Raw genomic sequence first — 62116 nt, 5'->3', positions numbered from 1 at the left:
TCTATATGAACCATCACATAAAATAGTTATGGGCTAACAGGTATCGATTATTGCCATTTGTTAAATTCTGTTTTAGCCTGACAGAGCGGCACATTTGATTTCTGTATGTATAACCATACGCCGCTACGTTGGCCATAACTTAAAATCGGGTTACTGTTTCGCGATCGTCCATTAAGGAATGATTTGTTTGGACTTGATAATATCCCATATGAATGCGATGAATTACTCAAACACCGTTAACGCAGTATCTGTTGGTTTGCATTCCACATTTGCGCGCATTCCGACGCGTTCGTTTTCAGCCACCTTGCAGCTGCTATGTTATTATCGTTGACATTACTAATGTTCCGCCCGCGATACGGGCACTTCCCGAACTCTTCGTAATTAATGTTCTGTGCCATTACAGTTTATCCACTAATGCGTTTTGCCGATGTGCATTTTACGGATAATTTACACAATTATAGTCATTTTGCTCTTTTCGTTGTCGGTACTTTGACAGCATAATATACATGAGTCTGAGTACCGTATGTAGCGCAGTATAAATAAAAGTTAGCAATATTTTCGGGTGGTTTTCTTTAGCATTGTTTTGCTACGATGAATGGAAGTAGGTGAACCCTTCCACCATGATGTTGTTGTGCCTGTGAATGGACCGATCCTTTCCGGTTGAACGATCAAATTGTGGGACCTAATTAACGCCCGCGTGGGATCGCCTGAATTCTGCAGTGTCCGGTGAAGGTTTGAGGATAATCATTCAATAGCCTGAAGCCGACCCTACTGTGCATTATAAATCAAAGTGCGTACACCGTTACATTCACTACCCTACTTGTAGTTGATTATTTTGTCTTGTGATAATATATCAGTGCCGACAGCTCAACAAGGATTTATTGGTATTTATCATCAACAAAGAACCACAATAAATCAGTGCAGTATCTGTTAAACTACCATCAGTGCTTATCTGTGCGCCATCCGCCGTCCAAAAGCGTAATTATACTGTCAAACAAAAAGCATTTGCCCTTTAAGGGAGAACGAATATTAGCAAGCTGTAGTTGCACCGGAAACCTACAAGCACAATTGGGAACAAAATAGGAGAAGGCTTTCCTATAGGCTATAAACTTGTACACACATACTCCCGTAAAGCCGGTTTATACCGTGCATGACGATGCGCTCAATAGATTCGATCACGCAAGGCCCAACTCTTCATCGGCTGACAGTTGAGAGACGCATCCTTGTAAATGTCTTGCCCGGTTTACGGCAACAAAATGCCCGTGTAATCTTTTATCCTTATGGCATGTACGGTCATTTCCTCCTTACGTGCAGCAGCTGTAACTAGTCGGTGTGCTGTGTTTATCCACATTATAATGAAGGCTGCATTCCCAATCAGTTGTACTATATGGTAACCGAGTGGACGCGGACGCGCCGTCAACCGTTTCCAGAATACTAATGCTACGGGAATCGGCATACAATTGTAAGCTGTTTCGATGTGGTTGTGTGACCGCTTTATGACATGGCGGGCTTTGTGCCCCATGGATGAACTTGGATCCCTTTGGATCAGTTTATTTTGCCTGGTTGGTGTTAATATCGTCCAGCGTCTGCTACAACTGGTACACCGTACCATTACGGATGGCGTTCGAACAAGTCCAGCACGGATTGTGGATTCCGGATTTTATCTGTGATATTTTCTACATAATGGATATCGGCGTGCATTTTCTAATGAGTAAGACGTAATAGCTGTATGGTAATTGGGTTCCGAAAGAAGCCATACGCACTCGGCGTATTGTGTATGTGGTATGTGCGGTGCACTAGAGGTCCTGTTATGGACAGGAAAATGTGTCGACTCGATTGTGGTCTGACACTAGCACAGCTTGAGTAGTTCAAGTGCCGTCTGATTTGCCGACGTTGGCATTTATTGTTTTCTATATACTTGTGGACTCTTCAGAATAGTTCTTTGTTAATCAATAGGAAGGACAGGCTACTTAGATTTAATCCATGGTACAGTTATCAGAAAGCGTTAATTCGATTCTGGAAGCCAATTTCCCAAAGTGTATATGTTGACCTATATTGCTAATGAGTCTTACTTAAGTCGCGGATCCATTTTTTGTTTACTAGAATCGGTTGGACTGAATTCGCTATGGTATTACACAAACACAAACTCACAATAGTAAACAAAATAAGTACTTATACGAATTTTCTAATGCTGTATTGCACGAGTCAGAATAAAAGTTTAAGATGTCGACGATTCTGTTTGGAGTTGCAAAGCGTATGACACATCAAAAGTATACGATGCATAACTGCATTTTCTCCTTCGTGAAGTATTTCTTTTTTTATTTGATCATAATTTAAGTTAACAACGAGGTTGATTAATTTGAATTTGAAACAGAAGATTCATTGCTGTACGTTCTACGTTAACTTCCAATCAGCTGACAGCACATGGAATGGTCGGCAACTAGGCGCTATGATTAAATGAAAACAGCCAACATTCTGACACGTAAAACCAGCAGTGAAACTAAAGTACCAGGCTTTTAATCCGGGAAGCGTACTTCAACCTTACCAACGTAGCCATTATCCAGTATAGATTTTATTCAGTTCTCTTTTGAAAAAATTAATATAATAAGCCAATCAGATTTATATCCATTTTCGATTTTAGGTTTTCTACACAAATGACAGTAAGTAAAATTATTATCCTGCGTGAGACATGATCGTAATGCAGAATAATTAATACATTTAACGTCAGTTCATAGACATTTTATTGCTTTTTGTTGAGTCTTCAAATCACCAAATTGGTGTCTCGTTATTTTATTATAAGGTTGCCATTCGGAAAAAGTGACTATTGTTTTTACCTGTAGCCTTCAGGTCAATATTCAATGGCGGAACTATTTCATAGATATTTCGCGTATGATTTTTACAGTTGATTACCGATATTGTTGCATTTTCATATGTTAATGTATTGTGCTTCTTCTGCCGTGCGATTATGTTTGTCGTTTTACTCAATTTCGGTTGTTTTGCAGTTACCCCATATTCTGGGATCATTGAACAAGACCTCCACCGCTCCCGACAGTTGTATATGAAATCTGTGGTGTTTGTATTGGATGTCGTCAGTATCGTGCCAACTGACTTTGCTTATTTTTCCACACTCGTCAAGGAGGAAATTGGGCATGGCGGCTCAATCGTTGCCTTAAAGTTCACCGCGTCTTTGAATGTATCGAACGTATGACCAGTCATTCTTCCTTTCCCATGGCCTTCCGACTGGGTCGGATTCTTTTCTACCTTTTGGTTCTAATTCATTTAACCGGCTGTGCGTATTACTCCTTAATGTGTACATTGGATTTGGGTATGACGGATGGACGATCGAAAATTACGGTAATTCCAGCGAAGGACAATTTGTTAATTTGTACGTGCGTTGTTTGCACTGGGCTACTGTGATTCTGGCTGACGAAGGGATAATTCTAAAGCCTCACTTGTCATCGAATTGTTGTTCCGCTGCTACTTCACTCTCAAAGGTCATATACTGGTTGGTACCATTATCGCTATCGTGGCCTCCATATTCGGAAACAATCGGCGCAAACTAACGCGTTTTCGTCAGCAACTGGATGGAATTAAGACATACATGGCATTCCGACATGTTGATGAAGAGATGCAGGACCGCGTGTTAAAATGGGCCACCTTCATGTGGGAAGAGAAAATTTCAGAACAGCGAAAATGATCTGGAGATCTTACCGGTGCCGCTGCGGAGGAGCATTGCCAAAGCGGCACAAATGGACACGTTTCAGGTAACAAGTTATATGCACTGGATCAGTTATTTCTTTTTTGACGGTTCTGTAAATTGTGCTGGTTTTCTTGAATTTGGTACGATAGCTCTCTGTATATTGGCGATCGATACTTCAATTCAGGCATCAATTCTCTTCGGCATAGAAAAACGGTAAAAACGCGCGCACCTCTGAGACATTCGATTTCTACGTTGTCTTAAAGGCATCGATCGCTGAATAACCTTTGCTGCTTGGCACCATAAAAAATCGATTGATTAGCTGACTGCGTCAAGACCTTCAGCACACTCTTTAAATATGGATAACGATACTTAATGCAGGTTAGATTGTGTGTTTTCCATATTTAATTCAGACGATATAATTTGCATGATTATCTGTCAGAAATGAGGATAGTGCTGCATCCGCTCTATTACGATGGCTTCGACATTTCTCGTGCAGCACGTAATGTTGACTTTTGATGCCATCACAATTTTTTGACAATTTTGAATTATTATAGGCAGCGAATTTGCAGACGAAATAAGAAAGAAAACGCACCCATACTTGCATACATGCAGACGCATTATATATAGGCAGTTCGTTTGCAGCGCCGTGATTAGATATCCATCGAAAATTATATACAATCGCCATGCTTTGAAGGACATCAATAACTTCAGCATCACTCGTAACAAATCAATTGTCTGGACTATAAAATCAAAATGTATGGCTCACTGCTTTTAATATGGCGCACGTAGTCCTGTACACTTTCATATTATCCGAATTAAGTCTAGAGCGGAAATTGAATGTCAACTTTGTGAAATTTTCGTCCAATGGAATTGTCATTTGCGTAAGAGTTTATCATGAGCGTATTATTGAAATCTGATTGGGAAGGATAGCTGTCTTGTCATTTACAATTTTTCCCACTGGGATAATAAAGCGCTTGGGATAGTTGCACATCGATCGCTCTTCAGCATTTGCATGGCATCCCGGAAACATTAAGAACAACGTTCAGATAATTGGTTTTCACTGCTGGTTGTAGTAGGTCTGTAAACCATCAGAATGTTTTACCATGGCATACTGTTCAGAACGTGCTTTTTTTTAAATCGAGTTTTAAAACATTACCAATATGAAGTTCTACAGATATACCTTTTGATTATTTTAAAAATTCAATCGATTGTAATGCAGCTGCTTTGAATTGCTTAGCGCTGTTGTCTGTCACAGAAGATGTAATCGTAAATGTCGGCACTGTTACTGTACCAAGTTGCAATGTGAATGCTTATTTTATAGAAATCAGGAATATTTCAGTTCTTTTTGGAAAGCGCATTAATACCTGTACCTACACGAGCGTGATCCCGATCTTTGAATATGTCCACTTTGTATGTACAGTATACATACTTGTACTTACTGGCTAGTGCAAACGTCGGTATTATTAATTAAGCGGTAGAGTGTACTGAGTACACTGAATGTACAGCAAATCAATACATCGAAGATGCCGAAACAAATTACCGTGGGTGGAACATTACCTTAATCAGTGTCAAAGCTTTCAGATCTAGAGAGTGACCTTTGAAAAATCCTTTCTAAAGTATGTTCAAAGAAGCTTAGGGCTAATTAAGCTGCGTCAACGTGTAACCTTCAAAAAAACCTTTACATAACAATTGTTGTGGGTTCAAAACTTGCACATGCATGCGCTCAGGCTAAATTTTGCATATTTTGCATGCTGCTGATACGGTAAATCACGTACGTATCTGTAAAGCACATGTAAAACGATTAAAGGATTAATTATTGAGTTTGCTAACACAAGACTGGCCTACGATCGCACCAGCAGTTATTTTCATATATCCATGTCCTGTATTGCAGAGAGTGCAGTTGTTTGTCGACTGTGAGCCTCAGTTTTTGGAAGAACTGATTATGCGCTTGGAGCTACAAGTGTTTTCTCCTGGTGATCTTATCTGCCGGAAAGGAGACGTTGGGAAAGAAATGTACATCGTGCGCAGTGGGACGTTACAGGTGGTATCGGAGCAGGGCGAAGTCTTCGCTAATCTGGCCCAGGGCAGCGTTTTCGGAGAGATTAGCTTATTAAGTATTTTCACCAAACACGAGAATCGTCGAACTGCCAACGTCCAAAGTTTTTCTTACTCCGAACTCTTCAGTTTATCCAGTGGAGACTTTAAGGAGGTTCTGGAGAGTTTCCTGTAGCCCGGGAAAAGATGATCGCCAAAAGCAGAGAGCTACTGAAAGATCGCACGCTGTCGGAGTGGTACATACAAATGCCGATGAAGACACGGATTTGAGCTATAAAATCGAAAGACTGCAGAATCTATCCCAAGAGACGGTCCTTTGATTGAATCGTTTACCAAGACAATTATAACCGATACGGTCAAACTCAAAAAACGCCTGGCTGCTCTGGAGGCGCTGGCATCCAACCGGGAGCGACCACATCCGACAAGGACAAAAGCCAAATTAGCCTTTGCTCAAACTCCTGTTTAGCCCTTTTGCACTGACTTATAAGCTACCACAATGTCTTTGTATATCTTCCTTGCCGGTGGCGCCTTTTCTCCATGTTGATACATCAATAGACATGCCTGATCAATAGCCTTTTGGGAATTTTGTTGTTGCTTTGATTTGCGTAGCGTTTGTTAAACTTGATGAAAAATATGGTGTAATAAATATTAAATATCACATGAAAAGATATTGATGCACTGGTGTTCGTAACACCTTTATCTTAAATGTAAGTAAATAACTCTCTGTATTTGTATATTGTGTATTGTCACAAAAATGATTTATTTCTTACTTATAATATATAGATTTTGACTCGAGCATACGAGTGTACTTCTTGCCTATTAGGTAGTAGATTGTACCCAGAGCAAAGTACAATAACTAAAGAAAAGGAATGCAACGGAACAGTTTTTTTGTAATAATTTCATTTCAATACAAAACAACACGGTTTCGGATGCTGTCTTTCACATTCTGATTTATAATAATACATAACAAATATTAATAATATAATTAACACAAAATATTTAACCGGTAACAAACAAACAAAAATCCAAATATCTACCGCTATCCATAAAAAAACGAAATATTCCAAAAGGCAGTTGAAACACGTAATACTTTGGCCACGAGTACGCAAAAGCGCGACCATAATTAGAAATGCACACTTGAAAATGCACACTTTGTAAAATGCAACACAAATAGTGACTTGTCTTTGTCGCATGCCATTCGGATAGTCTCCAGTTCCATGAATTGGCAGTTATCCGATCCTGTCACGTGTCCATTCAGATAAATGCAAGGCTACCTCCACGCAGTTTCGCTTATGAAAAAAAAGATGTGGACAACCCAAAACACCACACACGCGCATTATCCATCAACAACGTTAATTAAGTGAAAACAAAACAGGTAAACTGGAAAAAGCAAAAGAGAGACCGGAAAGAACCAGGAAAAAAACAAAAGCCTTTCCATCAACTTTAACCTCATGAGCAATTTGGCGGTCCTGTTTGGTGTGTGTGTGATGCACAAGTGAGTACTTGCTGGGGCTGGAGTTGCTCAGCGAGAGGAAAAGAGGAAGAACTTAGAGATTACTTAAGAGCTTTCTCTGAGGAGATAACAAACGTCAGATCGCAGAATTGGCCCGTCTGGATGAGAACAGTGCGGCCACGCCAACGCTGTATGCGCGGCTTAGTTTCGATTTAGTACTTCATTCAGCCGGCTGCATGGCTCAGGATTGCAGGATTTCGTAGTTTCGGTCTCAGACTAGCTTTGCAGAAGGAATGCCGTAAAAGTTGCTGAGATTTTTGGTGCAGGCAAAAGATATTACGTTTGGAAATGCCATTTCCACAAGTCTTTGAGCACTATCAAGCAAATACAACAATGACGCTGAAGAATGAGATTTTATTTTAGTTTAAAGAGCATAAAATTACAAATCACAATACGATTATTGTAAATATATTTAATATTAATTTCATATTATTTTCGGATTTAAAGTAAAATACATAACATTATTAGTAAGCAAATAATTATCTGAAAATTGTTAAGAATTTCGAAGCAAATTATTATGAGTCTGATAAAGTAGAAGCATTTACCTCAGTCCAGTTATCGGCTTGCCATATAAAATGATCGGAACATTCTCCGAACGAACATATCTGCCTCTCCTTTGGTCTGTGTAAAATAGCAAAGCATCAGTATAATATGATCAGTCGGAAATACGTGTATCACCGAGAGCGAACGCCTGATTGTCTAAAGTAGCTTGAAAAGGATCAAACTCACGTTACCTGTTTCTGGTATCGCATCTATAGGGACTCTCTGTGGGCCACCATATAGTCGCACCGGTTAATTCGTCCACTTTGTGACATGTGACGCGGCGCCACCGCACACCGGAACCACAAGTTCGAGAACACTGGAAACAATGACACGTGGGAGACTGACAAAAATTATTTTGTTAAGTTAATCTAAGTAAAATTACTTGGAGTCATTTATGAACCTACGTGCAATCCGTTACTGCAGCGGCTCATTGGCAAAAGAAATTTTATTGGTACGTCGCTACCCGTTAGAAGTTTTATACTAGTACAGCAAAAAAAATTTACAGCTGATGATAAGCACAACGTACTTTTGACCAATCGCCAGCCATCCAGCGGAAAGCACAGGCTTTGGTGGTTTTACACACCCTGACGGATGGCGGAGATTTCAGTCGACTGCCTCGTAGTCGGCAGTAGGAAGAGTCAACAATTGTGTTGTTGACAGAGTATACACACTGGACCTGGCGGAATTGTTTTCCGCTATCACAACTAGCCGAACACTGGAAATGAAACCATTATGACCAATGATATGGTAAATAGTAAAAAAACTCAGAATGTTTACTCTTTTTTTTATAGAAAAGGTTCGTTGTCAGGTATAATAAATAGAAGCACAAAGTGAAATTCCCGAGTTTGAGCGAACTTCGCACCGGTTTTGGACTTACCGCTGACCACCGAGAGACAGTCCAGCGATACAGATTCCCACACTGGTATTCTTCACACACCCGTTTTCCTTTTGGCTTTAATTGACCTTTACATAAGGCATCGTCCACTTTTACCATGGTAGATTGGAAATGCTGACTGAGACCACCACGAGCGCACATAACGTCCCTGGTGCGATAACCTTTACCACAATCCGTGGAGCACTGCAAGAAAAACGCATGTGGGCATAGTACAAAGTATTTTGAGAGACGGTGTGATCCTAAACGAGGTATAAAGTAACTTTCGGAGAACGGTAAGGCGTTCTATACTATTTTAATAGTAACTGCGCTCACCTCCGACCATTTCGAAACTCGCCATTTGGGGCAAACTTCCAGTCTGCATTCATCGGTCGACGGAGGTTTTTCGCTCGCACTGCAGACTGCTTCATCTACCTGAATATCCGTCCTGCGAGGATCAACACAGTTGACCTTTCGTTTCCTGATTCCTTTTCCGCAAGTCACACTACACTGTAATTCAAACCGAAACAAAAACAATATTCAAAGCGCTGAAAAGTAGAAAGCATTTAGTATTAGAATAATTACATCAAAATATATATGTATAAGCAGGTGCAGTATACGAACGGATACTAAGTGGATACATTATCTGCAGCATATCGTGGTGTACCGTGTACCTACTATTAATTCTATAGTCTGTCTACTAGTAGATACAGATACTAGATGGCAAGTAAAAGCGTTGATGTAAAATGAGCATTCACAGTACCGCAATTAATTCTGACTATTAAAACTATAGGACTAGGGCATAAGTTTAAGCTTAAGAAGACGCGTATGTTGCCTTTTAACGATGTACCTAGAACCCACTGCCTAAAAATATACAGCCCAAGAGCCAAAAAATCAACATCTGGAAGCGGCGTTACACCAGAAGGAATGGTCAATAAAACACATATGTTGGGCGCCATCGTCTCGGACAGAAGTGACATTTTGCATACGAGCAATTTCGAAGCATTGTGGGTAAGAAAATTAATGCGGCTCTGCCATGCATACCCTGCGGCAATGTCAATTAGACAACAAAACCAGTTCATACGCCAGCTGCTTAATAGTTATACTAGCTGAACTTGACAATGTGCCTGGTTTTTAAAGAGAACTTATGTTTATTTTTATACATCCGATTTTAGAACCTTTGGAACAGCGACAGTCTAATGCACTACATACTGCATGGAATTAAGTACACTGAACTACACAAATCGCCGACAAACTGGGGTTTCTATTTTCCAACAGATTTCTAACAACTACAACATATTCACAAACGATGTATAACGGTGGACTGTCAAAATATTCTTCAACAAAAATAATAGAAAAACCACAATGGCAGTGCAAATTTGAATACAAAGTAAAAGGTCATGGAAGAGGCAGTGATCAGTCGCATCAACGCGGAAAATTTTAATAATCATAGTCGATATCATCATCTACAAACGATGACATCCCGGTTATTTTCTTAAGCCGAGCACTTCTGTACCGATAACGTTGCAAGTATTTTTTCTGTTTAGCTTTTGCCAGGCCGCTTCCAGATGGATGTACCCTACGTGTAGTTCTACGTGTCTGTACCGGTGACCAGGCGTCGGCCTGCCAGATTCCCTGCACCGAGGTGGTGGTCGGCTGCACTTGATCCGGTTGCAGCACTGGACCCACTTCGTGCACGGCCTGGATCTGGGATGCGGCCGCAACGGTGTTCCAGTAATCCACCGGTGTACTGCTGCAGGGGGTCTTGTGGCAGCGCTGGACACTGACCGGGCGCTGTGAGCGGCTACAATGGTAGCTGGCCATGGTGGATCCGCGGGAGTCTATACACTGTACCATACGCCGCTGGTATCCCCCACCGCAGGATTTGTTACACTAAAAATAACACCGTCATTAGAATGGCTGCCAGATAACTCTTGACTGACAGCAGCTGGACTTCGTAGTAACAAATTGTGATGGCTGTCAGCTGGCGTAAATGATCACTGATCGTCACTTTCTGTAATGAATATTGCTCAGTTCTCATTACTTATAACAAGTTAGCAAAGGTCCTCCTCGTGTTTTTCCGTTCCGATTTTATGTGCATCTTCATTTAAAAAAATGAATATTTAGACGGGATTGGTGCTGCTATGACATTTTACTCAAGGAAGCAAGCATCGTTAGCAACTTGGCATTATCTATATTGTAGTTACACTTAAAAGTTAACCTTTTGAAGAAGTGTGTTGCCGTGTTGCCAACTGCCTGACAAGATTCAGCAGATGCATGGTTTAACGGTACTTACTGGTCCCCACTGGCCGTATTTCCACTCTGGACAGGGTTGCTCGTTGCAGCGGGACGTATTTGTCGGCCTATTGCTCTCGTCACACAGGGGACCATCGGATGTCGATCTATAATTATTGTCGGGCATTTGGCAGGCTACCAGACGTAGCCGCATTCCGCCACCGCAGGGTTTCGAGCACTGCAGACACATAATAAAACGTACTGACATACAAATGTGGAATGTAAAATAAATAGAGCAAAACAATTCTAGGCAAAAAACAAATTTCTACACTTTGAACTTTGAAGCGCCATTAAAGTACTATCGTTGACCATTGTATTTTCCACTCCGGATTTTCAACTCTGTAGCCCCTTATTCTCTTACCTTTCCCCAGCCACCTGTAATCCAGATGCCTTTTCGTGCTGCAGTTGTCGAGATATTAGAAGGTCGCCTGGTAATGGTGGTTCTTTGTGTAGTCGTCGTCGTTGTTGCTGTCGTTGTCTCCGGCGTGGATTGATAATATTGCTCATATCTGACCTGGACTAACGGGTCATCCGCGTTCCGGTCTCCGCTGTCTTTCATTCGGATCAGAGTGCGGACTTCGCACATGGCCAGATCCGGACACAACTGCGTGCTGGGTGGACGGCTGTTTTTGTCACACTCATCCTCATCCTTGACCGGCCGGTGGTTAACAACGCATGCCACATATCGTCGCTGCATGGCTCCCCCGAGACCATCGTTACAACTAGCGGTGCACTGCACAAACCACAGAGCATGTTATTCAATTTTAATTTTTGCTTTTAAAATGTTTACCAATAAAAAATACATTATCAAGTAGCTATTGGCAGCAATTTTCACAGGCTCTTCAATATAATTCTCTAATTTCATTAGCTGTAATTATGATTTTGTGACCGCGATTTTGATAATTAACCGAAATGTCATGTAATATTATGTCACCCAAACACGGTGCTGAGTTGTTTATCAAACATTTCCCCGGCGATCGTGTTTCTTACCTGACCCCATTCGCCATACTGCCACGAACCACATTCGGAAACCAGACACTGCTCTTTTCATGGGGTTTAGGCAGGGTCGCCAGGCGATGTGGGTCAAATATTTTCCGTCGCGACTTCGGCACCCAACTGAACGATACCTTTCCCCATGCCCACAACTTTTCGAACACTGGATAATCAGAGCAGCGTAAATTAGCATCTAACTATCAATCTCAAGACTAAAATTACTATTTTAATTATTTTTACGGCTTACTGGTGTCCACGATCCAGTCACCCATTCCACGTTACCACTGTAACTGGGCGTGGTGGCGTAACTACAACCGGCCGCCGGGGTACAGGAGGCGGACCGGAAATAGGTGGTGGCGGACAGGGTACATCCGGGCAACGAATCGCCGGCGCGGGTTTCTTCACCGGATCGCACAGTGCATCTTCCGCTTCCGTGCCTTCCATACGCAACAAACACTTAACGGCGCGTCGCATTATTCCCGGTCCACACGTTGTCGAACAAACACTCCACGGTCCAACTGTCCAGTCGGCCGCACGGTTGGGGATTACATGCTTTTGGTTGGGCTCAGGCGCTTGGTGGAACGAGCAGTTGTACGGCGGAACACTATGCCCGGTGCTTAAATCCACGCAGACCGACGAGCGACTCTGTACGCCGCCGCCGCACGGCCGACTGCATTCCGACCAGGCGGTGTACTTCCAGGCCACCAGCCGGCAGCTGCCGGTACACGCGATCTCTTCCGCTGGCTTGGGTTCCGCTAGTTCGTTGCACTTTTCGACATCTACTTCCTGGATACGCGGCGCCTGATTGCGCTGATCGGCCGAGGAGAGGTTGTCCTGATACCACAAGTGCGCTTCGCCGTGGCGCTGATTGTCGTCGAACATTTCCCGCAAGCAGCGCACTTGCCGACGGATTCGGCCGGGCTCATTACAGGGCATTGCACTGTGCATCCGGATCCTGGACAACGTCCCAGCGCAGTGCGCAGTGATCGTTGCAGGAGCGCGAATACTCCGACGAGGGTGGCTGGCCGACGCAGTTGCCTTTCGTAACTGGATGCCGGTCGTTCTTCCTTACGCAGAGTAAGTTACGAAACTGCAAGCCTAAACAGAAATTTCTAAATTATTTATGAAGTGTTATCACCCGCACTCGTAGTAACTGTCGAATTGTGCACTGCATTACATGCGTAACAGTGTGAACGGCACATCCATCACATTTATTGTTTTAGCATTTTTATGTTTGTTTGTTTATGTCTGTGAATTATTCTTGTTTATATTGGTTATTAACTTATTATACAATGTGTTTGTGCTTACCTTTGCATTCTTTGCTGCATGAATTCCATGGTCCTTCTGGATCCCACCTGTATTCATCTCCAACCGACAGCATATACGCGTAGTAAACATCCGGAGGGCGCAATTCCCCAACTGTCAAAACCTAGACCATATATCACACCCGATTGAATGAGGCAAGTGGAAATTTAGAGAAAATGTGTCAATATTTCATGTCCAAGTTATGCGGTAACATGGGGGCAGATAAAACCAGCAGTCACTAATCAAAAAGTCCGCGGCAGTCAAACAAGTTCGTAATGAGCGCCCGCTTTGTCCGTTTGACCGACTGATGCGGCATATCAAGCGGGTTATTTAGGGCCATTAAATTCTAACTGTCACTTCATCTTCCTAACAAAATCATCTGAATTCTCGGGAAATTCTCTACTGCGGAAGGCCTTCTGCACCATTTGCACTCAAATTAAATGTATAATAAATTATCATGCTTTTAGCGCTGGCGTCTGACCTAAAAATGGTGTAAGATTTAAGCGGATTAAAATCCACTCAAAACTTCATCGGCCAGTCGCATCGCTAATAAAATTAAGAAATGGCACGTGTTTTTGTGCGTGTTGTATTTTAAGAGCAGCATGCATTCATGTATTTTTTTTGCAAGAAAGAACATAAAATGCCAAAGGAATTTTTACAGTAATGGCAATTCTGAAAATCCAGTCGTGAAACACTTACATAAAGTAGTAACTTTTCACCAATTGCTCTTGTACAATTTATCCTCTCGACGTCGGTATCGGAACCGGTATAATCGATCACAGCATTTTTCACTGGATATTCTCTATGGAACATGGAAACGATGAAGTCCCCGTTGAAGAGATATGCGCCTTCGCTGTTGACAAGGGCTGTGAAAGTAAATCCATTAAGCGGCACAGTTTAACGGCTCATAAACAGGTTGCCTTGTCGACTACCGACCGAGATAATTGTGATCATCCTTCCGGCCTTCGTAGGCATGTTGTCGTATATCAATGTTAGAAGCGCCTTCAGGAATTTCCACAATGAAATTATACCCTGTACAAACACCGACAGACATTTCTGAACACAATGCACCTAACGCTGTCGTAAAACGTGCCATTTCTCCGTGTTCTCAGAGCATGTTGCAACATACCATAATTGCGTTCGTTATATGTTCCCGTCACGGTGCGACACGTTGAATTATCCCCGCCGCACACACCGCACGTGTCACGCTTCATTTGTGACCCGAGCTTGCCGTCGCATCCTGCTTTCTGCATTTGAGAAAACATGACTTTTTTATGTGTGTTGATCTTGTACAACACATTAATGATAAGTTTACGCGGAAGCATGACAGATAGCCACGGATGAGTGATTTTATGTATCGGAAATAATAAGGTGGAACATTGGTAAAGACGATCGTAAATTTTGAATGATAGTGAGAACTACATGCAGAAAAACCACATCAACAAAAGACATGCGGGCCAACATGGTCGTAAATATTAGCATGTCACATTACAGTTTCTGCGAAGATATGTTGTAAAGAACATAATCTCTGTTATCTAACAACATTTTCCCTGCTGCGATATACTGCACCTAACAATTTTATATAATAAATTTTTCATTATTATGTAATTTTTCAAATAAATATTAAATTATTCTACCATACGTATGATAATTTTTGTTTATCGCTCATACTTTGCAGACGCCGTTAACGCATATATCCGAAGAATCCGGTCCACAGGCTGTTCCGTCGATGACCTTGTCCTTCAGTAAGAAAAACTTGCTCGTTCCCTCAACTCGACAATACAGCTTGCATTTCTGACGACTTGTTTCTAAAAATATGAGAATTCTAGTAACTGTCCAGACGGAGACCTTGCACAACAAATATCAAATATTAATGCAGTACAAACACAACTCCACTTACGACCATAAACTTTGGCAGTCCATACCACGCTGGGTTCAACACCTTGGTAGCCCATCGTTTTGCCATTAAATGCGCTACACTGTTCTTCCCGAAAGTCCAGCTCGGTCGCTCCGCAGTCCTTCAAGTTGCATGATTTGTAGCGAATTCTCTGACCGGAACAATATTTACCACCATTCTGAGGTCTGCAAAAATATATTATGGAATACATGGAACGTGCTACAATCACCGCACCAATGCATCAGCGCCATACTTTGGATTATCACATTCACGGACTGATTCCTTAATTCCCCCACCACACGTTCGCGAGCATCGTCCCCATCGGCTCCACGGTCCCCATCCGCCGTCCACCGGATCCAGGCGGGTAAAATCCTTTTTAACACACTCTCCGCGCTTACACCACATATTCCATCCACGACGTGCCATCCGCCCAGGGCAGATGTTGCGTGCGGCAGCCCGTCTGGTTGCCCAGACTGGTTGTGCACCACAGCCGCTTACATACCGGCATGAAAGGGCACACCGAGGCGCCTTCACCAAATACCAACTGGCACTGTTTGGTTACATCAAACATCTCACCGGGAAACAGAAAGGAATTGACGGACATCCGCTCCATCTGATAGGGATCTCGGCCCTGCACTAATTCCAGTCGGGTGGTGATACTGTTGGCCGCACTCGGCTCGTCCAGCAGACAGCTGGCCTCACCGGATTCCAAGAAATCCATCAGCTTTTTCGCGCTGCACGCCGACCACGTCCACGGATTGGAGTTATGGTCTAAACGGGGCGCCATGACATTGGTGTAGGTGGAGAACACTCCCGGCATGAAACTCCGACACATCCGGTCATCATCGTGGGGAATGTTAAAAAGGTGACCCAGCTCGTGTGCAATGGTGAAGGCCGAACTCAGACCGCTATCCTCGACGATCGCACAGGATTTTTGACGGTCACACATGGTGCCGATTTCAGCCAGTCCCAGCGTGTCGCATTTGTTTTTAATACGGCAGAGATCCTGCCGGGTCAAGAGAATGGCGGCATCGTGGTGGAATGGATGGGTGTCGTCTTGCATGTTATAAGCCGATTGCCATTTGCAGAAGCTGTCCAATGTCTCTTGGGCGCTCCAGGTTATGCGCGGTCCATCACTTTCGTTTTCGAGTACAATTAGTCTTCCAACTATTATACTAATGGAGTTGCCAATGCTACAACCAGCAAATATAATTGATTGCCTTTTCAATAAATACGGATATGTAACAATAATTCTTCAACACCAAAGGTCTGACGTTATGCCCTGGGAAACGTTTGCTGTTTAACTCTGCCAGGCCTAACAAGAGCCTTTTTACGTCAATTTTTGCGGTATTTATAAAAACGAACACTTTCAAAACCAAGTAAATGTCAATATTTTTATAAAAGTCCATTTATGAGGAACATTTATGGAGAATATAATTTAATATTCATACTCAGGAAATTCTTACTAAAAGAGTAAAAGTACTGATACTTAACAAGGCAAATATATACTTAATAGTTAATACTAATTGCTTATTACTTGAAATGCTGTTAACTGCATTTTGTGTAAGCACAGTTCTAATTAGGCTTTGATGGCAACAAAATTGATTCTGTAACCTTGAAGATTGCCTTATTCAAACCACTTGCCTTGCATCGCGGTAAATCATTGCAACAATGGACATCAGTGTTAGAATGTATTCATTCAATTCCTTCCCGTGAAACTGCCGCATTGAATAATCAGCGACAACCAGCAATTCCACATGATATTCCCACGCTGTGGAAGTGAATTCGCTCATGTCGGTTTCGCGTTTCATTCGGCCAGTTGTCCGATTCATTCCTACATTTCGGACCGTCATCATGGATGAATTAAGTATGTCGTCTGACATATGCCGAGTTCGATATAAAATGTGCGGAGGAAAATTAAAAGTATTTTCGTTTCGCGGTATACTGGAAGAAATATCCGCCATTGGTTGCAAAAGATAGTCAGCATCCGGTAAATGAAATGCTCCCATCTGAAATTTCATGTTACTTATTAGGGTACCTAATCAGCGATCTAAATGTTGCGTGATGGAAGACATGTGTTATCAATATACTGTATTTTATAGTATTATTTTATAGTTATATAGTTATACTGTATTTTATAGTTTATTTTATCGTTAATTAGTATATAAAATTATGTATTCCATATGAACAGTGCCGTCTATCAAACTTTTTAATTTCTTGTCAAAATGGTAATACATTTTTATGCCCTGCGTTCTGCAGTTTCAGGGTTAAAATAACAACGTACATAACAACGCGGTCTAGTTGTTACGATGCTTTGTAATCTAAGAATACACACCAGGTGCAATTACGCATGATTTAGAAGTATTTTGTGCGTAAATAACAGTAAGTAATAATTCTACGAATATATGCTTCATTTTTCAGCAGTGGAAAACAGTTAGATAAAAACTATTGTATATTAAAAGACAGAGAATAGTAGTGTAATGTTTCGTTGAATTTGTAATCTTTTTATTATAAAAGCGGTCAACGTTTTTACATCACACTTCACAGCATTAGCCCCATAATTTGCTACCGGTGGACATGAAACTATCGATTACGCCCAGATCATTTAAAATTAATATTCTATGTTTAACCACCAAAACCGCAAATGTACGTCATGCTCTATTATCTGGTTACTGAATCACCGAAATCATGTCGTAGTGAGTCGTACAATGTTTCCGAAAGAATTCAACGATATCAGAATTCCTCTGACGTCAAGAAGGAACGTTTTTTTATTCAGTAAAATTCTTGAACAAACCTAATGCTAGTTACTGTCAATCTGTGCGGCATTCGATGACAATCATCGAACTCCCAGGCAGACAGTAGGTTGTCCGCAAGTGGGCTGCGCAAGCCGCAAGTTGCGAAATGAATTCTCAGTATTTGACCAATTAATGCACATCATGCTTGCACGCAGGACGCCATAATTTCAACTGTGTTAAATCAAATTCATCGTTTTCAGCATTCTTCAATATACATGTAATTATTCACTTTTATCAATGGATTTAATGCCCACGCACCTGTCGCTGCAGGAAATGAACAGCTTGACAGAATCGGCTGAACAAACATAACGAACGACTTGCATATTTTAATATTTGACCCGGCACAAAGAACCAGCATACTTTTGCCGTGCTTAAAACTTTTCATCAATATTGAATTTAAATTTTCACTAAAAAATTTTTGCAAGCCACTTAGAACCCTTCAGTTAAGGAAAATAAAATATCGCGATTATCCAGGCGGTCAAATGGACCATAAATAATATGGTCAAGGGTTTCACTGCACCAGAGTCAGTAAGAAAGGAAAACACTAATACATTAGTGTTACTTTGTAGTCTGCAATACTATTCTGTAGATTAAACTGAACAATCTTATTTTTGTCTCCGCTGTTCAGTGAGCTCTGTTGCACTTTACAAACAATTCATCTACAATTTCAGAACTTTTTGGTACGGTATGACGTTAGCCATATCATGATCACCTGCTGTTTCTGCGAAATTTTCAGTAACTTGTTAAAATCGTATCGTCGTATCATCGTTAGCGATGATCATGATCATAAAATGTGGCAAATCCGAACAGGTGTTTCGTATCGAAATAAAATAGCAATCGTTTCCAGCGCTTGCCGAGTACAAACACTTGTACGATTTCTGCTTCATATGCACTGAAAATTAATGCAGAATTTTAAAAATATCACAAACACGTATGAATATAACATGCATTTATTAAAGCCAATAAATCTTCTCATTAAAGCGGAAGCATGTGGCAACTGTTCACATTCAACAAGGCACTTAACGACCCAAGCGCGACTGCCGTATACGGTGTGCAAGACGTGCGAACATTTTCTGGCAGAAAAACATAGTAGACGATAAACTGCTAATCGATAAATTTGGTGTGTTTAGTTCACTGCACAATCAAAACAATAGCTTACAAACTTAAAATGCCTTCCAAGATGACATCGATCGTAACAGGCTTACGTACATAATTTATTAATTTCGTTTTCGTATGTGTATTTCTATAAAGTATGGCCACTTTCACAGAGTCGAACAGTTTCATCGATACTATTCGTATAATTGCATGTTCTTTCCACACCACGAACAATGGTAATAATGTAACGTCGGTACACCATAGCAGATATTATATTGCGCAAAGTTAACACAGTAAGGAAAACATTGATGAATCGGCCCTTAATGCGGCATGAGCCAGTAAAAGCTTACATTACTAGGTTGACACCAACAACGAACAGTATTGTTGTCGCGTTATTGATGGTGCAGCGACAATTAACCTGATTCTCAAGAAAGTTTAGCAAGTCAGAGATGCTAAGAGTTTTGCATCGGCGACGGAAGCGGCATACGACATTGCACCAGAATTATGATCCTAATGGTCGCAATGGTCAGTATTATAAATATCGCTGAGAGATCGGTATCAGTATTTTGATGTGGGCGGCATTTGTAAAATAACTCTTTAAACGCTCGCTCTACATGATAAAACTTATGTCTAGTGTTATATATGGCTATGTAACTTCCTCTTACACTTGCTCAAGTGGACAAAGTGCGGCAAAGGTTTTTCTTCTTGTTTTTCTTTGGAGTACTTGTGGTCGAACAGGTGTTGTGTGAGGTTTTTCCATTAACACAATGCTTGCTTACGAATGCAACATATCAGGAATATGGCTTCAATAAAGCATGAGCAGAAAATTATGATTTATCAATATTGTTTCAGTTAAGCCAACAATTTTGTGTGCTTTGAACCTTTTGCGGCACGTTTACTTTTACCACGTGGCTAACATTTGCCAACGCGCGGTACAACAATACACTTCCGTCTGGCAATAAAAACGCCGAAATTCCTGCAACCGCAATATTACCATACCCGCGATCATCAGCAGTTCACTACTATTAACGGATCCGATTTGATCAAATCAACGTGCGGAAACATTGAAATATTCATCAGTGAAACTAAAGTGCTAAACGTGCTTTAGAACGCTTTGTGGCTTTTAATGATTGCACAAGTGCTATTAAGTATTAGGTGTAACATATTATGACATATTGTGTCTCGTGTAACGTGATTATTGCTCTAGTTAGACCTCCTCAGCGACGCAAACAATGCAAGCAAATTCGATTATTATGCGCAGTATTTTATTTCGACTTGTATAGATTTAATTATAACATTAAGTTTCTTATGCTGAAAATGAGTATTACACGGGATTTAATGACCCATAACAGCATAAGCTTCACTGATTAAATTTGATTAAGAATAAGAACTACTGTAACAGTACGTATTTGGAATACGAGTGCAAACGTGAAAACACTTATTACTTTACTATAATACGAAAAGTCAGACATCTTTCTCTGTTGGCTGGTATACGGCCAGTGCAGCGCACTATGGTGCATAAGTTATGATTCATAGAGATAAGGACGGGTATGTTAGAAAACGGAGCTGTGCAGCGCGGTATCTTGAATACGTGCGGTATAGTTGTTTTGACCATTCGGAGCGCAGATAAGTTCCGGATCGTGATGACACACGTTACCCGTCGTTATCTACTGCGCATTATGCACAAAAAACCAACTGGCGTTGGAAAGATACGGGAATGTCTGAGTCTTCGTAATATTAAGCAAGACACAAGCACGTTCGCCATGTTCCTAGACTATATAATTTTTTTGGGGATAACCCATACATCAAATAATAAAAAAAAGAAAACACATTTGGGAATAAAACATTTTGCGATTTCAAAGGAAAATTAACTGCTTAACGACATTCCTTAATTAAATTAAATGTGGTTGCATTTATGCACATACAGATACAGCTTGTTATGCTGCACGTTGATGTAGTCACACATATTTCTAGAATTTGTATCGTAGTTTATGTGCTCCACGTCCACGCTACCATTTCACAAACCAGGCACGAGGATAAAAAACCGCTTATCTCGGCAATGAAAAATTGTTATGAACGTCGCGGTATGGTCTACCACCGTTTGTATCAACAGTTATCAATTTGACCTTAGCAAGTCGGTTGTGGCGATGCGTATAATTGGACGCCTGGAACACCATCTATAATTACCCAAGTGGAATTTGATTTTGTCGAAGATACTCGCAAGAAATATTTATAGAATAAAATTTTATATTGTTTAACATGAACGCAGAGCTGTATGGCGGCGATGGCTTCCTGCACCATGCTGAGGGTCAGGAATTGGGTTACGAAAAGTAAATGGCCCGAAAGTCGTAGACGGCGGTTGTGACGTCACAGTGTTAATGAGCTCCCGCTCAAATACGCTACTACAGCAGTCGCACGCTAAAATAATAGTGTCTTACGTCAAAATGCACAAACTTTTCACGCGTCGCTAGTTTTATGAACAAATTGGAAGGGAAATAATTTAAAAACTTCTTCCTCTAATCAACAGCCACAACAGCAAAAAACTGCAGTCGTTTTTAAATGTAATAAGAACTGGCGTTTTCGAGCAAAGTAATAAGGTACGCTCCGGCATCGTATATGTGATTAATTAAATAAAGATGCGCACAGCGCTGTACACGTGTATACAAGTATGTAATGTCATGCCAAAATCATTCAAATTTTTTGCGACTATCCGAAAACGACAATTCAAATGTTTTAGTGACATAACTGTTTCAAAAAAAACTGTTTAACTATTTCAGTTTAGTATAAACGACAACTACCGACTTCGGCTGACGTATAGAAGATCTGCATCGTACTCTGGCTAATTAATTGTCCTTTAACGTGCTGACTCACCAAACCAAATTGCCCAACCGGGTAATCCGCGGCCGTGGCGCTGAGCCGAGCCGGCTTTTGGATATTGTGCAACGTGTTCCAACATAAATCTATCACAGCTTTAGAATCTACGTCACCGTTGACCGTGCCGACCCGTAAACAATTGTCCAGCCAAGTGACATCCCGCCTCGCGGCTTCCGTATCCAGCCATGTCATCTGATGGCCAACATGCTGCACCGTGAACCCTGGTGATAAAATATTCCACCCTGACAGCAGCTGGCTAGGTTCAATCCAATCAAAATGGAAACTTCTGCCAAATGCTTGAATAAGATAGTCGGTTTCATTCTTCAGTGGGTGCAAAAGACTACGTCGCGCCCGGCCCGTTTTATCAATTTCGGATGTCGGCAGTGGATCGGTTTTTTGGCTGCTATCGGCATCGTAGCTGTAATGCCGTGCGGATGTGACCGGGTAAACTAGTTCATAGTCCGGGTTAATATTCCCGGAAGATTCTGAAAGTCCAGATACAAAGTCAACTCGCATCAACTTTTGGTTTTAACTTTTAACTTATCAGTTATTACCACATGCTTTAAATTGAATTGCTGTGTATCGAAATTAAAGGCCCCAGTTTTCGTTTGCAAATGTGAAAAAATTTCAGTTTTTTTTAAATTTAAAATTGACGTTAGATACACGAAATTCGCGTTAGATACATCAAACTGCTCGTCTGTTCAGCCGATCTGAAAATTTTTAATTAGTTTGTTTAAAATGACTGCTATATACCTGACTACATTTGAAAGTGTTCTTTCTTCTTTAACTGCTAGCTTTTTAGTAATGCCAAAAGTGTTTCTGCTTTATTCGTTATACTGTACAAATTGTATTGAAGAATCAAATAAAAACAGAAAGAATCCCATTTATAATTCCAGCCATTAGATACCATCATCCATGCTCTGTTAAACAAATCAGCCCGACATTCTGTTTACTATGTCTCGGTAGCCTATCGCAATTTTATTACCAGGTTTATGTCTTAAAAAGTCAAAATTCTTTGGCGAAAACTGGTGCAATCGGGTACTAACCCAAGGTGTTAAACCCTTTTAATAGGTAATTCAAATGGGTGCCTTTGCAAAATCGGAAGTTTATTTTTCTGACTGTGTAGTAAAACTTGCATTTTGCAGCCAGCAATTAAAATTTAAGTATAAAAGCCATAACAAGAAAAACCGGTAAAAAATATATGCTTTTATCATAAAACTACAAAACTGTTATCGACCGTAACAGAATTATTTTGATTGATATTTTTATTCTTATCTAAATTTTGATATAAAGGGGGTGACTTGGACTTTTCGTGTGCACACATCCGATTTTGTTGCAAATGGTTACACTATAGTCGCCATCGTATGCGTAGTAGTTCGTAATAGTTCATAAGCCAACCAATTCACCGTGAAGAACACTGTATCGCAAGAAGTGGTCTACTTAACGCCAACAAAACTTCAATTCAAATATGCGAAATACGCTGATTCCACATCACTTATGCACAGTAATTAAGTCTCAAGAGATCTGTGGAGATGCATTAAGCAAAGCACAGAAAAAACTACGTTTTCCAGCAAAAGCTGGTTGGCCTATGAAATGCGGCTATTTCGCAAAAGTATGCTTTTTTTTGCTGTTATGCGTCGATGTATGTAATTTCTGGTGTAAAATTTTTGCACAAACATAGGTTTCAGTTAAATAAAGCACTGGATGCAAAAGATTCTAGGAACCGCAAAAAGAATATTGTCAAAAATAATTGCCGGCATGTTGGCAACCGAACGACTTTTTCCTTGACGGCTAATAAGGAGCACATTAATATTAATAGACATTTAAATAAATTTTGCACACGGTTTTTCTAAAAGCGGCACTTGCATTTGTCTTAGCTATAGTGCCCCAGTACGTGTGTGCATGCGTTGTTACCTTGTGCTACAAAGTAACGATGATGAATGTTGGCAGCATAAATCGTTGTGTTGACATTTTCAATTGTTCTTGCGAAATGTGTTAAAGGATGACAAGCAACAATATGGGAAGGCATTTGATGCAGCAGCAGCCGGCGTTGGCGTTGTACAGACGGCCAAGGTTGCCTGTCAGACAGCTGACAATTGTGGCCAGATAAAGGGCTAACCGTGTTAGAGATCTTCCAGTGCCATACCAGAGTCTGATTGGTATGATAATCAGCTGCGATTGGACTCCATTTCCTGTTGCAGTATTCCTGATGCATCATCTCATCAACGCATACTGCTCTATCTCGCCTGACAGACAATACTCGCATTGGGGCGTCGTCGGCGCTACTCACATCATGATCCCGACTGTATAAGTTGTCCATATAAACATTTGTATATTTGTTGATATTTAGCTCGTGCGATACGACAATACCCGGCAGTGTCCGCCATATAGCCGGTATATTATATGGTAATATTCTTTGCTGCGGGTAGCAGCATATGTCGACACGACCCGCACAATGCTGCTCTTCATACCGGCGATTAAATATGGAATATACAGAAGAAGAAGAAAAATATATAAATGCTGCAACAACGAACAAAGCATAAAGGGGCACTGACGGATGGAACATGGTGGCCCTTGTATGCAAGCGGACGCCTTTCCCGCCTGCAGCTGAGCGGGAAATCGCCACTGAACCCGGTCGGCACGGAAGAACAGTTTTGTCACAGATAAACCCAAGCAATGAGCGCCACTGCCCGGTGAGAGGTTGCAAAGGGAGAGACCAATCCAGATAAATAATAAGCTCCCGATCACAGAATACAACAAAAACCCTGCATCCGTTGCATATGCGGCTGTCTGTAAATCATCCGTAATATGAAAAGTGGAAACATTGTCAGTTAAACAACGTCCGGCGATGATCCACGAGGAAGATGTGCTGTAATATAAATTATTCCAAAAGAAACGGATCATGGCCGCTCGCAACATTCAGCTGGTGAAAATAATTCCCTTTGCCCACGTAACATTATATTTCGGAATAAAATAAAGTAAAAGCTATTGTCGCCGGTTTTAGTGTCTGCTTTAATGAATAAATGCATGTATGATTGCTGGAAACAGCTGCAAAAGCGCGCGCGCACATATATACACAGTGAAGCCGACACTGGTCAAGATACTGGACGAGAAGGATGGGATTGGCAATTTGGCGGTATCAATAAAACCGATACATGGAGAATTTTATTGTATACAGCCGAGCAGCTAACCGTAGAGCGCAGGTAGTATAACGCAAAACCGGTCGCTTTTAGCAGACACACAAGCGCGAAGCTAAAAAGAAATGCTAAAAGAGAAGATCGTTAAAAGATGCTGTAATATACGATATCCAATAACGCAAAAAGCAATAAAAACTTTGCTGCATCGGACCAGCATCCATCTTCACCGGCAGCCAAGATACACCGTGCAACCGGCTAACCAACACGTACCCAAACAGACTAGCTCGTTCCCACGCGCACCCCGCGCAAATCTTTAACTGGCTCTGTGCGAATACATAGAACTATCACATACATATTGCTCTGCATGGCAGGATATACAGATATATCTGTACTACTGGCTCGGCTGTCTACGAAGAAACCAATGGCGGCAAAACGCGTGACAGCATACTACGGCAAGTTAGACGATAAAAGTTGTGCGCACTCGGAAACGGCGCATGTATATATATTTATCATATATATACTGTACAATTACATAGCCGAAAATTTAACTACTGCAAGTTTTACACAAGGAGACGAAGCGGGTGGGAATATCTTTACGCATTTACCCTTTACACCGCATCATCAATACTTAGTGTAATACGTAATACTGGCAAAAGAACGGACTGGCAAATTATTATCACGAAGTGCTCATCTTGTGCGTAAACGATGTAGTACAGATGTGTCTTCTGTACTAAACGCTTATGTATAAGAAAGTATTGTAGACGCGGACTTAGCACGGATCGTTTATTATGCCGTAGCACTACATAATAAATTTAGCAATCCACAAACGATAAATAACTTAGGTCTAGGACAAGCCCAAAGCGGCTGAAAACTAAACCATTTAGTACCTAAAGGAATTTTCTTTTCTGCATGCATAAAAGAAACGTTTGGTTTAGCCGCTGCGTACGCGTGTCAATCACCACTGCCGGTACTCGCCAAATACAGCTTGGTTTGCTTTTGTGACCATTAATATAAAAGAATATCCTAACCATTATGCATCAACCAGCATCTATTAAGAATTTAATGATAATGCCGTCTCAGTTTCATGTTTACTTGATGTCAGTTTTGGAATATGTTGTGTTCGTTTAGTTTCTGTATTAGTAGTAAAATGTTTCGACACATTGAACGATCTAACCATGGTATGGATTACTACTGGATCTTATCTACAGTTTGCAACGGGCTGCATGCTGTTAATAAATTACTGGTATGACGTATAGGGGACTAAATGGATATGATATTGTAGGCATTTCAAAATAGTATACTTAAGCCATTCTGTGCGTTCTAAATAAACAGAGTGCTCAGTATCGTTATTCGTCAGAACGTCCACAGAATATAGAAGGGACAAGCTAGACGCACATATTGCAGCTAAGTAATTGTTAACATTTGTAATCTGCAGAAGAACAATTTCATATTTATCCGGACACAAAACCTTGAAAACTGCTTAAAAAATTTAGAAGAGCCGAAACTTCCGCGTACCGATTCCATTCCCCAAAGAGTACGAAGAGGAAGTTGACGTTCTTCCTTATATATGCAAAAAGCTACGAACCGAGAGACATTACTATTGCTCGTATATAAAGTGGGAGGTGTGAATGATCGGATCTCTGCACCAGTTTTACAAACTGCGCGGTTGTGGACCTTCGTTGCGACCCCGGCCTGATTGCTACGACAAAAATATCTTCGGCGTTTAATTTACTCGGCTCGCAGACAGTTGGGAAACAATCTTATTTTACAAGTTAATGTCGCTTCCTGTGAAAGACTGCATTATTCACAAATCGTACCGCTTCTTACATACTGACGAAGCATTATGGTATTCGGGTTTTAGTCGGAGCGTCCACTGCAGCCGCCAAACCCACCCCGATATAAATTTTCACTAAACTCTCCAAGAAAAGAATGGTAAACAATTTGCATACGGCACAGTATACAGCGCCTGCATGCGACCGCAATTTATGACCTAGAAAACATTGGCTAGTACCATTCAGCTCTCATGGCGCACGCGCAACTCAAAACAAACCATCCATAACTGTATTTTAGTTTATCATACGCAGACAATGTATATTTTTAAAATAGATTAAAACTGGATTTGACCTACATTTGGGCGTCACTGTTTTACATAATATTACCAGTTGTATGATCACACAACAAGACTGTTGATTATGTTTGCCCGGCTCATGAATCATGATCAACTAGAAGAGACTGCAGTCGATTCATTCAGACTTTTTTTGTAGGTGTCTGAATTCTTGTGTCGGTTATGTGGTTTATTTCATGGTGATATTAAATCGCATCTATGGTACGAAGTCGTACCGACTCGTACGTAATAACGGGCATAATTAGAATTTAGCGAAAGGTCAATGTCTGGACCCATACTATGATCCCCACATATAGAAAAGTATATAGCGCACGATAAACGACTGCTAAGAAGTAAGAGCAAACGTTAGTAATCAGGTAACATTTTAAATTATGAGCAGGTAGCTTTAAAATATAAATGATTTAACTTTAAAATCATCCACGCTAAGTACGAAGTGACACTGAAGGCTGTACATTTTACACACAACTTCTGAGCAATGGATATGAAAGCTTTCATTGCTTTTCACTGGAAGATAGTAATTTCCACGAATTTAAAATGAATAATCATATTTGCGTATGCATTAGGGTAAGGTTACCGCGATGTTGGAAATTATTCAGAGTACCATTGTTATGGATATCGCCCGAGTTGTTCGTCGTAAATTTCATAACGTTTCTAATGCTCCACGTAATAACCGAGTATTTTATCTTGTTTGATTCTGTTACGGAAAAAAGACACATGCTAACAAAACAATTTACTGAAGCCGATCATGAGTAGCACAATTTCCCAAATGAACATAAAAAGCTTTTGTTCAGTCAAAGGTGACGAAAAACAAAACTAAGAATCCAACAAAGCAGCTAATCGCAATAGAGAACAGTGACAATCGTCTAACTAGGCGCTATTTAAAAGAGAAATTCAAGCATGGCCGAGTAGAGCGCGAAAGAGAACTGAAAAGGGGGAAAAAGTAGGCTAACAAGTGAACAGAAAATTACTTCGCAGCATTTACACAAACTTAATGGTTTGCAACATTTGAAAAATGCTCAATTCCCGTCTTCCGCATGACTGGTCAATTACAATCAGTGATAACAACTCTGCCATCAGATGCGGCAGCAAAAACCAAAATAATACCCGAATATATTCCGTAGAGGAAATTATTATGAAATCCAATGACCATGCACCAACAGGATTGAATAAGTAACCCAAGCGCGTCCAGTTCCGATGTGATGCTTCGTCCTACAACAATTTGATGTTGCTGCAGATGCTGCTTCTCAAAAACTACTGTGCAAATTACCGCCAGCGCTAATCCGCACGCCTTTATGCCCATCCTAACAAGTTCTATTCAGCGGCACCACCAGTGGGCTGGTTGTTGTCAACCGGCGCCGAGACGATCATGAGAATACCCAGATCCTCTTCCCGTACTGGCGCTCCATTTTCCGGTAGATTCAATGTGGGCATGTCTTCGCTGATGATCCGGCTGGCGAAGGGACAAGTCGGAAAGATATAGATTATCGCTTGATTAGCGTTAATCACCCCCGCCGCTTCTTTCTCTAATAAATATGCCTGCAAATGCTTGAGCGGTTTCGTGTGCTGACCACTCTGAAGAGAACCCTTCTGAGGGGCATCAAAACACATCAGCGTGGCACTCTCCGATGCATTCATTTTATCCGTTACATCTTTCAGCTTTTCTTCTTCCAGTCGTAAACGTCGTGTAATCTGGAGCTCCGCACCCTGACTCAGCACTTCATTTAGCCAACCAATGGGTCCTCTCAGTAAATGCGATGCAATGGGATACACTGTGCTTTTCAGCACAACCGAGCCCTTCCAAACTACATCGGTTTTATTGCGAAATTCGGCCACGGTCTCTGTGACAGGGATGCGTCGTTTGCTGTCCTTGGATTTCTCGCCGGTTTTCTTGTCATCACGTGACTTTCGTTCATCGTTTGTTTTACTTGATTGTTTCGGGGGAGGCGAAGAGGAGAGACCTCGCGAGCGCTTTTGGGCGCTCTTGTCTTCTGGCTCCGATTCAGCTTCCACAGACGAGCGACGACGTTTGGTCTGCTACAGCAGAAACAGCGTTACAATGCATACGCGTCATGAGTAAAAGAATTTGGCGATTTGTAACCCCAGAAACCCATAACCAAACCCGCTGGCATGCTAAGAGAAGTCCATAATTTAAAATGTCACCTTACCCGGCCCGCAGACAGTAAATCAACAATAACAATATTAGTGATCACCCTGCCGTCCGTGGATTGTCAAAAATGGCCACAACAAACATACATGGCATAAATTATTAGTTTTGGCAGTTCACGAAAGTCGAGACCATCAAAACAAATCACTTTCGGACTTCAATCCAGAACAATCAGTTCTGGCAGGGGGTACTGATTCCCATACAGCTCAACAAAAATCTGATATCCTGACTGCACACGGGCTCAAGATCACCGAGATTCACATTTACCTGCCACGTGAATCCCATAAAATGCGACACATTAAGCATTAAATAGCGCCGTAGAAATTCCTCAGCACTTTTTAAGCAGCAACCCTAGAGCACTTCGACAGAAGGAATCCAGCGTTAAGCATAAAACTTCAACTGCGTTCAGCTAACCACCCATAAATTTTTGCAACAACAAGTCAATTCCCAGGGCAATCGCACGGATAACAGATGTATAAATTCAGGCAACAGAAAAGATGATAAATTGCATGGATATCTCAATACCTTCGCGTTGTCTCGACTTTTGGGGGGCGGTGAGCCCGATTTGGAGCGCGATGGTTGTCGACGACGATCGCCCTTCTCAGAATCCTTATTACGGCTGTCATCAGTTCTGCGTTTGGAGGACTCAGGTTTATTCATTTTGGGTAGATAGGGATCATCCGGATCAGCATAATCTACACGCAACCGAATCTTCTTCATTCCTCGATCGCCATTGACTTTCAATGTAACACCACGCATCGTGGCACACGCTTCCTGCGATGCGCTGACCGATGCGAATGTGATGTATCCATAGTGTTCTCCCCGGACGTAATCAATCTTGAACAACAATCATTCCATCATACTTAATGAAAGAAACAATACACGGAAGAACAATAATCAGCAAAATAACACCGCATTGGGTAAATAAATTCGGAGCCATAACGCAGAAATAATTTCGGATAGCAACACGATGGGAGGCTGGTACGCGATAGAATGTTATATATCGGCTCACAGAGATATGATAAAAATAACCAACAACGAGGCTGATCTGACGAAGTGGATTTGCAATTATCGCCAAAAAGAACAATACCTTTTTGATCTGTCCAAAACGATCAAACTCATCAAAAAGCCGATTTTCGTCGAGATCAGTGGCTGTGCCGGGATAATTCAGATTACCAACCCAAACACGCACGGTTGGATTCGTTTTGCCATAACCAATTTTACACTGATAATTGCCAATACGTGTGCCATTCATTTCACACTTGGCCCGGTAGGCGAAATCAAGATGTAAGAAACGAACGAATGCATAGGCTACACCATTCCCTGCAAAATATCAATACCAGAAACCCTTCTCGCTAACTGCCAATAAAATCGTTCATTAGAAGTAATTTTTCTGAAAATCTACCTTGCATGGGCCGCTTAATATCCACGTCTTGTACCAATCCATACTTAGAGAACACGCTTCGCAGTAATGATTCGGTGACATTATACTCAAGATTGCCAACAAATAATGTTCTCGTCGCTTTTTCATCGTCTTCAGGCAGCGGAGTGGGTGCCACAGGCGCATTTCCGTTGCCACTTTGACCGTTGCCGAAACTACTGCTGCCGCCGCTGTTATTACTGACAAAATTGCCCCGAGGCTCATCTACAAAAGAAATTCGATGAGAAACCAAAGTCCTTAATACCATTAACGTGTTACTGTTTACCGGATTTTGTGCAACAGAAACAAAAAATAGCGAGGAAACTACACAAGAGACCACGAAAACCAATCAATTAATTCTGAACAGTAGGAAAAAATCCAACTAAACTACGGAAACCTACTCCAATTGTCCCTTGGTCGATCATTAGAGAACTGCCGGCGCATACTGCCGCCCTGCATACCCATTCCCCCTCCACCGCCGCCCCCTCCCATTCGGAATCCTCCGCCGCCTCGCATAGGCGGCGGTGAGGCATCGCGACCGCCGCCGCCGCGGCCTCCTTTTTGCGCTAGATCGATGGTAACTGTGCGGTCGTAGAGCTCCATCTCCCGCAGATGCCACACGAAGCGGGCATCATTATCGCTGACAAACTGCACCATCGCTTCGCGTTCGTTGGAGTTGCTGCGGCGCACTTCGTTGACTTTGCCGTAGCGTTTCTCCATCGCGCGGAATATGTCCATTTCCCGCCAGTCCCGCGGCAAACCCTGCACGGCCAACCATACGCCGCCGCCGAGCCCACGGCCACCGGGAATCATATGAATGCCACCGCCACCAGCCATACCACTATCTCCTCTCTACAAGCAGATAAAACAAACACAATATGTGCGAATCAAATGGCAGTTATACAACACGTAGTCCCGTGGCGAGAAAGGATCATTTGTATGATTGTGTCACACAGGTCTTCAGCAGATGTCAAATAAAGTTTACATAATAACATTTGCTCCAAGCTTTCAAACTGTAGGCAAATATCAGCGATCATACAGCGAATGTGACATGTGTATCGTCAGTATCGATCGACTCGCCAGAATATATTTACTACACGATATCAACACAGGCTCGCCATCAGTAAACAGTTCAGGGATCGTCAGCACAGTATGATTGTATGAAGAACTTGTGGGGAAAGGCGGAGTAAGGAAACAATATAGGGACAGGGGAGGATACAATTCTTAAACATAATGGGATCTGATTAATGAGATTAATTGGACTTACACCATCGCGTCGATTCATCGTGTAAGGCCAGTAAGGGAGGCAGAGCTGTAGATTCAGTAAGATTCAGAAGACACAGATCTGTAAGACACACAGCAACAACTCAAGGATCTACCACAACGATTCTGCTTCCAAAATGTCAAGCACATCAACATGCACGAACATCAAAACGTATAGCAGAATCAAGAAACAAAATCAAGAAGGAATGAAGAATGTTAGACACATAACAAAAATTTCGAAACCTGGAGTATCGACGTTTCGAAAGCATGAATTATGACTCCATAAATTAATTCCTGCAACGGATACCTCATGCGCCTGTTTCTAATTTCTGATCCAAACAACTGCAGAAACTGTAATAAAACTCCTTATCAAATCAAAATCACTAGAAAACTTGATGTTATTTTCTAACTCAGATATTACGGGGTCCACAACAACAAACTAGAAAAATTCTAGAAACCCAATGCGTGCGTGCCATTGCGGCCATAGTGAATACGTCAGCCAACTTTAATACGTCGAAACGTCATCGTGATCCATCACTATGAGGGGTTGTACAACCAGTACAGGGAAATATGCCTACCGACACGTTTCGACCCATCATCCGGATTCTGATGGTGAGATACAGATATGTACAGAACTGTACACCGTACAGATATGTACGAGTACGGTTACAGATTTTCTCTTCTAGCCCCGAAAATTTCTTTGTTTACGAAATTATTGTTTGAAAAGGTATTTTCATCGATTATACAATATCAATATTTTATAAATGCTTAATGCCAATGGCAATTTTGACTCCCAAAATTGCTAAAAACAAGTCTGCACTCTGCAGAACGTAGCAAAATGGCAAGGTCCGATAGGTACGATAAGTACCCGCCGCAGCTAGCAGCCTTCCAGATAACCAAAACTTGTAAACCAAAATGCACACGGCCAGTGGAAGATAATATGTTATGCATGCACTATAAAACGTAGCACGTACTGAAATCAGATTTTAGAAACAGAATTGCGATCAGAATTAAAACCCGGTGGATGGGTCTAACGGAAGAGACAATGATTTGGATTCCGGCACGAGACGCGCAGCCCGTGCCGGCAGTAGGACGGCCGATTTGCTCCCAAACAAACCCTGGGGCCTGTTAGCACGGCTGCAGCTTTGCCGACAGGTATCTTCTTCCATTGCGCGCACGTCCGCCTGCGTGAGCCCATACCACTGGTCTATCCAGCAAAACATTTGGCGGTAAAACTGGCAGAACACTTTTCGTTCAGCCTAAACAACAACAAAAAAACCAACTAAACTTTCACGTTACGCTTCTGTTTTTGACCATAATCGGAAGCACGTAATCACAACAAAAATCTCCCGCAGCTTTTATAAGACCAGCTATGTTGCGGCCTCCAAGTGTCCACAATTAATGCCAATTACGTTGCCAACCTCGTATGCATATTTCTCAACCTTATCCTGGAGTCCAAGCCATTTGAAATCCATTGTCATGAGTTTGTAGCAACACATGACGGGAGAGACCGAATGCTTAAACCATAATTAAACTGTTGAAAACAGAACTGTAATGATTTTTTATGAGGACAAACATTTAACCTGCCAATCCCCGACCAGCGGCCCTCTTCCGGTTCGCGTGGAACGGTATATTTTTGGATCGCATTCAGCCTTATACTCCTGTGAAATAAAAAATTTGCCCGAACAAACCGAATGAAAAGAACTGACCATGCCATGCAGTATTAGTCTACCAGAAAATTTTCAGTGGTCACTGCATGGTAGCGAATACCGTAAATATTAATGACGACATGGACGTCGACTACTCCCATGTTTTTGGCACTAGTGTTTTGATTCGAGTCATTTAACTATGCCTTCAACGCTCACCATCAGTATAGTTTAAAGCTAAAACTATAGTCAAAATTTTGATCGTGGCTGCAGCTGTTATCGACTGTAATACTTAATACCTTACGCGGAATCTGTTCGCCGGCAATGTCCAGGTAGATTATTTCTCTTTGCGCCAGTTCCGCTGGGGTCAAGCAGTGAATCTTCGCAAAAATTAATTATTATTTTGCAGTTTGTTAGTGTTATGGAACAAAAATATGGTCATGCTGACTTTCGGAATGTTACATTTTCTGAAGTGCCGCGATCCGGAGCGCATATGGAATCAAGGCGCAGAGATAGTTTTTCTTTTAGAAACTCTGGATTCTGTAGCAGCAAAAATGATATTGCTGAGCATGTGCGAGTATGTCATCTTTCCAGACATTTGGTACAAATTGTGATATGCCATATTTTGATATATATATGTACCGAAAACTCAGTGCGTGAATAAGGAAAAGCATTCCAAGTTTTTTCATGAAGCACGAGCAGTTCCTTAGGAGCCAAGACTTTCGCCCATTTTGGAACTTGCCTGAGAATGCATTAATACACTGTATTTATGGTTTGTATAAACGGGAAATCATTTCTGTTAACTGAGAGGTACAGCCGCGCGGCGTAAAAAACATCTTTCGCCGATTTACAAAATGCGTTTGAATACAATTATAATCATGTGCATGCTTTACAAGCACAGTAAATTAAAGGGCAGCGCACATGCACTTTCAACATTAGGTTAGAGTCGAATCAGTCGATTACGCAAAACATTAATGATATTGTGGCTTCTGCATAGTAAAACAGCCCGTGATCGGTAAAGAATTATCTATATATATATACAAATAATTTGCCAGCTTCTGAAAGGCGCTACAAATGCGTAAATTCCTATCGATACTTCCATCTGTACCTGCGCAAATGATAAACCTTGTGGACGAAATGACCACTGGTGCGCTTTCCATCTGGCAAACGAATATTCGTCACCGGTTCGCTCTTCGATATCTCGATATCATCTCCAAGTGCCAAATCTTGTCGAATTACAGCAGTTGTTGTATATGAGTGAGCGATAGGATACTGTAACGGGATAACATCCACGTATGAATTTCAAAATAATACTGGTTTCGTATAATTTGTATACTTAATAAGTATGACATAACATTTTACCCTTAGCGAACTTACCTCTTCCATCGATATCGGAAGAATTATTCGGCTGTCGGATGAGAAATGCTTTGAGTTTTTTAACAGATGGCACAATCAGCAGAAATACCACATTTATTAAGGAATACTCACTATTCTTTTATTATCATTGTCAGCGTTTCAACTTTCACCTCACAAATTCAAGTGACACGTACGGTAAAACAATGAATGCCCGAACATTTAATACATTGTACTGCTGTTAGACTTGTATTTGCTTTGCAGAAATCAAAAGCAGCAGTTTATGGATACATCGGGTGTTCTTGCAACAAACATGCACAGTACGTCACAAAAACGATAAATCACAAATTGCAATTAAGATTCCCTCAAAGATCGTAATAAGTAATAGATTATTTTATTTCATTCGCACTGGCAAATGTTCCTTAAGCAGCTACCACCACCAAAACGCTGTGTGTAAACACTGTTTTAGGCAAAAGCATAATATATAAGCACTCGAAATTCTGAGGTCCATTAAAATACAAACTAATTTTTCAGCCATATGAATGACGTAATCGTATTCAAATTTCATCGGATAAACATAAGTACTTAATTGAAAAGCTTGTTGTGTAAACTACTGCTACCACAAACTACTGTAAACTGCTGCTGCTATCTTAATCGTATAGTAAGGTTTTCGTCGTGTTGTAGTCACGGGAGCTATACAGTACTTACTGTATTTTACAGTTGCTACAGTTAATGTCATTTAATGCTGAAAGCATTAAATGTCGTTAACGCAGAGCTCTCGTAATGCTTGGCAACCAGTGATATTTGTTAAGGTCACAAGCAGAGCGAGTATTAATACGTCGTATGAAGTACAGCAATATTATAATTTTAAGATCTTTAACCATTTTGCGCAATAAAAATGGGTCCTACAACGCGTTCTTCCACCAAACCTAAAAAGAAACGTGTTGGGGTGACAAAAAAGAAGCCATCCGAAGAAGTCAACCGAACCTCTCCCGATTCTCTCCATCTTGCTGCTATGGAGCAAACGATTTCCCAGTTGCAAAGTCAACTGGCTGCCTTAACAGTGCCCATGGCTTCGCCCACAGCAGGGACGAGTGTCGCTGATCTTCCTCGCCGGTCAATACAACCCCCTTTCATTGACCTATCCCAGCCATCAGGTGGGTCACAGCGTCCTCCGTCATATATGGGCTTGCCTGCACTGGATCCGACTCTATCCAAGCAGCTGGCTGATCGTCGCTCGTTTATCCAGTTGCATAAACTGCAGCCTATGCATCGTGGTATCGATACATCATCGGAACCCAGCACTTATATTGCTGATTCGGAGGGCAAGCTTATTCCTGCAGCTTCAACCACCAGCCGCAGAAAAATCGACAGCTTCAATTCCTGGCTGGAGGCATTTTTAATTTTCATCCGTTATCGCATCTTCCATCATCCAGACTTGGCCCCGGGTTTTCTGGCTTACATTGATATCATTAGAGGTTTAGCATTAACACGACCTTTATTGATTTGGTTAGATTACGACCGCCGGTTTCGTGAAAGGATGACCTTCCCTGATGTGAATGAAACAGCTTGGTTTTCCGAAGATTCGTCCATCATGGCGGATGTGTTGCGTTCCATCCCTACCTTTCCCGCGGTTTACCAGCCACCTCCGCAGAACTTAAGTTTTACCTCATCACTTCAATTGCCGCCGCATCCCAATGCCGCTTTTAATCCATCTGCAAAGCCGCCTTACGGATGCTTCGTCTGCCGCGATCCGAATCATTACGCGACTTTTTGTCTTCAACGTGCAAAGCCTGTTATGTCAAACGCTCCATCTCAGCCATCCGCCTATCGTTTAACGCAGCCCTTTCGCGGGCCCCGCGTTGCCGTATGCAGGGACTACAACGCGGGAAAGTGCCAGTCCCCATGCCCCCATCGAAGAATACATGTGTGCGACCAGTGCTTCGAAACCAGTCACACTCGCGAGCACCATACCGGTCCCAGTAGAAGCTAACCCATTTACGCCACTCCGCCCTTTTAAGTTCCTGGGTTATTTGCGTTAGTATCCTAATCGGGCAGCAGTAAATAGTTTCATTGCAGGATTGTTGTACGGTTTCGTCATCGGGTTTACCGGTTCTCAGCACTCGCGTTACTCTCCCAATGCCCTGACAGCTCGCAACCATCCTGAGATTGTACGAAAGTACCTTGCCAAAGAAATCAGTCTGCGTCATACGCTAGGACCTTTCGATTACATTCCGCTGCCACATTTCGTCATTTCTTCTCTCGGAGTCCGACCTAAAAAGACCGGTGGAGCGAGACTAATCATGGATCTGTCTCGTCCTTTCGGCGACTCTGTGAACGATTCGATTTGTCAAAAAACCTATTCAATGAAATTCTGCTCTGTAGACGACGCTGTGAGAATCGTTACGCGGCTCGGCAAAGGCGCGTTAATGGCAAAGATGGACCTCAAGCACGCCTTCCGTTTAATCCCGGTACACCCGGATGATTGGCATCTCCTGGGGTATTCTTTCGACAATAAGTACTACTTTGATGTTGTTTTGCCTTTTGGCTGCCGTTCGTCTCCGGCGATATTCGATCGCATGGCTTCGTTTGTGCACTGGATTATCGTTCACGTGGGAAAGTTTGCAGATGTTTTACACTACATGGACGATTTCTTCTTTGCTGGTGTTTCGAACTCTCCGATGTGTAGACTCGCCACGGAGCTGATGGCCATCCTGTGTCAGGATCTCGGTGTTCCTTTAGCCCCGGAAAAGACGGAAGGTCCGTCTGCCCAGTTGACCTTTCTGGGCATTTGCATTGACTCCGAATCTCAAACGCTCTCGATTCCTGCATCAAAAGTCCAAGAGCTCCGAAACGAGTTCGTAGTTTTCTCGGCCAAAACATCTGCTGCAAGCGTGACCTTTTGAGTCTGATCGGAAAACTCAGTTTTGCAACAAAATGTATACCTGCCGGGAGAATTTTTCTACGTCGAATGATCGACACTTCGCTGTCCGTTAAAGATCTGCGTCAACATGTAACTCTTTCCCGTGAATTCCACGCAGATCTTCAGTGGTGGATTCGGTTCTTACCTCTGTGGAATGGTACAACTTCTTTTATCGAACCAAATTGGACTGACTGTGCTTCTCTGCAGATATTCACCGATGCATGTGGCTCTGGCTGTGGTGCAATTTTCGGTTGCCGGTGGTTTTATATCCCTTGGCCGGACAGCATCTTATGCGTCCAGCCGCATATAACTTGGTTGGAAATGGCGCCGATATTCTTTGCTTGTTCTAACTGGGGATCGCAGTGGCATGGCAAGCGGTTGACCTTTTTCACCGACAACCAGGCAGTGTCTCAAGTCTGGGCAAAGTTTTCTTGTAAGCATTCGGGGGTGATGGATCTCGTTCGTGCGATTCATTTTGAAGCTGCGCGCCATAATTTCCACATACGAATTAAATACCTTCCTGGGTGCGAGAATTTAGCGGCCGATGCATTATCCCGGCATGAGATGGTCAAGTTTTTTGAAGCACATAAGACAGCTTCTGCAGAACCGGACATGTTTACGCCTGATTTCCCAGCCTTTCTTCCTACCTTGATCGGTTCTCAACGTTCACGCCGAAAGTAGTACTCAGAGCGCATAACCATTGGCTGGGTTCACAACTACTAATCAATATTATGTTGCAGGATGCCCGTTGATGAATCAAGCGCAGTTTAACTGCACTATTACTTCGCTACTGCACGCTCATTTAGCCCCCTCAAGCCGTCAGGCATACGGATCTGCACTACGTTGCTTCAACAGCTTTTGTTCTCGTGTGCAACTGCACGGGTATACCTTTCTGCCGTTATCACTCATCATCTTTTAAACGGCCATCGCGATCCCTTGCCGGATAAGCGGTTTGTGGCATTCATGTTTTCTGGATGGACGAGAATCCGTGGGCAATCTGTCCGCAAACGCGATGGAGCTACTTTGGACAAACTAGTCTTTCTCCTTCGTTTTATTTCTTCTCTCCCCATTCCTTCTTACACTATTGCAATGCTTCGGGCTGCCGTTACTGTATCTTTCTATGGTTTTCTTCGTGTTTCCGAGTTCTGTGCTCCCAAACAGACAGCCATTTCCCTGTCAACTCTTCTCAGATCTGATGTGGCTATTTCAGCGCATGGTCTTCTTCTGACTCTAAAAATTTCGAAGTCTTCTCAGTTTGCTCCGGTAACAGTTCTGCTTCCTCCTCTGCGCAGTGAAACTTGTCCAGTTCTTAACTTTCGTAATTACTTAATATTCCGAGATCGCTTTCATACTTCCGTGTCTCCTTTGTTTATGTTTCATGATGGAGTTTTCCTAACGCGTCAGTATCTGACTACGTTATTCAAGAGATGCCTCGGTCCTGCATACTCATGCCATTCCATTCGAATTGGCGCTGCAACTACAGCTGCCATCGCCGGAATCCCAGCGGATCAGATTCGAATGCTTGGCCGTTGGTCAAGCGATGCTTAATCGTTATATTCAGTCTGACACTCTCCTTATTTCAAAATTGCTTACTAATATGTCATCTGTACTGGCGGTTTAGTTTTTCAGTAAAATTGCCGTTTGTGTTTGGTTCCGCTCCGGGTTGGGGGTTGCGTTCCGCTTTGGGGGTGTCCGGCGCGGTTTGTGTTTATTTGCCAAGCGACCTGCGGTTGCCTTCCGTCGTCAGTGCACCGCACGGACATCGTGCGGCATAGACTACAAGCCCCGGCATCCTTTCAGCGGCAAAAGATGTCACTTCCGAGAGCTCGATAAGCGTTAAATAGTACTTACTTTATGAGCAAAGGTAAGTTTTTTTCTGAATTAATTGTGTTTATTATTGACGAACTTACAGTAATTGCCTTAAGTTGACAACCTATTAAATTACTACTGCGCTTGCTGCACATGTTCCATAGCATAATTTTTTTTGGAACCATAGAAACCACAGTTTTGCAACTTGTTTATTATATAAATTTTCATATTAATTTTATTGAAGAATTCCACCCTTGCCTGCGTAAAATACTGTAGACCTCTACGAGTAGGCAGTATTGCGGCAACGATTGCAGTCCCAGAAATTACATTCGAACTTTTTTGTGTTGATGAGGTCAACATAGCGATCAACTGAACCTACTCGAAGAATAACTGCAAATTTGCAATTAATAGTTAAAGTGAGACAAATAAAAATGTTATACAGTGGTGAATAAATTTTTTGCTTGTGACCAACTCTGAACGTATTAAACTTAATACGTACGTACTCATTTTTACCGAATGTACCGTAAGGCACAGTACATGTAGTTTAAGTTACAGTACTAATAAAAGATTACGACTAAAAAGTGCTTCTACAGGGATACAGAGACTTGTTGTGTTTTGACTTCAGGGCTCAGGCAGTTTATCTTAAACAAACACGCTTCATATTATTTAAATTTTTCTAATCCCACTGATATTCAAGGAAAGATCTGGAGAGCAGTCAAAATCAGCACTAAGTGGCGCTAACATGTACCTGCATGTAAGTATTTTACAGTCTTAAACTTTATGATATCGAAGTATTGTAGGTTTTTTGCTCCATGCATGACGTCGGCATGTGAAAAAAAGCACCGCCTCAACTGGCCGGCCACACGTTTTGAATGATGTATCACAGTATCACTACAGTGACCACATTACTGATAGTCACCGATATGAAAACACGTTAATTCAAATCAAAACCGTTTGTTTCTTTTACTTGTTTTGTTCGATCTGACCATATCATCATTGCAGCCATTACCTGAAACAGTTTTAGCATAAAATTGCGAACTGAATGTGTCTGCGATTTTGCAGGTGGCAGTATCAGTTACAGGCGCACGACTTTATTAAACTCGTCAAAACAAATAAAACAATAACTCAAGGTAGACACTAAACATCTTAGACGTCTGTCTATCTACTCGTATGCATCGGCACTAGCACATGAAAAATAATTCCTCAGTAAAAACATCATTGAGTTCCAAATTTACCATGACGTATGCCGCATACTTCATAAAGAGTCCACTCCCACGAGGTACAAAGACAACGACAACACGCTCAAAGAGAACACGTATTATTAATTAATTAAACAACAAAAAATGCAAACCAGAAGGAAATCATCTGAAGAGTTGCAGGTCAAAGGGTAGAAAAAATTCCCCAAAACGTTGGCGTTACTTCAGGCAAGGTCCAGGTATATAAAAATGAAAATTCCAGAAATAAAACCACTTTTCAAGACCGGGAAGAGGCAGTAGTCAGTTATGCCGTTGTGTCCAGAGAGATAATCCGTTGAGGAGGAAAAATGCATGACAATCAAACCAAATAAATCTTCATTGTCCTACATTAATGAATATGGAATGTTCCGAATTACCAAGAAGATTCTTGGTAGAAAAGAACTTGTTCTGCTTCGAAATCACAAAAAGAGTCCAAATATAACAGGAAGATTCAGCGAAACTATCAGATTCGAACGAGAGAGATTGCGGCACACAGGAGACGGATCTCCGGAGTTAATAAACGCATTCTGGCTGAATATAAAATTAGAGATTCAGACTAGGCAGTCCAGCATTTTGGGAACAATTGTACAACCGGGATCGCTGAGTGCGGCGTGTCGGAGGGCGCACAGCGCCGATCAGACGAACGTTGAACCGGAAGGCGGATTTACGCTCGTAGTGACAACCGCATCGTTTGACCGTACTGTCGTCGAGGCATACTGGCCAATCCAGGAGCCATCCTCGGAGAACATTTTTGGATCATTGGGTTCAGCGTATTCCTCCATGCTGTCGGCTTCGCTACCTTCAACTGAAAAACACCGGTGTGCGAAAATTAAGTTAAAAACTTAACGAGTCTTATATTATAGTACTAATAGTCTGCGTGGCAAAAGTGCTTGCACAGCACGTAGGTATTCTGTTGTTGTGCTTCCACCAAAATTATCGATTTGTTAATCCCAACACTCGAAGCCGGACAAAGCCATTATTTACGAAAAACACACTGAGCTGCTTACCTTCTTTACTGATAATGGAGGCGCTCTCATCTCCGTTTATAGGACCGTCACCGGGTCGGACTTTAGGAAGATTATTCGAAGCAGCCGGTAATGTGGGAGCTTTTTGATACTCATAAGGCATCTGCTTTCCTCGCTCACGGTCACCTTCGTTAACCGCGTATTTTCCCTGTGCCAGAAAAATTATGGGAATAAAACATACTTGCAAGAAAAATATGATTGCCAGATTTGTTTCACAACAACCATCATGATTTCTCCCGGTAACCCTTTCCGTCTAAAGGAAGTTAAAAACTCACCCCGCGTTTCTTCCTGCAGCAGTAGTAACAGCATACGATCAGGAAAATGAGCACAATAATCGCTGCAATGATGATCGCGGCAATAACCCATCCACTGCGCAGGATTGCGTATGCGCCAGGAGCCATGTCGCCTTCTCGAACGCCCAGTGTATTTTCTTGTCTAATCGGTCCCGGTGTCTACAACAGGCAATATGCATCAAAATACATCGGACTGCAAAATAACCCCACAACGCGGTTTGTTAACACGCTATAATTAATCACACCGACCTAACCTGAAACTTTATACCCGATTTGCGTTCTCAAATGTCAGCCAGTGATGGACATGTACGTACAAAACAACGTTACTCTGTACCTCTTGGTTGCCTTCCACCGCCACAACCCGGATGTCATAGGTCGTTCCAGGCTCCAGAGGATGTATTTCCGTTTGCAAACTATCCATTACGGGCCCGGTTGATTTCCATTCCCCGTCACCTGCACGTTTATACTGCACGTAAAAGTATTCTCCTGTGCGGTGACCTCCTTCGGCGGCCGCCTGTGGCTGCCAGGCAATAATCAGGGAATCATTGGTTTTTCCGGCTACTAGATACTCCGGTGTGCCGGGCGGTGGGAGGAGCGCCAACGCTTCACTCGTCCGATTGGAGTCGGTAGCCGCTTCCACAATACCGGCCTCGCCGCGCCCCTTATCATTAACGGCATGCAGATAAATCCGGTACTTGGTGTCAGGTGTCAATCCCGATAATTTCAGATTGTTGACACTGAGCGGGACATTCTGTGCCTCCCTGATGGGATCTGAAACGGCCAGTCCTTCCACAGTGCGGGACTCGATCTCGTAATGCGTGAGTCGGCCGTTGGGCTCAGTGGGCTCCTTCCATTCGAGAAAGATGGCGCCACGTCCCATGGGATACGCTTTGAAATCGCCCGGTCGGCCCGGGGGCATGGATTCGGTTTCAATAACGAGCTGGAAAAAAAGGAAGTGGATATTTACAGTCTCCAGCAATTGTATGCGGCAGTTTGTTCGTGCAGTCCATACCTCATCGCTAGCAGGACCATCGTATTGTCCATTGTATGGCAGTACCCGAATGGTGTTTGCGCTGGCTGGCTTCAGTATATCCACAACCGCCGAGGATGCATTTGGTCCAACGCGTATCTCCCTAGGCGTTGTTTCTCCTGTCGGAGTTACTTGAACCTTATAGCCCTTAAAATCTCCTACAAGGAAACGAAAAAATCATTAATGCTGAGCCATCACTATCTTCGACCACTTGCTTTAATACTGTATGTTTGAGAATAGATTTTGACGCCTACTTAATAATATCAATAACTTTGCGAGACGGGGTCGTTTTTAATTAATTCCATTAACATTTCTAAATTACGATGATTTTCATCGACTCACTTTGTGCGTTTAATGTTGCACGAACTAACAGCAAGTCGTGACGTCGTCGTACCTTTGTTTTAACTTTTTGACATATCGAAGTAGAGTACCGGTACATGCAGTACCAAATTCAAAATTTTCATATAAATCATCAGCATTGAACAATGAAATAAATTTCGCCGTCAGTTTTGGCAACATCGTGCAGTACACTTGTATTCACAGCGATCACTATCAATAATAATAATTATTATTCTTACAACCACAGCAGTACGTACGGGAATAGTACAAGAGTACCTTTTTCCTGATGCAGACTGCTGAGCAGTTTGACGTTCCTAAAGTAAATTTTAACCTCTTGCGTCATATCAGAGCAAGAGATTTGAAAGTGACACAAACAATGTGACTCCGTTTTTAGCCAATGTAAGCCACTTTTGAAAAGCTCTTATATTTAAGAAAATAATCCAAAATCAATATTCCACTAATATTTGGGATTTGTTTCTGACAACCCGGCCACTAAAAGCAGGTCACGCTGACAATAAAGCATGAAAGCACCGGCTACAAAAACATACGAGGAACTCCAGCCGCAGGTCAACGAGCAGCGCTATTGCATAGTAAGTTTATAAAACCTTACGTAAAAGCACAACGGGAAACAGTTCATGGCTACAGCATACAGTTCGTGCAGATGAATCGATAAAAAATTTATTGCAGTAGCATCTAATCAAATTAGATTATTGCAGTTTCCTGCATACGCGATGTGCTTCCAAAAATACTACTGCATAGCATTAAAGTCGCGGACAATATATGGATGTTCAGTGTATCGTGCATAGACCTATCTTAACAGGGTAATAAATTTAAAAGCTAAAAAAGACTGTTGATCAGAATATAGCACAACCAACCTCTGTGCATATGTTGTTGTCATGTACAGATACAGTAATTATCCCTGTCGATATTACGGACACAAGCCATAAAGAACCATAGCGGCCAGCTACTTGTTTTTGGCAGCCATCGAACCAATCGTTTTGAATTTCAGAGTTGGATAATTCACTTTTTCAGGATTCAGTAAATACTCACCTTTAATGGAGTCAGCCGGAACCGGTGGCCACGAAATTTCCGCAGTTCGGCCGTCGACGAGCTTATTCGCTTGGGGCTTGCCCGGAGCCGTCGTAGGCCGATCCTCGCCGGAAAAGCCCCGAATTGGCGCCCCATCCGCCGCCCGAGAGCGGCCGAGATCATTATTGGCAATTACCCGCACATCGTAAGGCACATACGTCGGTTGATTGGTGATGGTCACACTACTCTGACGCCAGTCTTTAATGGGGATACTGTCCTCTATCCGCTGGGCATTTGGATCGGGATCGGCTCTGATATACTTCACTTCATAATAAAATCCCGGACCATTGTGGTCAATTTGCGGCATGGGCTGTAACGATAATCAAGCGGGTTGAAAATTATCAACGGTTTCCGGCTGCGACTATGTCCCACTAGTGTGGATTAGCAAAGTGCTGATGAATAATCAGCGGATGATTAGCATAAGCTGATGGGATATGGCCCAGTGTACGCACTGTATGGGCATTGTATGCAGACTATATGAGCATACGTACCGTCCACGAGATGACAAGATTACTCGGATTATCCCCTCTGCCCTGGACATTATCGGGATTCTTGTACGGTATATCCGGCGGCGTAGTGCAGACCTCTTGGCTTGGAGCGGACATGCTGCAGTGTACGCTGCATCCATACATACGCATTGCGCGCTTTTATTCACGGTATATCCGTATAATTTGACACCATTGCTGAGTCCAACAAGCCGTAACCTTTAGCGCTTTCGATAAATGCCGGCAATATTCATAAATATGAAATTCTAAAATAGTATAATTACGATTTGTCTTATTAGTTGTAGCGTTCCAGTTTTACAGGTAAAAAATTAAAAGATTTACAATGTTTAAAGCGTTAAAAGGGAGTGTTTGTTCACTAAGGGAACATTGTACGTAGCTTAGTTTCGTTATATTATACACAAACTACGGTACAATATAATATGTAAGAAAAAAGTAGTGACCAAAATTATACGCTGACAAAATTGCAACGTTATGGCACAGGTGCAACAGCAATTCGTGTTTACGAGCAGTTTATATATGTTTGTCTCTCAGCAGTTTGGCAATGGCAACCCTACGATGCGACAGTGGTCATGCTGTCAGTAAAGCTGTTTTTGTTTTTTTATAATACAATGGGACATTTATTATTGTGTGGAAATTGTTGCATAGAATGCGAAGCGAATAAACTTACGGACTGAGCTCTATTGATTGAGATAAATCACCAGGAGGAATTTTGTCTTTGAGTTCATTCCAGGCACCGGGCTCAAACGATGTACTGTATTCGATTATGTATTCAAAAGTTGGATCACGGTTATCTCCATTGTTTCCCCATGAGACAATTGCGGTACGATGTTCACATTGAACTTTGACGTTAATTGGCGGATTGGGCACATCACGGACTACCAGCGACGCCGTGGCTTCCACGCGGTCTAAACGCGTCCGTGCAATACATTTATATATTCCAGAATCGACCTCTTGAGTATGGGATATGGTCAGGCTGTTGTCATTGCTCTGGAATATGCGGCCACTCTCGCTGGGCTTAATTGCTTCGTCATCGCGTGCCCACTCGATCTGCACTTCCAGATTGGGATCGCTGCTGGCCGAGCAGCGGAATGTCGCTGAATCACCGGCATTCCGTTCGATATCTTCCGGAGGCGCCGTTATTTTTGTTTTCCCTAAAAATCCACACCGTTACATTTAATAACCTTCTTCACTACAATAAATGTGTGACCTACTTAAGAATGACACTTGTACTGAACGTTCCTAGTGCGAATGAGGCGAAATACTAATTTACAAATATTGAATAAGAATGCACAAAGGAGGAAATATGGATGAGTGGGCTACTTTCGCTGCAGACTATTGATTTGCACGTTGTGTGGTACTTACTGATCCTGAGCGTACCGGCCGCATACAGCATTAGTTGTTGGGCGCCAGCTTTTCGACGCTATACTGCTACATGAATATGCATTTTTGTAGACTTTCGAAAGTCGGACAAAGTTAATACCGTCACCCAAAACTTTTACCGTGGAATAGCGATCTGTTGCTAAAACTATAACTATAAAATTAGCTTTAAACATTAAATTTGTCGAAAAATTATTGATTTTTATGAGCTGTGAATATTTTATATACAGTTTTTCGACCGATTTAAAGAGCACCACCAAGTTCCACCTTGACCTTATCGCCAACTGCCAAGGCAGCTGGTTTGAAGTTTTCTTCAATTAAGATGCAAACAGGATTTGATTTTCGATAAGATTCTCCTGAAGGGGCCGCTTTCTGTAACTTCCGGTGAAAGCGATTGCAGCCGTCAACATAGTTAAAATGCAAGGGTCAACTACGTACTCTTAATGTCAAGCCGGCCGGAAGCGCGTTGCCAGCCGAGGCGATTTCTCGCTTCGCAAGTGTAATTTCCACTGTCGGCAAAGTCGCTACCATTGATAAGCAGGTCTCCGTTTCTTTTAATCTCGTAGCGCGATCCTATGCCGGGTTGGGCATTGACAATCTGTCCATCCTTTTCCCAGATGACAGTCGGCTGCGGCGCACCGTACGTCCGACAAGTAATAGTGGCCAGTGCGCCTTCCACGGCTTCCGAGAGTGCAGCGGGGGTCTCAGTTATGGAAGCCTCGATGGCTACAGAACGGGACGGAAATTGATCGATGTTTAAAATTACCATTTGCTTTAGAAATGAGGAGAATAGTATGTGCCAACAAGTAGTCTCGATAGGCAATGCTCTACAGATATTGGCGCGCTTACCCATGACGTTTATGAAAACATCGGCAAAGATATATCCGTGGGCATTACTGGCGTTACATTGATAGTTATCCGTATCGACATCCTTCTGGACATGGGTTAGCGTTATGTTATTCCCATTGATTACTCGATTGGCTGCCCGTGCTACATCTACAATCAAATTGCATTGCTGTACACATATACCAATTACAATGTGCCAGTTTGAGTTATCGTAACTTATTGATATTTTATATAAGCCCGCTTATATAAAAGGCCAATGCCACTAAACATATTGTAAATTGAATTTACGGACAACGATACTGGCATCTTATTAATATCGTTGCACTGCTTATAAGAGCCTAACAGAATCAAATGCAAATGCACGGAGAGTATTATGCCGCATGCTAAATCCAACAGTCCCATGGTGCAGTTCGCAACCGGTAATGATCGATCCATACCCACTACGTAAGTATGTTCCGCTCACGTGCAAATCGAATTCTTTACAATAAATTTCACATAACAATGATTGTTGTTTTTTTAGCGTATGTTTTATTACGCACTCACTTTCAATGGGCGTTCCGTTGACGAACCATTGGATTCTGGGTTCCGGGATGCCTCCTGCCATGCATGAAAATTCATGGTTTTCGTCTTCGGCCTTGGTAACCCGCTCGGGTGCAACAATCCAGTACGGTTGAGCTGAAAATTAGTGAGAGTTAAACACTAGGAGAAGGAAAACAGTGTTCTGGTGGAGATGGTGGCAGGCTGATTAATGCGGTAATTATACAGTACACTTCACAGCAATAGCGAATTAGATAGATTGACAGCATAAGTGATTACTTAATAGTCAGTATAACAGCACCCGTATCACACGAGTGACCCTTGTCCAAATCAAACCACCTCACACAGTTGACAATGCATTATTAACAGACCCTTTCCCTGAGCAATCTGTATCTTTCCGTCGTACAAATTGGTCCAATCAATAAACTTCCAGAATTAACATGCACGCAAATTCCCGGTATATCGCATCGATATGCATTCAATGTTCATTTAGAGCACGAATTTTCAATACTAGCCCAATATGTACATGTGTTTCCAAATTTCCAAACTAGATCTGTTACTAGCTGAAAAACCGAATCTAAAGCTGTGATTTTGCAGAAGTGTGAGCAATTTTTGTTTGTTGTTATAGCTTATAGGTAAATAAAAACACTGCAAACGTAATAAATATCTATGAAAATGGTCTAGAATCTCTTAGAGTTAAAGGACTCCAAAGGTTTTATATCGTTGCTAATTTAAATTTCTGAGGGATTAATAAGATTTTCCTGTATGTACTAGCACATACATATCAGTTTTGCATTTGTATAAACAGGACCAGTAATGCCTCTATAGCAAGCAAAATAAATGGAAGTGCGCATCTGTTTATCGCTTCTTCAAATGTACTCGTATCTGTGTGCGAGTAGATTAACTTACATTCAATGGTTAATGTGAACGCATGGCTGCCAATTTGACCTATCCCGTTGGAAGCAATGCATTTGTATGTGCCCTGATCTTCGAATTTGAGATCCTTTATTCTAAGCACTTTCCCGAAATCAGTGAGAAAGTGTCGTTTGTGCGGTAGTGGAGCATTTTCCCGTTCCCATCGAATCTGTGGCAGTGGTCTGGAAAGAGAGAGAGGATGGATAGATACATCAGGATAATCAATGCACGCCACTTGGACAAGCAATTAATATCCATTTAAAATATTCAGCCGTTACATCTGCACTGTATACACTGATACAATGTAAAATATGGTACATAGATGTAATATTATATGTATACGTACGTTCCACCATAAATGCATGAAATGTCGATGGATCGACCCAGCATTCCCGTCACATGCTTGGGTGATGTGTACTGACAGACGGGGGAGACTTTATTTGGCGCAGCTGATCCCGATGGCTTTACAATAAGTTTTTTCAGTTCGCCGGTTTTATATTCGTGTAAAAAAGGAGAAAAAGCTGAGCAAGCATAGGTATCGTCACCGCTGGCGTCCTGAAGGGTCACATTCGAGAAATGTAGATCGCCTTCCGGATCAACTGATATACGACTGCCGTTCACGGTCGTCATGGCCCCACTCGGGTTTTGTAGTATCCAAAAAACATTAGGGCGGGGTATTCCGGTTGGTGGGTTACATTTAATCGTCAGAGCTTGACCTTCCTCTACCACGACTTCCTCTGCAATGTCGCCGCTTCGAAACGTATCCAATCCTACCATAGTAGAATACACCAGTTTTAAATTTTTTTAAAATTATAATTTGTTTTTAATTTATAAGGCCTCATAATTTCTTTACTATCCAAACCACAATGACACCAGTTTATCGTGATTAACATGATTCCCAGGATAATATTGAACAGTACGGTATGAAACAGTATTAACAAAAACAGCATGACATAAAGCTAAATCACAATCATTTTACAGTCTGTATTTGTAAACACATGGACTGTAAATACTGAGGTTATAATATAGAAAACAGGATACTTTTACCGGGGTGCAGCAACAAATTTTCTAACAAATCGAGCACAGTGTTAATTTGCCTGATTATACAAACCGCAGAATAAAAGGCATTTCTAAACTGTTGATGCTATTATTGAACTCTTCAAGTTCCTGACCGATTTAGCCTTGATCGTATTGACAGTTTATTTAAGACACAACAAATCAGTCCTTATGGTACAGTTAACACGGACAACTTTTTCTGTATCATTTGTGCCTGACTCCTTGATTGATGAGAAAATAAGTACCTGCACGTCGTAGATAAACAGCATTTGACAGTGATATTCCATAGGAATTCTCAGCCCGGCACTGGTACAATCCCTCGTCGATATCCTTTGGTCGATGTATTGTCAAAGTGCCTTTTCCCGGCTCTTGTGCTATACGATCATCGCTACCCGATACCGAAAATTCCTGTCCGTTTTTGGTCCATTTGTATTCAGGTATAGGATCGCCATTCGCTTCACAGTCCAACACTATTGGCCTGTCTTCTTGATTTGGATTTGATAATTTATATAAAAGTTCATGAGGTGGCTCCCGTACCATATAGGGAGGCGTCGTCACTAAAAGCGAATTTTTATGCACCACAAGACGAAATTGGCGGTATTCGTCAGCAAAAGTTACTGCAGCTACGAATACTGCGCAATTACATGTACAAAAAAATGCGAGGCATGCAAATGTCTGATGGCCTAAATTAGCCTGTAATTACCGTCTAATTCTCTTTTCGTAATTTGTTATTTTTGTTTCTACACATATGATGCACAAATTTGCTGTATTATTTGTCTAAATTATGTTATATATCGTAACAGTGGTCAATGGTTATCCATTTCTAAAAATACAAGACATTATAAGACAATATAAAATAAAGCGATAAATCAAAGCGAAAAATTGTGAAATATTGATCTTAACAAACTAATCAGTGTAGATAAAAGGAGAATCAATTTGTAGTCTTAATAATTTCTAGGGTAATAATCATCTTTACTCATATTATTGTTAGCGTGTTTGTAAAACAAGCGATCAGTGCGTTCGGCGGCGCATGCATGCAAAGGACCATATCATCATGTATTTACTTTCTTATGGCATAAATTGCCACATTATACTCTTGGATTTGGCCGTGGCACGAAATGTCAAAGTGGTTAATCCACTTACCGGCTCTCACAGAAGTGCCAGACGAAATGAGAAACAACAGCAGGAGAGTTATAAATTTGGAAAAAATTGTCAAGCAGCCGGCATGCAGACCGGCGCTGGACGGAAGCCGCCTCTGCATATCGTCCATTTTTTCCACAAATTTGAGCGTCAGGTTGCTTTTCAGGCAGTCAATTGCGAGGTACAAATTTTATCAAGAATCACAATATCCGTTTGATGGGCCCGGGTATATGACGGCTGTCCTCGGCCTGCACAATCCCATTAGAACAAATGCTCGGGAATGAATTCCTTCTTACAACCCCATGCAGTGCAATTAATGGTATTCAGGATCAATAGCCAGCACAACATGGGCAACTGCAAAAGAGTATCTTGGTTACACTGCACTGCATATGGATGTTGAGGAGTGATGGCTAACATCGGGCTGAACTGATTCGGTTTCCACAGCGTGCAAAATTTATCAAAATTAATTACGTTGCTTTTTCAAGTGCCTCAAATGCAAGGCATGCACCGTATTCGCGCAAAATATATTTCTGTTCCAATAGTAAAACCCTTAATAAATTACCCAAGCAACTGACAATGAGTTCAAATTAGAATTTTCTAGACATATACCGGTATTTCTTGTAGTAGCAGTAGTTTAGAATATACTCCATGATTATTTTACACGTAAATTCAATGAAGACTGTACATTATACGGATTATACATTTTCACGTTTGATCAGCAGAATAAAATGGCAACAACACGTTTCCCGAAAGCAATAAAACATCCAATACAATATGGTAACATCGTAAATTATAGTTAAGTACTGAGATGACCAGCATGCGCTAGACAAGTAATCCGCGCAAATAATTTGCCTTGGGATCAATCACACACTGCAATACTGGCAAGCCAATGGACTATCACTGACCGAGTTCCCGTTTGACTGCCGGGAATTGACAAATCGAAGTGTTTCCGTACTGACCAAATTTGTCAAACCATATGAAGATCACATACTGGTTTGAATCACTGCAGCATCCCGGCATGCAAGATTGTAAAATACAGTACCCGAACGAGATATGAAAAACGAAAACGTTAACAAACCTTCAGGCTGTTAAGTTCAAGCTCATCCCATTTAAATTCACTAATCAAGTTGACATTTGTTAAAACATAGTTTTGTTAACTAATTAGAACATTACTTATAGTAATGAGCATATGTAGAAATAACAAATTTGCTAGTATATTATCCATTTATTCTAGGCACCATATCCAATTTGTTCCATTACCATTGGTACAATAAAGAATAACTACAGCTGAAACTTCGTTGCAATATTTTTATTCTAACAAAATGCCTCGGTCAAAATAGACGAATGCGTCAGGCTAGCTATGGATGACAACGTGAAAGTAGGTCTCGAAATGCCATTATGCAGTGCTTCCTTCCGGTTTCCTTTTTTAATTCTCGGCATCGTAGCCGCATGATCACAGAAGCGATCAAAACACTGCAAAAAAGCCTTTGAATTTTCAATCGGCGAATTCAAAAACCTCTAGCCACTAATTTTTTATAGTGGCCATATGGTGTAACGGAATAATCGCTGCGCACAGCTGGTGAGACTGCTGCGGAGTGTGAAAAATGGCACAATTCCCACCAATGGCTTTCCGTCCTATGCGTTCCACTGAACACAGAAAATCGTTCAAAATGTGTGCTACAGATTCTCCTTATCATAACATACTATACTACAGTAGACCAAGTAGCGATAATTAACCAGCAATTAAGTAACCAAAATACAGATCTCGTATCTCATGAGTTACCTTTTCATAATAAGTTTTATAAAATTTATTATAGTATTGTACAATGATTATAATAATCAACAACTCCTGCAACGTTTTGATTTCAATGACATCCGATTTCCGGAACAGTATTTTGGGTTGGGTTGGCTATAAAAAATTTTAGTATGCGGTGACATGCGCCAGCAGTAAAATTTTCACTACTAAACCGCTCAGCCTTAGGAACTGTAATGCTGCACACCTGCAACACGCAATGACTATTCCACGGCCAGCCGGCAATTACTGGGGAAACAAAAACCTGGATTTCTTGGTCGTACGACATTATGCAAATCTACAGGAGCGAATTGCGAATCAAGCGCATTTTGTAAATAACTTAACATTTTACAAAAACTGAAATCTTAATCCTCGATCAGCACCCAGAAGTACCAGCAACTGCAAATAAGTATCTGAATTTTTCTGCTAGCACTACTTGCACATGTACAGACTCTACAGTACGGCACGTCTACGTTATCACAGGATCATCATCATCGGAGCAAAAAATTCCAGAAATTACAAACTCTCGTAAGGAACCCACTAAAATGTCAAGTATCCTTATTGGTCGTTTTGCCTTCTTCCACTGACTCCTCGTCCAGTTTATACAGTTTCTTGTCATACCGAAAGAAAGGCAGACTGTTCCCAGCTGCCAAATACGATTCGATTGCTAATCGATTTTCTACCCATCTTCCAGCTTCTGTTGTAATTACACATGCGTCTAATACGTAAAGGGTGTCATGATAACCTCTACAATCTTGGCAGCTCCTTGGATTGATTAATAAAAAAAGCACAATTTCCAAAAAGGCAGCAGAAGCGCCGGACGCATCGTAATTAATGCAGTGTAATAATATTGTCGTATCACCGGTATCCGAAAATACCGCTTATAAATTAATCAATGGCGCATGTTATGGCTGACGTACAAGAGCGACATTTCGAAATGTATGAGGTAAGTCTGTATTTTTGAATTCTTCAAAAGTGTCTTTTGACACTTGTCAAAACTAACAATGCAACACCCACAGCTTAATGAGTGTTCGGATTATTTATTAAGATAATACAATTTTTGGTGCACGAACTGTTCTGTAACTACCACCTCCGCAGTATACACACTGCGAGACCGCATCTTAAAATACTGTACATATTTAGTTAACGAATTACAAGGGTACCATACTCCAACGAATCAAGTATTCAGTATTTACCACTGTCGATCAATTTCGGACCGGAAATAAAGGAAGATACCATTAGTAATTAGTGCCGGGCGCCATTCATAAACATGCACATCAATCCTCGTTATCATATGCCCAGCTTGAATATTAATCTGTCGATGCATGCAGATATACAGCGCGCACATGCCGCATCCCGTTCTGGGCCTCTCCCGGATTGAGGGCCAGCTATCACCGGAACGCCGACTGCCAACCGGACGCAGCTTCGATGCAAAACACCACTAATCACTCAGCTCGGACCAGCCATTCCCGCCGATTTCGTCTCTCCCAAAACAACCTACTTGGATAAATGTTGCCGGAACTAATAGCACCCCTGTGTTGTTAAGTATTCGCTTCATTACGGTTTTGCAACTTTATATCTTGTACATATTGATTAAAAGACAAGATGTAGAACAATATCGACAAAATAAAATACTGTACAACTTGACTGGATGTTTATCATCTTCAGCTCAATGCTAGTATTAAATCTAATTATTCGTGGCGCGTAAACAAATCTAGAGCGGCAAGAAAATTTATTCAAACGCTGCACTTGCAACTGAAAGCAATCGAAATTATTTACGATCGACATACTGTATAAAACAAAATATCGGTTCTGTGTTTCGTAGTTGAAACGACAAAATTTTCCGGCGAAATTGGATATCTAAGTTGTTGGTATAGGTACGTGCTTTATCCGTCAAGCTTTTACTGCTTAATTACACCTTACAGAAAGTTTTTCTTTTTTATGACAGAGAGACAACGGAAAGCACAAACGAAAGTAATCCGATGTTACCAAACAAACGCTTGGAACCATTGCAAGATATAATTACTTGTAGACGCTCTTTAATCCGCAGTTTTACGAATAAATATTATGTCTGACACTAATGATGCCTACGGTTGAATCGCTAAGTGAAGCGCTTAAATGCTTGCTGTCGTAGAAAATTGCCTTTTACGTGAACGTAAACGTAAAAAGTCTGCAGATTTATGAAAACATAACTATTTCATACTTCGTGTGTTTGGCAGTAGGCAGTTCACAATAATTTTATTAATTATAATTCTGAATCTATAGACTTTAGGTATTATCCACCGCCAACGGTAACAAAATATCAAAAGCAACTACAAAATATCAGTAAATGTTAACGACTGTCTGCATCGGAACAGCCGTGGTTTCGCTAGAAACTGTTGCCTGTGCATGTATTGAGAATTACGAAGAAAGTTGACAAATTGTTTTACAGAATGTGTCAACAAATGTAATAAATTTATCTATTTTGTAAATGGCTTACGGTAACAATACAGACCTACAATTCTGCGAGGTTTTGGAATTCATGTAGTTATTATTGTCCATACTGACATGCAACTTGGTTGCAGAAAAACGTAATTTGAATTCTGATGAGCTGTAATACTGATGCCAGTACTACTGACCATCTGTAAACCTAATTTACGCATCGAATCAACCCTAAACTTACGACGAAATGGAAGAAATTTAAAATACTTTCAAGACTAGGTCAACCAAATAGTGGTTTCGGTGGGGTTTATCTCGGTGAATTGTAATTAGGTAATAAAAATGCATTAGGCAAGATGTCCATGTCAGTGTATACCAAGCCAAGGCACCACACATTAATCGTAGTTTGATATCAAAGGAAAATATATAAATGGGCATTCGCCGGCGCAATGCCAATATCCCTCCTAGGACACATTAACTTCACCACTTCACCTACAAACATGCATATGAAATTCAAACCCGGCCTCATTGTTTATACACTGATCCCTAACCGAATTTCCATTAGAACTGCTCGTCACCGTCGTCAAGCAAATACCGCTCATAAATATAAATACATATCTGGTTTAGCTGGTTATTACGGAGCAGCCAGGCAGCTGCTCACTGCCCAGTGTGCGTAAGGGTGTCTCAAATAATAGGCTCATCATCAAGCATCGGTACAGGAAGTACAAACATTACGCCAAGGTTTACCACCACTCTAAAACCACCAGATGAACCGATATCCATAAGCAATTCTCACTTATTCGGCTAAAGTAAGCATGCCACTTACGGGCGACGAATCTTCTTCAACAAACCAAAAAAAGCCCCATCAAAATGCATGGTGTATTATACGAGCAAGGATATCAGTTAACACAAGGGGCAATACACCACCATCGCAACAGCAACTATTTGAGCATCGCAAAATAACACGTACGCTAGTGTTTCGCATCACCAAATATCGTTAGGCGCAGCGCATTATGTCCGCCTTCAATCACCATGCTAATTTGCTGCATAATATCTATATAAACATTATGTCATATTTATAAATCCAATGAATCGTACGACTTTTGTCGTGCTTTTCTGATCATCGATCCGAAAATGCGAAGAATTACGTAACCTTTGAATCGATCATACAAACTACTGCTGCTCTATGACTTTTTAACGGTATCAATCAGAAAAAATGCACTTCTGTACTGCCTAAATGCAATTCTGTGTTCATCTGCGCGAGGTAATAATTCCGCAAGAGAGCGTATGAAATATCCCATTTCTGCAACGACCGGCTTCCGTACGATCAAAACCGCAAATAGACAAACAATCGTATGTGATCGTATAAATATTGAGTTTAACTGGCTTTATCTTATCACAGAATCACGCTGTAATATTGCCAACGGTAGCGGTATAGCTTGTATAAATAAAGCCCTTTCCAAACGCGAATACCTACCTAATTCGATCTATACCGAAGCATAACATACCTCCTGTTTGTCCTCAATATCCAGACCCAGATTAAAATGGGTTTAATATGCGTTTGTGGATATATAATATCATTGCTCTCTGATACATCAGTATATCCAGTGAATGTCCAAGTGTGTGCTGCTGCCTCATACCCCTTCGTCAGCGTTTCTTGCGCAATGCAGGGCTCAGGAAAATATGAATCAGTCGGATTACAAGTGCTGCGACATAATCTCGCTACGTTTCCCGGGGTGGAAGTAATAAAAATTCGTTTTAACAACCCGAGCTATCTCTATCAACTACCTTTGAGCAATATATAGACACAGACATACTGTCTAGCGGAATAAGGGCGAGCTGGAAATATCCAAAACAAAACAGCTCAGCAGACACACACACAGCAGTATAAAAACTACTACGACAGTTCACTGTCAATTTTCAAGAAGGGAAAGGGAACACAGAGAAGGGAGAGAGAAATTGAGGATCGTTTCCGCCCGTAGTTCCCAATCCTTGTGCTCTGGTTGTGTGCTAGAAAGGCTAAAGTAAACTTACATCATCATACGCATGCTGTATTCGGCATATATAGATCCATCTTCTCCTCTCCCATCCAACGTGGTTTCGGCCCGAGCACCCGGCAAGCGCAGGATTACTCAATCCGCTGGCGCGCGCGCCGCACAAACATATATATACGCGAGATGCGCTCTATCGAACCAACACGTAGCAAATAAAAAAGGCGTGGCTGGACTTTCAAGCAGGATTGCCTCCCTGGGAAAAACAAGACAGGGAAGAAGCTGTCTGCTCGACAAAGGGAATTCACAGTGGTACGGCGGTTGACGGCTCAACCACTATAATATACGTCCGTTTACCGAGGATCCATCAATGCCTGATACTGTTAGATTGCCGAGCTAATAAGCCCATGGGTTAGGTAACTTAACCGACGAACTGGCGGAATACTAGCGACGGCTCGCGCGCTCGATAACTTAACACAGTGTTATTCTTCCAGCTTGCCGGTGGCATCAACAACACAAATACTTTCTTGCCAGTCACGGTAAAATGCACCCGCCTTACTTTGTCCCTCTTGCTGTGTAGCAGCATATAGCCGCATATATGTACCACTGGTTCTCCACACACTAGAAAAAACCCGCCATGAACGCCAGTGTGCCGTGTTCAATTGTACCAAGCACGAACGCCGGCCGCGCGGCTGCAGCCATCCAGACAAAAAAACGCCTGAAGCTTGCACTAGCTGAGCTCATTGGCTGAAATTCACCAGACGCAACTAGCTGTGATGCACGCCGGGAGAAAGTAATGAACTTACCTGAGCCGGTGATATATGTCAGCGGTTGTCGTTTGTGACACAACCATGATTGCATAACTCCCGAAAACGAAGACTGCAAAAATACCGAACACCGAGACTGACAGTTTGGGACCTAACCATAAGAACGATCATTCGTCACTGTTACAAAAATCTTGTTCTTCTTATGTCGTACACAGAGAATCACCGCATACTGTACGTATTATAAAAGAGTGAACCAGCTGGAAAAATTACCAGGAGAGATTTTCTTGCATAAAGGTTTTTGCTTGACATTAAAATGATAAGTTTCACCATTTTTACATACTTTCGCGGTACGTCAATACAGAAGCATGTAATACGTAATTACACACGAACACAATAGGTATAAATATTTAACTACATATTGTAAGAATTTCCTCATTTAAGTAACAGGTAAAGTATCGTTGTAGAAAATAACGGTCAGCTTATTTTATGCATGCAAGGATTACGACGCCAGGAGATCGAGTATACTGTAAGAAAGCGAAGCAAACAGCGGGCAGTAAGTCAAACCGCATGGATCCAGTAATTATCGTTGCAACAGTCATAGTGAGATTGTGCAGAACAGAAATTAAAACCAGTTTCTCCACGCATCCCTGAGAACCGCTAGCTTCTGCATAAGTTTGGTGTACTATCAGTTTTGTACGCTTATACAGTTCAACACGGCCTGGTATTAAGTTATATGCACCGTGAAAAAAATCTGATTTTGTCATAATACGATGCCTTAGGCATAAACGTTTAATAAATGAAATATATATTGTAATTAAGATGAAGCGCAAAATTTAAAGTAGATGACAAGATAATTGGAACTTTAAGTAAAGTAAAGTATACGGGTAGGGTAGTACAAGCCACGTTGGCTATACAACCACTTGAAAGATAATTATTAATTATTACGTTTGCACTCAAAGATCAGATTGGTCGATGCAACGCAGTACGTACGTTATTTCAATATCTGCAAGTTCATAGTCCACGTATGCTCTCAGGGTTTGTATTTTAATAATTCTTTGTAATAGGAGTGTTTTTTTCGGAAACTGCAACATTAATACACAGCAATTCAATTATGCATTATAAAAATACACAAACATGGTAGTACTAGTGTTATACGCATTTCATGTTTTCAGTCAGATGTGTACTGTAATGTTATTCAGAATACCTACGGGTATGATTTTACAATTAATTACACGAAAATAACTAAATTCATTTTTACCGATGCATAGGTATGCTTGATGCGTCTGTATCAGCTTGTGCACAAAAGGAGAGCTCTGAATGCTATGTATGTTCACTACTTTTCTGCAAATCTTTGCAAACTGAAACCATTGACTTAATTGTAAGTTGTGCAGCACAAACAATCTTTTCAATGGAGCTGCAAAGGCGTGATTTCACAACGCGAAGAAGTTATCCATGAGCAAAAAAACCTCTTGACTCTTGAATCGGTACCGGCATCGGGAAATTCGAAGCAGTCATTTCTGCAACAGTTTAACTCGGAACTTATTTGTCGTACCTGACCATATAGCTAGGTATCCAGATTGACAAACAAAGCGTACGCATTATTCCTACACCGTGGCGGTTTTAAAAATAATGTTAAATTTTGAACTTCAAGAGTATGACACTCCAAGCGTGCAAGTCAATATAAAACTCTAAACACCGTAAAATTAGGTACGGGACATAGCCTATATGTACCACGGATGATAAATTGTGGTTATAAATGTGTATTGGTTATATTAACATTTCAACTAACGTAACTGAGGATTGCATTACTATAGACTTTATTTGGATAACGAATTAAACCGAGAATAACTGACCAACAATAAGACACTTTAGAGCTTAGACCAGATCAAAGATGTATTGTCAAAAATCTACCAGCTTCGACCGTGAGAAAAACGTTTCTTTTGATTTGGTGCCCAGCTCAGTAACACCTAATCCATCAAACACGGCATCAGGTGTACTGCATCATAACAAGAGCAATTATGCGCACCAACAAAATTTTAAAAAACTGGCTGTACTTCATTTCAGAAAATTTTTTCCAAAAAAAAGCTGATGAACAACGGAGCATCCTTGCAGTAAACAGTAACACATAAAAGCACAAGCATAAGTAACTAAATCATACTTTGTTAATTGTTCTCAACATTCTGCTCAAATACAGATTAGCAATTTTGCCATGAACTTAACGCAACTAAAGTATCCATTTAACAAGAAAATATTAGTTTGATAAAGTAGAAATAAACAATTATGGTAAGGCTCATGAATTTTACTAACTCTGATTTAATTTATTGGGAGTACGTTAAGGGCTCACATGATTGTGCTCAGTATCCAAAGGGAAACTTTTGGCGGCTTGCGCGGTAAAATATTCTAAAACATCTTATGCCAGCATAGAACACGGCATTAAACAACAGGCTGTGGAGTAGCTGCTAGTGCCTTCCTGTCGGGAAGAAAGCCCATTTCCTGGCAATTCCGGCGAGTCACACATTGCCTTCACTGCGCCTCAGATTATGGATATTCACATTGACCGGCAACTGGAATCCATCCTTTAAGCCATTAAATACGCAAATGTTGGATCCACAATCGCCATAAGATTGTCGGAAATTTTGGAATAGTAGGTTAATGGTGTTCTTCACACAACCGGCCATGGCGTAGCGGGCTAAAACCAAGTAATTAGAAAGCTCATGAATTAATGATCTTCAGTTTATATTACATATCCCATGGGATTGATCGGCAGGAGAAGATAGGAAATCGTAACATTACCCTTGCTACGCTGCTGGCGCGTGCTAATTTTAAGGATATTTTGAATTAATTAACCTGCGCGCAATAATGGTGATTGTGTTACCGGTTAGAACAGTTTTTCCATTGTAATTCATTATTTTAGATTAGCTAATGTTGGTCATAATTAAATGCATTTGATTCCAGTTGATGCATTCATGGTCATTTTAACATAAGAAAATTTAGAAGAAAACATAAGCAAGTCAGTTACGTTTTCAACTTCCTGTACCGGTTTCCACATATACAAGTACAAGAAAAGTAAAGCTAGAGTATTTCGAATAATGATTGATATTAATGGCAATATTACTTACTGTACGGTACTATAGTTTACTTGAAAACGTTAATACTTTGAGTAAGGGTCGTGAAGCGGCTGGTTGCAGTACTTGTATAAACTGTTATCGGAACTTATCGGCAGTTTTCACACAAACTAACAACAGGTCCATAAATCCTATTGGTTATTTTTGTCCTGTAAGAAGTTAATGCGTAAATATGACAGAACATACATGTAATGCCATAAATGTGCTATTACGAGTATATAAATGCATGGATACCTTGGTCAGCGGAAGTGCTACCGTAGGATATGCCAGAACTTTAGCAACATTTCTGTTAATCGCAAAGTACTCGTAAGTAAGTCTCACGGTCAGTTCTGTTATGCTTTCGGTTTATCGGTATCGCTGTTGGTTATGCTACCAGTTTCAAAAGTAATAGTGCTTCGCTAGTCAGATACGCGGCAGCTACAGCAAAATTCCAGATTTTGGAATCTACAGAAACGTAACTGCTAATTAAAAGGTATTGTTGGCCAACTAGCCGTTAAACTTCAAACACTGCCAAAAACATACACGGTGATTTTAGAACGCTTTCCAAAGTGACTGACCTATGGTCATACGCTCTTTCCAGTGCCTCCACATAATTTTTTTTCGCAATACCTTTTATCCTGAGGGACTTCAAACCGGCATGTGCTACATTGCGCATGCTGTCAGATAACGTGCATGAAGGCCAGGTATTGTTCCGGATCAAACCATAAACATTAAACTGACGTAAAAATTTATAATATAAAAGCCACAGTAAATCACAGATCTTTGCTGGGTTTTTCATAAGGACAGTGCAACTTTTTCCGCTTACAAGTTTTGATGCAACGTTTGTAATAACTATTTCGTGGGCTACTTTTCTACAATT

General features: G+C 41.5%; 4 protein-coding genes and 2 pseudogenes across 7 annotated transcripts; 2 read left to right on the top strand and 4 right to left on the bottom strand.

Annotated features, from left to right (window-relative positions):
- The first annotated feature begins 1524 nt into the window (after positions 1-1524).
- LOC129590784 (cyclic nucleotide-gated cation channel alpha-3-like) lies at positions 1525-6221 on the top strand (annotated as a pseudogene).
- A 1188-nt stretch (positions 6222-7409) lies between these two features.
- LOC129590766 (A disintegrin and metalloproteinase with thrombospondin motifs 20-like) lies at positions 7410-25335 on the bottom strand (annotated as a pseudogene).
- A 2630-nt stretch (positions 25336-27965) lies between these two features.
- On the bottom strand, positions 27966-32520 carry LOC129590865 (RNA-binding protein spenito-like). 4 transcript variants are annotated; one of them, XM_055486294.1, is made up of 8 exons: positions 32353-32520; positions 32050-32127; positions 31184-31634; positions 30768-31007; positions 30453-30685; positions 29888-30199; positions 28466-29232; positions 27966-28407 (listed from the first exon to the last, which is right to left on the bottom strand). In XM_055486294.1, the coding sequence occupies exons 2-7, from the start codon at positions 32065-32067 to the stop codon at positions 28510-28512; spliced, it is 1977 nt and encodes a 658-aa protein (XP_055342269.1). In that variant the 5' UTR covers positions 32068-32127; positions 32353-32520; the 3' UTR covers positions 27966-28407; positions 28466-28509. The 4 variants fall into 4 exon arrangements, with proteins under 4 accessions (XP_055342269.1, XP_055342268.1, XP_055342270.1 ...); XM_055486293.1 differs by having other exon boundaries at positions 27966-29232; XM_055486295.1 differs by having other exon boundaries at positions 27966-29229.
- A 265-nt stretch (positions 32521-32785) lies between these two features.
- LOC129590819 (phosphatidylinositol transfer protein alpha isoform-like) lies at positions 32786-35703 on the bottom strand. Its single transcript, XM_055486225.1, has 9 exons — positions 35180-35703; positions 35069-35099; positions 34800-34963; positions 34334-34433; positions 34154-34231; positions 33991-34071; positions 33629-33706; positions 33467-33562; positions 32786-33304 (listed from the first exon to the last, which is right to left on the bottom strand). The coding sequence occupies exons 1-9, from the start codon at positions 35194-35196 to the stop codon at positions 33056-33058; spliced, it is 894 nt and encodes a 297-aa protein (XP_055342200.1). The 5' UTR covers positions 35197-35703; the 3' UTR covers positions 32786-33055.
- Positions 35704-36215: 512 nt separating this feature from the next.
- On the top strand, positions 36216-37337 carry LOC129590789 (uncharacterized). The gene has a single exon (XM_055486163.1). It carries the CDS (start codon positions 36228-36230, stop codon positions 37035-37037), a length of 810 nt encoding a protein of 269 aa, XP_055342138.1. The 5' UTR covers positions 36216-36227; the 3' UTR covers positions 37038-37337.
- Positions 37338-40857: 3520 nt separating this feature from the next.
- On the bottom strand, positions 40858-58032 carry LOC129590743 (neuroglian-like). The gene is given in 16 exon segments (XM_055486110.1): positions 40858-41816; positions 42019-42184; positions 42312-42488; positions 42664-43269; positions 43342-43517; positions 44749-45097; positions 45279-45393; positions 45901-46444; positions 47109-47396; positions 47520-47666; positions 48060-48191; positions 48963-49150; positions 49315-49738; positions 50270-50581; positions 51168-51518; positions 57409-58032. Coding segments are annotated over 15 exon segments (3921 nt in total). The 5' UTR covers positions 51295-51518; positions 57409-58032; the 3' UTR covers positions 40858-41646.
- Positions 58033-62116: the final 4084 nt, after the last annotated feature.

Source organism: Paramacrobiotus metropolitanus, unplaced genomic scaffold (genome assembly GCF_019649055.1).
Source record: "Paramacrobiotus metropolitanus isolate TYO unplaced genomic scaffold, Prichtersi_v1.0 Parri_scaffold0000042, whole genome shotgun sequence".
In the NCBI taxonomy this organism is placed as follows: domain Eukaryota; kingdom Metazoa; phylum Tardigrada; class Eutardigrada; order Parachela; family Macrobiotidae; genus Paramacrobiotus; species Paramacrobiotus metropolitanus.
Note: the sequence above shows the minus strand (reverse complement) of the source record. Positions and strands in the feature narration are given on the sequence as shown.

Excerpts from the sequence above, each read along its gene's own strand:
- LOC129590865 (XM_055486293.1), bottom strand. Across the intron at positions 30,686-30,767 it reads TATTAAGCGGCCCATGCAAG|GGAATGGTGTAGCCTATGCA; the intron begins GTAGATTTTCAG and ends GATATTTTGCAG. Across the intron at positions 30,200-30,452 it reads GTTTTGGACAGATCAAAAAG|ATTGATTACGTCCGGGGAGA; the intron begins GTATTGTTCTTT and ends TTGTTGTTCAAG.
- LOC129590819 (XM_055486225.1), bottom strand. Across the intron at positions 34,232-34,333 it reads ATTCACGCACTGAGTTTTCG|AATCCAGAGTTTCTAAAAGA; the intron begins GTACATATATAT and ends TTGCTGCTACAG. Across the intron at positions 33,563-33,628 it reads CGCTGGTCGGGGATTGGCAG|CATTCGGTCTCTCCCGTCAT; the intron begins GTTAAATGTTTG and ends TTATGGTTTAAG.
- LOC129590789 (XM_055486163.1), top strand. The coding sequence starts at position 36,228 with ATGGGCTTGCCTGCACTGGATCCGACTCTATCCAAGCAGCTGGCTGAT.